Consider the following 51,296-nt stretch of genomic DNA (forward strand, 5'->3'; position numbering starts at 1 on the left):
GAAGTGCAAGGTAAATCATTCATCTGCATCTTTCTAGATGCTTAAAATGGAGAAATCAAAAATATAGATGACAGAAATGGAATATTGGTCATAAACACGCACCACCGAACTCAAAAAGTCTGAATGGCTAACGTATGAATAGTGGACACTGCAAAAGACACGGAACATTCCTGAATGATTTCTGGCCAATGCAGTAGAATTTGGCGGAGAGGGCGATAAGTATTCCAATTAATAAATTCTCAGTAATAAAAAAGAGAGAATATGTGTAGGCTCGATGATTGGCGCACTCTTGGTCAGACTACTGAATCTATCGAATTCGATACATTGGAAGATGCCGATGGGCATGGTGAAAAGATCTTTTCGAAATTTTAATTAAATATGTAATGAACAAAAAGCTTCAGAGAAATTTTAAATTCTTTCTATGACATCCTTAAAAAATATTATTCCTTAAAAATTAAGATTAACTATTAGAAAATGAATATGCATAAAATAACAGTGAAATAATTTCCAGTTAGTCTCCATTTTTATCAAAAAAAAATTTTTTTAATTCAAAAGGAAGTGGAGTAGAACTATCTTTTAAATAAATAAATTATAAAATAAAGGCCTATAAACGGATGGTATTTCCACAATTGCAGAAATTAAATTTTTTATAATGAAATAATGAATTCATTGAAATATTTAAAACATATATTTTATGCTTCATTTTATCAAATTACTCTTGTCGGAGAATCATTACAATATCAAAACTAGCACTTTAGAAGGTATATATTTTCTTAAGAAGAAATCTCAATGAGCATACATATTCAAATTTAAGTCATTTTATTCTGCTATTTGATCAGAAACTCAGAATAATAACAGAATTTTAATCATTTTTTCCTTGAAATATTTTAAAAAGCAAGATTATTCATCCTGTACACATTTTAAGTTAATTAATTAAAAATATTTCCCTGCCATCAAAAATTTCGTTAAACAATTTCTTATCCAGCATTGAATCATGACTTTAATACCTGTGATTTTTCCCCTCTTTAAATTTGAATTAAACATTGCTCATTACTTTTGCTTAATTAACTACACAAAATATTGTAATGGCTCCATTCTATCACCAAATGGATGCGAAACCTTCTAGTTCGATAGGAAAAATTTCCACCAATTCAATCCCATAAAGGAATCCGTATATTTCCTCTTTAAAAGTTATTGAAAGACAATGTTTGTCGAACATCTTCAATTAACCTTAGAGAAGCCTGTTAATCTGTTTTTCGGTATTAATTGTAAGTACACTCAGAAGTTTGATGTTATAAATACTTACAAGAATCAAACTTTATTTGATAAATACAGAAATGTAACTACTCTTTAAATGATAAAGGTAAAATTTCTTTTTAAATCTTCAAATTCATATCTTTTTAAAGTTTTTTTTTCATTCGTAATTCTACTTCGGCTGCAAAAATACTCAAAATGCTACGAAATTTCATTTAAGAGAAAAATTTTGCAATTGCAAATATATATTAAAAAGGGGGGAAACGAAAAGGCGAAGATTCTTTTATAAGAAATGAAAATAAAGTTAATGGATATGTTTACTATATTCAATTATTTACTTGAATAAAGATAGATTTCTAAATTATTTTTACTGATTGACACATAATCAGTCTCTAGCATTTTATTTTATTTTATTTTTTTCGCGATCCCAAAATGTATGCACGGAAATATTCCGATTGGTACAATTGGTACAAATAATTTTAAAAGGCCTTGACGACTTTGCATGAAAATATTTCATATGTTCTATTATTTTTTCATTTGAAGCAAAAACAGACAATTAAAAAAAATTGAGTTAAAAAAAATTTTCTGTATTGCACTTTATCCTTGACTCGTTTGCAATAAGTGTCTTGACTCGTTTGTTTAAGTGTCTTGACTCATTTTCTTTTTTGTTGTTGTTGTTTTGTTGCTCAGGAGTTATGATTATTGCTAGTATAGCGAAGTTTAACCTAGCAGAAAAGTGAGTTTAGAGTGCTGAGGCAAAGTATTGGAAATATATTACCACAGAAGAATTTATCTATTGTTTCGTTTACTATACTCATGTGCTCTGGTTATACTTACATCCTCCAGTCACCGTTTCCAATTGCTTAAGAGACTTACACTTCTTTGTATTTCTATCCGTAAAAAAATAGTCATGTATCGTAAAAAATTTCAGACAACTTTTTCTAAGTAACTTGGGGTTCATTTTGTTTTACGGATCTCTAAGTGCTCAATTTCAGAATCGTTATCATTATCAGGAATTATCATTATCCCTCGCCTGAGAGCAGAGATAAGTTATTTGTCATGCTTCGTCTCTTCTCAAAGAGGCCATAGATCATGAAGTGTGCCACCTGCTAGGTACGAACGTCATTGGAGCTTCTGAAGTGGGAACTTTTATCTTGCCATCGTAATCAAAGATTTCTCAGCCATTGCCCTCAGCCTTGCCACAGAAATCATTCTTGCATACCGTCTGCCTTTAGCCTTACTTTCAAATTATCCCCATCCTCTTTGTACTTTTTTTTTCTATTCCAACGAAGATTATATCAGAACCATTTAAAAACTGTAGCAAGAAAGCAGATAATTTCTTTTATAGGAGAAAAGAATTTTTTAATTAAAATTGATTCTTTGATTATCTGCTCTGTGGAAACTAAAATAAGAACTTTTTTTAATTCATAATAGAAAAAAATAACCTTAAATATCCTAATAAGTTGGTAGCCCTGTTTTTAATATTTGGAACAATAATTTTGTATTTTTAAGTAAGAATTTTATTAAAAATCTGACAAATCATTCAAATAGTATTATGGGTTGAATACCATTTTAGGGAAACTGGCTAGAAACTGAATATACATTTTGAAAAAATTTTTAATGTTGTAAAATTATTTGAGTATTACTGTGAAATTGAAAGTAGTGAGTACTTTAAATTGTGAGCAGGCTTTCTTATAACAGGAAGATATTATACTGCTCTACAGAAAATATTCATTTACTTATTAATTGTTTTTATTGATGTTAAAATTATTTCATATTCTAAAAGTTACTAATTTTAATTTAAAAAATAAATAATTGAAAAGCATTAATATATGAATGTAAAGGTCATATCTTCCCAATTAACATTCAGAAATTTTACTAAAAATTTTAGATAGGATTATTATATATTGGAAAAGTTAGATACAAAACGATGTGAAAGAATCAGCATAAACAGTTTTTCATTTATTTAAATATGCTTTATTACATAAAACATATATAAATCATTCTTAACTTATCCTTAAATTTTTGGTAGCGTGTTAAAGGCAAGTTCAAGAAGCAGGCACGTAATGAAAAAGAATCGTAGTTTATACTTTAATCTATATTAAATCGTCAGTTTGGTATAGATTATTCAATAATTTCATCAGTTTGGACTTTTATCATTCTTATGGAAAAGAAGGTATTTCAAATTAGCTGAAATTCCGCTACTAAAAATCATTCTGCTTCGAAAAAATATGTAGGCCTACACGTTGTTCAAATATAATTTCGAGGTAGTAAATGTAGTTACATACATGATGACTTCTGTTACATATTTATGTTAAATCATTTTTGGCTCTTATTTTGCCATACCATAAACTTATTTGGTGTTTTTTAAACTTGTAAGGAACGTTTTGATAGAAGCAAGAGAAGAATAAGAGGCAAAAACCATATTTTGAAATAAAATGGAAAACCACGTGCTGAATATCTATGTATATAGTTGCAAACGTTTTAGGGACATGTACGTGAAAAAAAGAAAGAAATGACAACGGATGTATAAATTGCGGGATATATATCTACATCTTCTAAAAAGACCAGGAATGAAATCCATAAAATTAATCATTCCTTATAGACTAATCTTCAAATTCAAATTTTCTTATCTCTTTTCGAATACTTACTTTGTTCTTTTTAGATTGATCATTGCCTCTGATATAATTACTTTATATCAGGGGCAATAATTACTTTATCAGTTTTGACTGAGAAAAATCTTACACATTTTATTTTACAGCAAAATAAATTTTCGAGCTTTCACAATTTTCTTCACATTATTTTTTTTTAATTTCTCGTATAAGACGCATTTAAAGAAAAAGAATTATAATCGTAAATAAAAAGCAACCTAGAAACTTACGAGAATCTCCAATTTCTAAAGCGCTGCGAGTCCAAAAATTTATATTTGGAATAATGGTTACCGGTTTATCTTTGAATACGATAACACAAAAGTGATTGGATCTATTTGTATCAAATTTGGTTCGAAGTTGTAACACCAACATTTTATATTGCTCTGAAAATTTTCATGAAATCTATCCACAAGAATTATGTTTACTCGTTCATATGCATGTGAACGAAATACTTCAAAAATGCAATAAACAAGATAAGCGAAATTTGGCATATAGTTTTGGCATATCTGTTGATGCTCATATCTAAAGTCGCTAACTCAAAACAACAAAAAGTATAAATTATCTTGAACATATGATCTTTGATTGAGTTAATTATCTTTAACATATGGTCTTTGATATAAGATTGAAAATGTGTCTAATTTTGAACGAAATCTTTTGCGTTCAAAATTCAACTGCGTTTTAGCATTTTTGTTTTAACATCTATACATACATTAACATCTATACATGTAATCTATACATCTATACATTACTATTAAAAAAAACGAGCACTATAAATGAAATTTAATATGGGGTATGATATCAAAATTATTGATCTATTTCAATCTTTAGATTTCAATCTTTAGAAGAGGTCGAAAATCTATGTTTAATCCTTTTTATGATTCTTCGAAGCTTAAATACAAATCGTACGCATATATGTAAATGTGCAAGAAAATTGAAGAGAGAACACTCCATCTAGCTTCTCTCAGGTTAAAACCAAAAATAAGACAAAACTTCTAATATGTTTTCAAATAAATGTATATGAAACATGAAAAAAAAAACATTTTTATCCGTTTATACCATCGGGCTAGATAGAAAACATAAAAATTCGACTCTGTATCATTAGTTTTTAAATATTGAAGCAAATAATAGCTGAAAATTTCAGATATGAATTCACTCATGTTCTAAAATGTATATATTTAAGTCAGAACAGAATCATTTTAGAAATGCATTGCCAAAAATTTGAACGAAAGATTACAAATTTCAGAGAAACTCAAATCTCTCATGAATTTGAAAAGGCAAATTTAGCTGGTTCAATAGCAAAATCATGAATATACTGCATATAAAATAATTCATTGACTCGTTTTATTAAATTAAAATTAGAAGAAAAGCAACTATGAGACTAATCTGTCAAAAGACTAATTCATACAAAGACTAATGACTTAATTTGAAAGATAGAGGGAATTCCTTTAGTTTTATAAAAAATACAGTTCTTTCGATTACTTAAAAAATTATTTTTGAATTTCTTTAAAATTCTTCATAAAAAAATTATAGCTTTTACAACCATTCCGTCAGTTCGGTTTGATTAACTTCTCACTTAGAAATCAAGATATTTAGGATGGGCCTCGTAATTGAGAATCGCATTCGATAAAACTGTTCTGACTCATTTATGACAAATTGAATCTGAACTGACTGCTTCAAACTTCAATTTTATTACAGTGGGAGGACATTTGACCTCGACATCAGTTAGAATTTACATGTTAGAATTTACATCAGGCTCACAGAAATGGGGAATTTTTGGCTGAATTTAGTTTAGAACTTGGAATCATCCAATGTCTATGCCAAGATCTTAAGGGACACTACAAGCAATAGAAATGCAAGTCTGCAAAGTCTATAAGTTCCATACTTCCTTCTCAGAGTAGAAAATTGCTCTAGCCTTATTTGTTGTTGAAGAAAAATAAATTAATTCATTTTTAATTCCGCCAGCAGAGTATTACATAAATTATTTTAATTTGGGGACAATGCATAAATGCTACCATTTAATCTGAATAGAATAAGCATTTATAGAGTATTTCATACATGACAATCTAAAAAAGGATGATAAACAAAAACAATAACTGGACCTTCCTCCATCAAAGATAAAAATTTATATTTCTTTCAGAGGAATATCCTACTTTGATTAATTATTTCTCTCACTTGTAATGAAATTGCTGTATATAAAGCTCTGCAGTAGAAATTCCAGCTTCAATAAATGAAATATTTCGAGTAATTAAGTAATATATATCCACACAGGCTAACATCATGCCTTTAATTAGTTAAATGAAAGAAGAAAAGTCTGATGAAAATTTCGAAAAAAACTTTTATGGAATAATACGAATTCAGTGAAAATTTAATAATATTCCTGTTTGGTCTTTGCTGCCTTGAATCCATTTAAATCAAATGAAAATTTCGTTTCTAACCTCTCACCAAATACATCTGACATTAGAATTTTCTGCATTTCCTTTACTTCAAATTTTTAGTCATATATCATCTATGTATCATTGGAGCTATAAATTGAGAAAAATAGCAAAAACAAATGAAACAAAATACTAAAATTAAGGATTTTATTTTTAAAATACTTCAATAAAGTTAAATAAATGATAATAACAAGGGTCATGATAATAATGTTTTTCTTTACACGAGAGACTATAATATTTGGAAAACACTTCTTTCATTAAAAACTGATAATGTGTAAAATACTTCTAAACAAAAAATAAAAAAATATTACCTTGTAGTGTGATAATATCTCAGGGATTTCGAAAAAACTTTTTGATCCTCTCCGCCTCATGCATTTGACTTATACATCTTTGAAATTTTTTGCAACATCTGTCTTTAGGATTATTTTACTCAATGATAAAAAGATAGCTGTGAGAGAGTGACATGTGTAATTAGAATGTAAAGCAGAATAGCATACATATAATATAAAGAAGAATTTTGTCTCAAAATTCAAAGTGTACTTTGATAGCAAACGTAATTAGTTTGAAAAATTATAAGTGCATATTGTATAGTTAAAAGTAAATATATTTCATGAATTTAAAACATTATAAATGCAATATTAAGTCAATGCATGCATAAATTATTATAAATGGATGTACTTAATAAGGTACATTCATACATTATGGAACTAAAAGAATAAAGAGGATGGTGGATTCTATTCAAAGTTTTCACAAGTTTTAAACATAAGAAATTTTGCATAAATATACAGAGTGTCATTAAATGTAAGAAAAAACTTTAAAAATAAGTCAGATATACAGAAACAAGTTATCAGAGAGTCAAATACACAAAAGAGACCTCTACAAGGTCTGTTCGTCTGTGAATTAAAGATTAATAAATGCATAATCCTATAGTGTATAACACAGATATAATAAAATGCAAATTTAAGTTAGCACAAGAATCAGACTGCATAAATAAACCACAATTCGAACGAAACATGATATTTGTGACAATGGCATAATCATCAACAAACCTTTGAAATTCTTAAAGTAAATGTTCAAAGACCACGACATCTGAAACATGTTTCGTATGTTATTCGTGCAACTAAGTTGCTGGATTATTGCAGAAAAACCCTTTACCTCTTTTTACACCCCCTTTACATTTCTGACCCCAGGTTCTAATGCAAAAATGACTTCTTTTTATGAATTCCCAATGATTTAAGAAGCTCCCGGTATATCTATACCAGATGTCTTTTAAAATAAATGCATTTTTAAAATAATTCTCAAAAATTCAAATTCCGAAAGAAAAATGCTCTATGCACTCTCATTTTTCACCTCTTAATTTTTATTATGATCAATTCAAAGTGCGAAAGTTTATTCGAAAATTAATTTTCATGCATCCCACTAAAATTCCATCAGAATTTTCGGAGTTTCTGAACTGAAATTGGCCATTAAATATTTAAATGAAGTCTGAACCACTCAATTATATTTTAATATGTAACTGAAATCTTTATTATAAATTTGGTATAGTTTTTCATAACTTAAGACAATTAAACTATTAAAATTTGATCTATCTAAATTTTTTAAAAATTTTACCGTTCTGAGAAATAGTTATATAAAATATTCTTTTTCTATGAAATTGTAAATTTATCCAGGAATACCTATTTTAATGCTATGTTTTGTTCATACGTGAACATATTTTGAAGAAAATGTTTTATACCTGAAATTTTATTTTTGGTCATCTTTTATTAATTTGAAAACCCACTATTCCATTCAGATATTCGTCAAAAATATAAAGACAGTTTCCAAGATTAAAAATAAAGGAAAATGTTTTTAAAAATTGTTTACTATTTTCATGAATTTATAAGCTTGCATATAAAAAGAAACTAAAACAAATTTCTAGTTATTCAAACAAAAATAACTTTAAATTTTAAGAGATACATCATCAAATTCGGCAGATTAAAATAAAATAACAAATCTACTTCTTTTTTTGATATTTGCTGAAAAAGATGAGGTGTTGAACAGTTGTTTAATAATTTTTTATCAAAAAGTATTGATTTGAGTTTTGGTGAAAACTTGAGAGTTGCTATAAATTATATAATATGATATCCTTGATTACACTTTTATAAATAAAGATATCATATTATATAATTCGTATTCTTTAGATGATATCATATTTATTGCAAATGATTTATGGTTGCGACAACTCTCGAGGGAGAAGCGAAATAATAAAACTCCCCTTCACGAATTTTGACAATGATTACATATGTAAAGAATATGATTCTTAATCGTAGTCAAAAGCTAAAACATTTAAACCCAAAGATATGCTTCAATGAAACTTTAATAAAAAGTTCCAACACCTAGATAATCAAATATTAAAGTCTAAAATTATAAGTACAGCAAAAATTATCTAAACTATATTTTTCACCAAGATTTTTTTTTAAAGTTTTATAGCCTAGATGCTAGAACTCCTTACTCACAAAATGTACTACAAGAACATTGACTCGTTTTTCAGAAAGTCAAAAGGGTAGTGTAATAATAAGGAAGGCGGGTAGCAAAAGGGTCAGACAAGTCAGGAAGAATCCTGTGAATAACAGGATTATTTTATTTTTTTAAAGCTGAATATGACGATGGGCCAAAAAATATAATGCTATGCTCCTGACTCCTTTCATCATTGCTATGCCAGCGATTAAAATTCATAAATAAAAAGTGGAGTTCTGATAATGCACTGTTTTTAATAATGGGCCTGTTAACATAGCTGTAGTGCTAAGATCAATTCTTTTCTTATGTTAATTGTTAGTGTGGATATATGTGCATTAAAAAAGTCTGTAACATAAGCCCAGTTCTATACACTATAATTGTGAATTTTACTAAACCCTTCTTACGACTAAAATTGAGTTATTGCCAGCTGAGTTTGCATAGAGGAGTATATAATATCAAGTTGCTTCCGTTTCACCCAATTGGCCTCTAACTGCTTTATGCTAGAATTTCTCTGATATTCATAGCAACCTACAAAAGAAATTTTTAAGTTCTTCTATGTGGAATACCACCAATAAAACCAGTCTCACTTTCATTTGATGATGATGTCGTGTCCGTGTTACCACGGAAAGGGGGTGCAGTAACTTCTGAGGGTAAAGTCCCCTGAGCACCCGAGGGCAGAAGTCTGACTTCTAGCTCATATGAAGATGAAACTCACACATTCGCTTGCACAACCCCTTTTTACAGGGGGGCACATTCACACACCTCACAGATAGAACACAGATGAAGAACAACCAGAACAGGGATTCGAACACGGGACGCCCAGATCACGGGGAAGATGCGCTATCCCTATGCAAGGACGCCGGCCTCACTTTCATTTGCCCCCTTCATATGGCACTGTTAAACGAGTATTCTAAGTAATAATTTGTTTTTATTCAACATATTTCTTTAAATAGCTTATAAAAGCAGAGTATTTTCCAGAAATTGTATCCGGAGCTCAAATATAAGTGAGAATAAAGGTAGAATGAATCTGTCAGAAATAATACGATGATGGAGTATTTATTTCGAAATGCAGCCATGGATTCATTTGTAACACAAATGAATAAACATAATATATTTTAAAAGCAATAAAAATAGTTTCGGTTATGGTCGAAACATGCAAGCAAGCCATTTTTTAAATAAACAGCAATTGAAGAAACTGCTATAAACTAGCGGGAGTGGTCTCCCCAAACTTTTCTCGTATACTCTCTAACCAAGGTGGATTTTTGTTTTAAAAGCGTTTTTTCCCAACCGACTGAAATCAAAATTTCACATAGAACAACAATTGTAGTCATAAAATCACATCCCATATTTGATATATTTCAGTCATTACATATTTTATTTATTGTATTTACATACTTCAGAAAGTACAGATCGACAGACATTCGACCCCCGGTTGGATTTGACTCAAATGTCATAAGAGTGTGCAATATGTTAATATATCTGCAATATTGTCTGCAATATGTTAAAGAGTCTGCACTATGTTAATATGCTGGATATTATCCATCTAAATATCTTCGTTCTGTAGTTATTTTGATAACTTATATTCGAACAACCGTACAGACAGACTTCCTCTGAATAGATTGAGCACAAAATTTGATCTAATCTACAAATTTGGCGTATATATACAAAATTTCATCAATTTAGTACAAAGAGCTTTTGAATAATCTTTGTCACAGACAGACAGACGGTTTTTCCTAAAATACATTTGTTGAACTCAGGAAGGTGAGAAACTTGGAGATTCGTCAAAATCTCAAAATAGAATTTTTTGATGATTATAATATTTATACTTCACATGAAAGAAAGTAAAAACGACTAAAGCACCAAGTTTAAAGTTCTTTTCATTCATTTTTTTAAATGATCATTCACCTGATTATTGATACTGGTTTGAGTGATTTTTTATGCCTATTGAATAAAACCCATAAAATAATTGCTGAATCAAAGTATTAAAACTACAACATGCGTTTTCCTCTCACGTTTTTTAAAACACTTTATTATAGCATTCCCCACATTCTTTTATTCTTTTAATGCATTATACATGTAATAAATAAAAAATTTGTTGATAGTTTGGAAAATAAATACAGAAATTGTATCCGGAGCTCAAATATAAGTGAGAATAAAGGTAATAAATACTGGTTTGATAAAAATATAGTCAAAAGAACAGTTTTGACTGTTGCCGTTTTAAATTTGTTCTCTTCTTCCTCGGCAATAAAAAGTCTACCAAGTTTCGACTTCTGGTATTTATTACACGACATTCACATACATTTGCCAGGAAAAACGAAATTTGCTGACGGAAATAAAAAACCGGATGATATTTGTTTATTATTATTATTATGGAGAAAAAAATGATTTGGTAGATATTTCTGATACGTTGTAAATTTTAACAATTTCGCTTTCCTTTTTTACCACAAGTTAAAAAAATGAGAATTCATTTATGTAACATAAAAAGTTTGATTTCAAACCTCGTTAGAAACAATTTGTGAAGAGCTTAATAAGCATATGAAGGATTCTAAATCGTATATCTAACATGACACAATGTTTAATCAGTTCGTCAAAATATTTCTCACTGATTATACTTTTATTTTTTTTTCAAAGAACAGTGCAAAAAAAAATCTGCCTTTTTAGTATTCTCAAAATTTTAAAAGCTGTCATTCAAAATGACGGATGATACAGTTTATTCATTCGTGGACTACAAACTACATCAAGTTAAAAAATGATTTCAATATAATGACTTAATTCCTTATAAATATTTTCATACAAATAATGTCATATTTTCCTTGATCAATAAGCAGTAATATATACTCTCTTTTATGAACTAAAGTAAATAGAATAATTTTTAAATAATTTCATAATAGATTTATGCATTGAATTTATCAAATAACTGCAAATATGAAAATTTCTAAATTGAAGAAACTTTTTATCCTTTCAGGCTTCACTTCCGTTTGTGTTTGATTACAACTTTCAGTATCAGTTACTTAAGCTTTAAGATTATAGCTAATATTAAATTATAGCCGTTAATTGTACTTCCTGCTTATGGAAGTATGAAAATATATTTTTGGAAATTACAGCCATTAATTTATGAAATAAAAAGTGCTGAATATTCTTTTTCTGAAACAATAACTCTGATTCACAACAGAAATAAAACTATATTTATTGTTCTCTTTATACAGAATAAATCAAATTTCTCCTTTTATTTTCATCCTAAACATTTCAAGACTTTTTATCTCTTAAAGTACTATCAAACTAGAACAGTTGTAACATCTCTTTCAATCACATAAAAATGCATACTAAGCAAGTGACTGTCGTTCATCTTCCTTTTCGAAATCCTTGACTTTTTGTATCTTCTTGCTCAATCTACAAAAAAATAAAATGTTGAATAGACCAATGACTCAGTTTCAGATTCAAGTTTCGTTTTAATATTCATTAGAATAGAAATGCTGGCACGTCACAGCTTAAATCGTACCTTTCCAAGCATCCCGTCCATGAGAAATTTATCACGTGCAGTGGAAGTGATGGTTATATTTTGTAACCAGATCCAATTTTAAGAAAGGCACTCAGTCTGTCTTATAATAAATAATAGTAACAGTTGATAAATTTAATTAGTTTCATATTAACAACAGCAAAAGAAAATAAACATAGAATGTATCATCTATTAACTTTCTCGATATCATAGAAATACCATTTATTAACTTTTTCTATATCTCAGAAATATCATTTATTAACTTTTAAAAAATTATACAAAATTAAACAATAAATTTTAAAAATTAGCCTTAATTTTTATTTTGAGAAATCAATTAGTTTCTGGATTTTTCAATTATTTTCTTTATTACATTTTAAACTCATATATAGGATCCCTTGGCTACGAAATTTGCTCTCTTATTCTTTTCTGTAAGAAATAATTTGATGATGCTTGAAACTCATTTTATGAATTTTTTTTTCAATATTCGAAATAATGTAGATTTGGGGACTTTAATGGCTTGAATTGCTGATCTTAAGGCTCCTCTTCTACTAAGATGAATACGTACAAAATTTTCTTCATAATCGTTGTATTTACATCCACAATTGTTTTTCTTTTCAAAGAACAATATTAGCATAAAATTCAGCAAAAAAATTATTTTCGGAAGCACGTTTACATATTCTTGAATGGGTCACTGTGTTGCACTTAAATTGTTTTGCAACTAACAAAATCACACCTTTCTGTAACTTTTCACTTTCCTGTTGATGTATCAAGGACTGTACAATTGCAACTAGATCCTTATTTGAAAACTCTCTTTTTTCATTTTACTTTTAAAATGGGTTGATATTCAACTGAAATAAAACAATTGATGTCGATCAATGAAATTAGAAAATATTTATAATTCATAGTAATTCGGTTGGTCTACAAATTGAAAAATGTGTCAAAACAAATGAACATATGTAATGAAACAAAATGATTTTTAATGAAATTTTTGAAATTTTGAGCTGAAATATAACTTATAACTGCATTCGCTAATAATTCCCCTTTAAACGTTCACTCGTCATTATTACTGTGGGACAGGGGCACTATAAAATAAAACAAAAATTTGCTACGGCAATCATATTACTTTAATAAGAAAAGTTTATATAAATAAAAGAATATAAAGTTTCCTGCGAGACAACAAGAAAAGAGATCAAAGTCAAAGTTACGCCAGCTGAACAAATTTTATAAGAAAAAAAAAAACATCTAGCAATGATTGAAAACAAAAAGATCTTTTATATCAGACTTTTCTCCATAAATGGCTGTAGTTAAAAGAAATTTCCTCAAGTATTTGATATACATTAATTAAGGAATCGATTTCGTCGAGTAAAAAGTTGTAATCATAGCCAAATTCAGTCTAGGCTTTGATTTTATTTGCAAGCGAAATATATTCATTATAAAATCAATCTCAGAAAAAAACAATAATTCATGCCCTTCATTCCTGCTTCATTCTTACAAAAAAATCTTATTTAAGTTTGTCGCATAAATATATTTTGTGTATTAAAATTTAAGCAACTATGAAAGGAAAATGCTTGTACAATAACCCATATACATGTCATTCAGCTGAAACAATTTCCATACTGAAACTTCTAGAAAAGACATCAATTCATTTCGTGCATGCAGATAATGTATAACACCAGATAAAAATTCTATTTAAAATATATTGAGCAGCCTAAAACAGCATCATACTTTCATAATATTATTTAACCCATTATTTAGTTGGCATACAAAGTGTTATTTGGCAAATGTTATGGAATTTCGAATCAGTCAACAACGCTAGGAAGAGTTGTATGGGCGGATAAATAAAATTTCTATAAATAAAACTCGCTTTTTAACTGTATTGCTACGGTAAAAGCGGTAAATTGTTGATTTGCAAAAACATTGATTTTCATGTTGCAGTTTTTTTTTTCTCTCTCTCTTCTCCTTTTAGTATTTATTTGTTTTTAAAGCAACCCCTACGATTATATAGAAATCAAGAAATTCTCGGCACAGGCATTCCTATTAAACCTTATGCCCATTTTTATCTCTCTAATCGAAATGATGCTGAATGACATCTATAAAAATATATGCTTAAAACATAAATAAACGAAAAGCTAACAAGCCGAAGTTTTTGCATTTTAATGAATTTGAAGGATTTCGTAATTGAGTGTAAAACAGGCTTAGCAGAACTGCTTGGGTTTTCCCCCGTTTAAAGAAGAATTACCTGTTGGTTTCTATGGCAATAAATTGTAATTTTCTTTGCCATCGTAGTGTTGGAAAACAATGCTTACCGAAGAGGTTCCGTTTCTGCTACCTGTTGAGCGTGTTTAAAAAAACCATTAATGCGCATGCAGGCACAAAGTGTAATCAGAAGATCCATACCTTCTGTGGTCATGCTAGTAAAGATGATAAAATTAATAACTTGCGCACTATTTGTTTCTAAACTATAAACTGCTCAAATAGTAGCGTTACCCAGATGTTTTTATACTTTGCCTAAATAGCATTTGTCATTCTATAAAATACCTAAGTGTTATTTAAATTCCTAAAGAAAATATATAATATTCTCGAATTTCATACTTTGCCTAAAAACTCCAAGCATTCTATAAACTGCCTAGGAATTCTATAGAACGTCGGGGTTTCATACATTACCGGTAATATGTATATAAATATATCTACAAAGATAAGTGCAATAGTTATTTTATGTACATAAAAACTCAATAAAGTTATCGATTTCTGTTGTTTAGTGAATTATCAATTTATTATCTAATGTCTCATGGCAACTTTGGGAAAGCGCTGACTCTGATCTTTTGAAAATTAATAGATATGATGCTTGATCACTCTGAATGTTCGGATAAAGCTTACAAATCCTAAACCTGGTAATCTTTACACTACTTGTTTTGCAGCTGGTTACCCTGAGAAATTTGGAGTAAAATACACCTGCGTTTTAAGATAAAAATAATTACAATAATGATGATAACGCAGGTTAAAATCGATGTTTACTAGCCAGAAGGTTCTATCAGAAAGTGGCTGTTAAGAGGTATGTACCCATATTCGCTTTCTTCTTCCAAGAAATTTCGCATTTTAATAAATTTGAAGGAAATATTAAAACATCCGTTGAAATGTACCTAAAATAAATATGCTGCATTTAGATAAATGTCATATTTACATGTAGAAAAATTACCATATCCTTTTGTATAATACGGAGATTCAAATAACTTTAGCTACTCGGTGTCAATATAAACACTAATTTTTAACTAATCGTCAATAATGAAAAGATTCAATGATATGCAAAATGACTTAATTTTTAATGACTTACAAAACCCTAAAATTTTTTCGAAATTTTCATAAATTATATTAAGAATAAATAAACGTGAAATACTGAGAACTGATATAGATTGTTTTCTGATAAATATTAATGACTAATTTTGAAATACAAAAAAAAATCTGTATTTGTAAAGTACAATACTGTTTTAAATAAGTCAGCATTTTTATTTCCAAATGTGCATAACGAAACAGAAAAACAACCATATTTTTTATAATCTATAGTCAAGTTCATGGTGCTTCAAAACCTGATTTTTACTAAAGAAATTCAAAATATAATTTTCTAGAAACTTCTTTTCATAATAATTTTTTCTCTTTCCGGAATAAATGTATCATAGTTGAAAATTGTTATTATTATCTACAAAACAAATATAAGACTCAAATTTTTTTATAATAAATATTAAATTATAAGAAAGAATTTTGCTTTCAAATTAAGTTATCACGTGCATTCAGCTTTTATGAAACGACCATACAGTACAATTTTTTTTAAATATAAATACTAAATTTTGGCCATTTCTTTTTTAATTTCAAATTCAGTAACTGCATATATAATCAGAATTTCAAAAAAAATGCACAATTCGCATTTAATACTATATGGCACAAAATAATAAAAATGAGTACCATATTATAAGAAAATTTTATTTCAAATTAAAAAAACCACAGAATCCTTTTATAAAAAATTCATTAGCGAAGGTTTGACCACAGTTTCTGGGACATCTGTATGATTTACATACTATTTTAGAAAAAAAATGGTAAAGAAAATTCTATTATGCTTTTCCTCTATTGGTCAAATAACACAGACTGCACTTGGAATTTTCCAAACGATGCAAACTAATTATCAATCGAAAATATCTAATAATTGAAAAATTATTTTCTGCTATCTTCCTGTGTTTTTTTTTTTACCATTAAGTAGTTCTTTAAAAACCCACGAATAGTACAAACAATTGAAAACATTAGTTATTATTATTATTTCTTTTCAAAGACTATCTTATGGTACAATTTAAAAACCAATTTTTTAATTTTAAACTACATTTCTTAATATATATATAAATTAAAGAAAAAAATAAAATAGCGATTTGTTAATTATTCATTAAAGAAAAAGTAAAGTGAAAGCGATCATGAAAGATCGTCCTCTGAAATGCAATTCCAAGTTTTGCACTTTGTGTAAAATAAAAATAATTCAATAATAATTTATAATAATTTAATTTAGTAATTATAGATAAATAATAATTTATTAATTATAAAGGATAATATTGCTAAATAATAATACTGTAAACATTACAAAAACACTAATAATATTAAAAACTATTGACATCTACAAAGATTTTAGAACCATCTTCGATTGGGAAAAACTACAAAATTCTTCCAATAAATAATTACCATGGAGGGCTAAATACATAATTTATTAATACGTATATTATATCTCACGAAGTCAACTATTTCGTGATTCGTGAGTCTTTTTTAAGATATATTCAGCAAAATTTAGAGAAAGAAACCTTAATTTTGAGAAGGAGGAAAACAATGCACTCATAAAATATATGAATCAAAGCCCTAGATTCCAGAATAATTTTAAAAGAATACTTTTTTTATACTTCATAAACAGTATATTCAGTCCTTAAGTTAGCAGAATGTATTTTTGCATCTAATACTAGATATATTATTTACTGTTCCTGAATGTCAGGTAAACAATGCGTATTGCATCAATAAATTAGATTAAGCACTCGTTCTAATACAAAATTATTATTTTCGAGTAAAAATTCAAACCTTCAAACGCAAGTTATTTTGAATGCCCTACTTTCAACATAAGAATCAAATTTTGTTTCAGATGGAATTAATTTCTCTTGAGACCGTTTGGTTAGAAATATTATTTTCTGTTTCAGAAAAAGGAAAAATACACAAAAAATTCGGATGTTACGCAAATTTTCAAAAAAAAAAATCTCTGAATTTCTTTTAATAGTTTTTCAGATGTTTTCACAGACAGTCTTTCGAGAATTCGAAATTTCAATAATTCAAAATAATAATTAAAAAAATGTTTGTTTTGTTTCTCATGATATTCATTCATCTTTTTCATGCTGATTAATATTTTAATAATTTCAGTTAATGAAATTATTGACTTTTTGTAAAGTAAACAATAATTTCGCAATATATAAACGAAATATTTTATTTCCAAAAATATCTCGAAAAAACTTCAAAACTAGCGTTAAAAAAACTATAAGACAAATATGACATTCTTTTCTCAATAATTCAACGAGGGAAAGTCCTTAATTATTACCAACAAAATTTATTAACTCAATAAAAAAATTTTAATTTACTGTTTAAATACTTCAAAATTAGTTATAAAAATTCAAAGCCTTTATATCTTCATAAAATGCTTTATTAAAAAAAGTTTTTTAAATTAAATATACTAATGAATTTATTTGTAAAATATTTACAGTTTTAATAAGAACTCTTTCAATGAATAAAAAACATCATGAAATTTCAGATCAAGATGAAGAGCGTGCTTTGTGTTCTCCTCGTTCTAACCGTTTTCATTGCGGTGTCTGAAGCTGGTTTGTGCTCGTGGGTCTGCAGAAAAGTATGCAATACTAAGGATTACTGCGAAACTCTTTGCACGTTCTTGTGCACTGATCCTCTTGAAATGTAAGTTCCATCTTTATCTAAACTGCTACACTTAAAATTGGTTCACTAGTTTGTTTTCAAAAAAGTTAATCTTGTGTTATAATAAGCATCAAGATCATAATTTCTCATTACAACAGAATTTTTACTTTCTCGTACACGAAATATACAAAGAGAAAGCATTGGAATCATCAAAAAAAATCGTAGTCTCCCCATTTCATATCTCTTTAAGTCCAAAAACACATTTTTGGAATTATGTCTGTTAGTCTGTGAATACAATAAATCAAAAGCGTTTTCAGCTAGATGGTATTTACATCAAATTTGCAGATTTCTATCACATTTTGAGCGAAATCAATTCTGAAAAAGTCTGTCTGTCTGGCTATTTGAATATAAATTAAACCTTTAAATGGACATTTTTTCCTAGTCATATTTTGTTAAAATATTTTCAGGCTTGAAATTAGAATAAGAAAAGGGATTCATTTACCTTATTAGATAAATTTAATTTTATTAATTAATTAATTTGGTTAATTAATAATTAAGCAACAAATCAAGATACATTATTTTGTCTGAGATAAAGAACTGAAGCATCTAAGTTTCTGACTTAACTAAAAATTTTGTCAGAACTTATGCCAACCTACATAATTTCATACAAAGATTGATAAATTTGGTGGGAAGCATACTTCCAACGGCCCAAGAAAGGGTTAACATGATGCCTACAAAACGAAGAAGACTGGATGGATGAAATTCGATACCCAGATTTAGCGTAGAATTGTATCAAATTTGGAATTAATTCCGTCATGCTCTTGAACGTCTGTTGGTCTGTACTTTCTCAAATATGTAAATGCCATGACTTGAAATCGCAGTGACTTAACTATATGAAATTTAATATGTAATTTTGTGACTGCAATTGAAATTATTTGCCAAATTTTGGTTTCAAAATGAATATTCGGTTTTCTAGCTTTTGTGTATCACCCTCATACCACAGATTAATCGCCAAATATTACACCCTATTAATCTCTTTCGTAACTATTGTTCGACAATGGCAAGCGGTTGATAACACATATTTATTTCAGAGTAAGGAGAACATTTCGGCGAAACAATTTCGGCTATTTTTCTATGTGTTAACTTATTTACACAGTCATGGTTATTAGTTTCTGAAGATGTCGTTTAATTCAGTGAAGATTATTTGCTTGTATTTGTAACTTACGCTAATTTCGAAGGAAATTAAACTCATCATTTAATGTGATACATACCCATATCGTTGAAAAATGCTACTTTTTCCGAAAATCGCATTTCATTTCATTACAGTATCATCACATCTCACCATTCAAACAGAGAGATGAATAATAAATAAAGTAAATAGAATAATTGATCTGCAATTTCTGTAGAAAGCATTGAAGAAATTTTATTCCTTAAGTTCATTGATCATCTAGTGGAGAAATGTAAATATAAAAAAGAAAATACAAAAAGACTTTCGCTGTGTCTACAAATATTGCCGCGCAATTTAGAGTATAGTTTTATTATAATTTAAAAAGAAAAAGTCCTAAAGGACTTCAGCTCTGTTTCACATTACGTTTGGATGGAAGTGCTATGAAGTCAAACATTCTACTCCACTGGAGTAATGTCTGAAATTAGTATAAATCTTGTTTAATATTCGAGAATAAGGCTATTGGATAAATTTTCTTTCGGGTTTTTTTTCCCGCAAGCCATGTATGTTCAAACTAATTTGTTCAACAAAATTACAAAGCAAATATTTTTTTATTTAGATAAGAAAAATAGCCCACGCGAATTAAAGCCCAATTACTTATTCGCCAGCATCTCCTTTCACTTTTAATTTTTTTTAAAAAAAAAGATGAATTTAATTTATTTTCATTGGAAAAATAAGTTTTCTATCCTTCAATTCCGTTTAAGCACGATTTGTAAGCAAAGATTGTTTTAAAAATATCAGATTGTTTTTCTTCACTACAATAAAGAAATCATTCCCTATCAAATACTTTAGCCTTTGAAACTCTAAAAGCCGTAATTTACTGTTTTATGCATGATTTTATATCTTGGGCGAAAAAGAAACATCTGACCTATGGACTGTCTGAGTCAAAGATCATCAACGGAAGACAATTTCATTGTGATATAATTTTGACATCTGCCATCTAAAAATCGCATCTGATGGAAGATGAGATGAAAAATGGCATATAGTTTTTATTTTATTTCATGGGATTTGTGTGAACATTTTCACCTGCATTGTCTATTCATCAGGATTTTTGTTAACTGTCATATGCATCCTGGAAAAGACATTTTAAGCTTTTCAACCAACTAAGACAGATAGAATGAGATTTGTTTTGTTTCTTCAGACTCCAATATTTAAGTTAGTTCGAAACAAAATTAATGTCTCTGAATCTTAAGCGGAAATATATTATCAGTGTTTTTAAAGGTTTTGGCAAAATTATAATGAAATGATTTCAAAACAATAGGTATTCATTTATATTTTAAAAGAAGAGAAATTTTATACAAATCTTTTAAACGGCAACCAATTTTTAAAGCACATTACACAGAAAAAGAAATTTTATACATCTTACTCACAGAAGAACAACTAATACACTACCACATAGTAAACAAAATACTGCATTCATTGTATTATATGAAGAAGAATATTTTAGAACATTTATTAAAATGTGAAGAAACTTAATTAAAGTGGAAAATTAAATGCAGCAAAAAAAAATCCTTTGCATTTTTTGTTCAACTTTTTCCATACACTACCCATTCTAGTACTCTATATTTAACCATGATGTAACTCAGTATCTTTAAATATATCGAAAATTCAAAAGATGACTGCTATTTTAACTTCGTTTAAATGTATTTAATGCAAATATTTTTTCTTTATTTCAGAAAAAACTACAGCTTCCCAGCTTTAGAGGATTGAAGAAAGTGCGTATTCATTTTTCTTGCTCGATATATATATATTTTTTTTTACTTACTTTTCAATTTTCCATCTTTTAAACACAAAACTGGTGAACAAACCTAAATGCATATGGAATTTTTATCATATCCTATGGTGTGTGTGTGTGTCATTAAGTATGTCTAACAATATGTATGTCTAAATATAAATTAAATAATTAAATTTTAATTTTTTGCAGGTAAAAAATTTTCTACAATCTGACTTTCAACATGAAAATTCTACCCCACACATATCGAGATTGACAATGAAAAGTGTTCAAATTATTCCAGCTAAAAAGCATTTTAATCAATAAAAGTTTATTCTTCTCTTTTTTTCGTTATTATTTCTGTTATACTTCTGAAAACATGTATTAAATTTTGTCTATACTCCAACTGATGTAATTCTTTGTTAATTCAATATACCAAACATCTTCAAAGTAAACACGCTACATTTAACTTTAAATGATTTATTTTTTTAGATACTAAAAGCAAAAACAAATAAATAATGGAACAGCATTTACTTAGGAACAGCTAGTTATATCAAAGTAATGACAAATCACTTCGGTCTTGTTAAATTAATTTACACGCACGAATTTGCATAGTAGCATCATAAAAAGCTACCTACAAGCACGGTAATTTTTCGAACTGGATAGCATTTTAGACAAAAACAGATGTTTCTTAACCTTGAAGTACGATTTAACATTTTTTTGACAGCAGTAACAAGTTGACTGGAAGCTATGTTCTATCAAAATGGACAAAGGGTTAAGTTTTGTATGAAACACGTTTCTTTTGTACTTTTGACATTGACAAACAATAACATTAATTATTTTTCTAAATTTCTACTTTACTCTGCCTAAGCTATATTCAAAGAATCGTGGATTGTGGATTGAGATAGCAATTTGCCACGTTGTTATAGTATTTTTAAGGAATGGTAAGCATTCAAGACCTTCTGGGAAGGTTATTTATTCACAATGAAATCATCTATTATTTCATTCATAATTTCAATGCCATAGAATGCTTTAACAAACAAATATTTTTTATGTAGCGTATCTCTTAAATTTTACTCTCAAGTGCAAAATTTGTTTACTCTTGTAAAACATTAATTTTTTTTAATTCACAGAAAATTCTTTTTCACTAGGCTACAAAACATTGTTATTAATAAGTTACATAAATTTCGATCTTATCTGATCTTATTTAATCTTTTATTCTTCAAATTATTCTCAACAAAGGATAAATAATTCAAATATTCAGAGTTTCAACATTTACAAATTTTTTTCAACAATTAAATGCAATCGTTAACGCTTAAATAGTTTTTCATACGTTTCTACTCATAGATATGAAGAGTTTGTATATTCTTTTATTTAAAAATATTCACTCTTTTAAAAAAAGGTAATACTAATTCGAACACAACATAATATTAGATAACTAAAAATCATAGAAAAATTGCCTGCCCAAAGTAGAATAAAATGATCAGTAGTAGCTTGTATAACTTTCTATTTCACATCAACTCCATGATCTTCGAAAAATATATAGAATTAAAAAAAAAACCAGGAATTCAAAACATTGATTTAAAAAGTTGAAGGCCGACACATAACCTTCCGTTAGAATAAATGTATCCGTTATGATGATTAATCATTTCTTTACTGTTAATTACACAGAAAACAGAATATTTTAATAAATAAGTAAAGAGTTGTTTTCAAAACTTTAATTAAAACACCACTCATAAAATATTTAATTTTATAACTTATTTACTTTGAAAATATGTATTTTAATATTTCAGAAAAGGCTTCTCAATTTCAGTACTGCATCATTCATCATCACCTCTTCATTGTGATGATGACGTTTTCATTAGATGGTAAATTTTGCAATGAGAAAAAAAAAAGATTATGAAAAGGAAAAAGAAAGAACTACGAAGAATGCAATTTACTAAAAGCTTCGTCATTCTATTCCATTCCATTCAATATACAAAATTCAAAATAAATCGTGTCTTTTCTATTCTTTTAGTGCAATTTTGCTTGCGATTATTGATTATAAGCTATTGTCCCCGTTTTCGAAAGTTAAAAATCTATTGATTATTCCCAATGGATGTATCAAGAAATATAAAGTATATGAATAAAATTGGATAGAAACAGTACAATGGAAAGTGTTTTTAGATTTGTGCTCATAGGTTTTTACTGAAAAATATCACCACATTGACATTAAATTTTCCATTTTATTCAATAAAAGGATCAATCGACGCATCTTTCCGTTGTTGAACTACTTGACTATTGTTCTTATTCATAAAAATAAATCTTTTGAAACTTGAGTCGAAGAAGCCCGCTTATGAATTTTTTATTTCATCTTAAGAAATAGAACTGGAGCAAAATTTTCTACTATGTATTTTATATTTATTCAATTATTAGGAATATGAACAAGATTAATATAATTAATTTATTTTATTTGCCTATCAAAATTAGGCAAAATACGTATATAAACTATTTTCATGGGATTAAAGAAGAAATGAACTGAAATAAAAAAGAAACTGAAAACCAAGCAAATTTTTTTACCTGCAATCTAAATAATATAACAATTTTTTATTGTTTTAAAACAGTGTATTTCAAACTTAGTTTTAGAAATTCATAATATATAAGAACAAAACTTATGGCTATTTTTTCCATAATAGCGCCATAATTTTTGTACAGTCCTGGCTCACATTCAAAATCTTTTATTTGAACGAAATTTAAATAGAATCAATAACATAAAAAAAACTCGGATTATGAAACATGCATGAAAAAATAAACGAAATTCATAAAGTAGTAAAGAGATTTCAAATAATATAGTAATGTTTCACGACGATGACATTAAAATTATACTTGAGCATTCAGCTATAGCAAAAGAATGAAAGTTCAAAACAAAAGAACTTTTATATTTTCTATTTCAATAATCGCGTAACTTTGAATAAATATTCTAAATCTCCCATGAGAGTATTTTGCTGAATATGCTGAGTATTGAAACCATATTTAGTGTCCCCAATTGCAAATTCACTTTGAATACCTATTACATAAACAATTCGTAACATACATCAAGGTTTCATCTCTCAAGTCAATAAAAACAAATTTGCAATCTTGTCAGCAATCGAAACTTTCACATTTGAAATTAATTAATTTTTATTTTTTATTTTTCACATTAAAGCGATACTTTTCACAAATAAAGGTTCACAGTCACAATTACAGCAAGTCGATTAATGATAATTCCTCACTTGAAAATAAAATGTTAACTGTCTAAACTAATTTGTTATGTTGTAAATTAATTGGACCTCTCATTTTTGTCTGTGATATATACTTAAACTTATAAAATAAATAGATTATAGTCTAAAAGGTACAGATAAAAGGTACTCTCTGTAGTTACTCAAATAAAATTAGCTAATTGTCTCCAAGGCAGGAAACAATGTTATTAATGAAAAAATGTATATATAAATTAAAAATATATAAGGAATTAATGATAGACATCATCGAAGTTTCTTAGTTTTAACAAATATGAATATAAAATCTTTTCAAAATCTTACTGAAAATTTCAAAATCTTATTGAAAGTGTTATATAATTATAATTATTTAAGACAATTTCTTTTATTTTTATGCTTTAAAATGCCACTTTTTAACAACAGAACAATCAAACGTTATAATTATAGTTATAAACGTTATCGGGAATAGAAAATCTATTTTACTAGAATACCACATGAACGTGATCTGGGCGTCCCGGGTTCCAGTCCCGGTTTGGGCATGGTTGTTCTTCCTGTTCTATCTGTGAGTTTTGTGAATGTGCCCTCCTGTAAAAAGGGGTTGTGCAAGCGAATGAGTGATGCGTGAGTAGTCAAGTCGTACTCTTGGCCCAAGTTGGCTCTACGATAAAAGCAAGAGAGGCTTAAAGCGGCTGTCTTTGAACAGCGGGCTTGTCCGTAGCAAGTGCCATAAGAATCAACAACCACATGAACTATTCACATATTAGCCATATAGGGCAATTTCTCAGTATGTGGATCAATATATCAGTATGACTACTCTGCTTTGAGTATATTCTGAAAGGTAATGTTTGCTTAAATTTACAACAAGGAGGCATTATGCCACATATCCAAGTAATATTTTAGAATGAAGAGTGGTAATTCCATCAAGATAAGGCACGTCCATATTATTCTGACAGTTATGTATATAAGAACATATTTTTCTGAAATTCTTTAAACAGGTTAATAGAAAATAGAAGTAGCATATAATTCAATTCTTTGAACGCGTTCTGGATATATATTATTATCACCACGTAAGAACTTACATAAATGAAATTTTGATGAGCGAACGGTTAGAACATAGCGTTGGCACTTAATTTTCCACGCTTACACTCACTATATTTCATCCCAAAGAATCTATTTATAATAAACCATCAAAGATAATATATATGGCTAAAGTCCAGTTACTAGCAAAGATTTAATAGCATCCTTTGCAAAAGAATGTCCTCAAATGACATACTAAATACTGTTTGCAGTTCACTCTGTCCACTTTTAGCAGAACTCCACTTTTAACAGAATTCTCTGTTCAATAACTTGGAGCATAAAATACTTCCGACAACGAAAAAATTGCAAATTTCTATAAATAAATGAGAATTGTGAAACATTTCTTAAAATAATGATTAGTTTCAAATAAAATAAAATAATGATAGTTTTCAAAATGTGTATACAGTTTTGAAAAACTCTAAAAAATCAGTTATACCACTATTTTTAAAGTTCTTATGTTTTGAATGTATAATATATCAATCATAGCTTATTTTAAATTTAAACTGAAATGCTCTTAATATGACTAATTTAATCAAAATACCTATAAAATACCCTTCTATTAGTATTCTAGAAACTAGAATTTTTTATCTTATTTATTTTTTGCTTTTTAATTTTTAAATTTTAATTTATTGTTAGACAGTCCTGGAATCTTGGAATCTGTATTTTCTCAAATTAACAATCAGGTAGCACTATTCGGAGGGAAGAAAAATGTAATTATATTAATTAATTGATAAACAAACTCTGAAAAAATTAAATAGTAAAATGTCATTCTGAATACATAAGTGTACAAAATTTCAAATCCTTGTAAGAAGTGAGTAAAAAATTGATTACAAGATTCCATTCCGGCAAACATGAAAGGAGTCCAGTTAAACAAAAGTATATAAAGAACAAAAGGGTAAAAAAATTTAAAAATATTTTTTTCTTGTAAAAAAATGTTTTTTAATCTTTTTTTCTTCCAGGAAAATTCATATTTTTTTTCAGAAATACCACCAGTCTTTTTCATCGCTACTTTCAAAGGTATTATTAAAGCTTGTCTCAAAAAAATATTGTATGTCACAACAGGAAATGAACAAAACATCTTATTTAAGAAGCGTGTAATGTTCATTGGCCAACAACTCTTCACAGATGTTTTGACCTTTTAATGACTGGAGATATTAGAAATGAGTAAAAGTTGACCTTTAAGTTATGACCTTGTATGGTGAACAACGCAGTACGGAAATAGAAATTCCTCGCCTTGAATATATCTACCGTATTTTTCATCGTAATGTAACTATCTATATAGAGTAGATTTTTAAAAATTATCTATCTTGATTACATATTGAAAATTAATTCTTTCTGAAATCCTTCTAATTTTCTTTGTCATAACTATAATATGAATGATTATGAAATAGATTTCAACTGATTATGAAGTAGATTTTAACAAATTGTGATGTAGATTTAAAGCTTACGAATAACATTCTTAATTTTAGGAGCTATTAAATAATTACTTACATTAGCTCCTTTACGTAGCAAAATTAGATAATATTTCACTCTAGAGCTACAAAATCATTTAGAAGCAGCAGAAATAATTTAAAGTTGCACAGAATTCGAATCTTTCTTTTTCAATGCCTCAAATTTTCAGTTCATTAGTTTCTAAAAGTTTAAATTAAAAGTTCTTCTGTGTTTATATATTCGCAACAACTGTTATATTTTAAAATAAATTCAAATTTATTTAAAATTTTCAATTCATATGGCAATTTTTTCTAATCTCTTTAAACTAAATAATGTATCTTTCACATTTTTTTATGAAATATGTATGCAGTTACCAGGCTATACCTCTGAGATTGAAAATCGCCAGTAGCTCAGTAGCTCTTTTTTTTTTTTTTAACAATATAAAAATTTTAGAATTAACAATAGTTCATCCAAATTTTAGAAGAAATAATCATACTTTATCAAAAAGGAAGGATTTTTTTTTTCTATTTTTCTGCAACTTATTTGAAATTATCATAGCTCAAGACGCCGTTACGTCCAAAATGTCATACTGATTTCTGTGACCATACTTCATCTCATAACCTCTGAAGTTTAAAATTTAAATGAAGATATTTTAGATTCAAAGTTTTAGCTCTTTTTATCATCATTCAAAATATATCAAAATGCTGAAAACTATTGTATTGAGTTTCGAGTGAGAAAGTGTTACTTTTTTTTTTACATTTATTTCTTAATGTTTTCAGAGAGATAACCGGCTCGTAAAATAGCTACGTGTTGAGTCACTCTCGTAATAAGGTTCAGATAAAAAAAAAAAAAAAAAAAAAAAAAAAACTTGATTTTTACTGCAAAATAATTCAAACCAAAAATACAAAAATGATTGTCCGAAATAGGAAAATCTGTAACAACATTTCAGTCTGTGTTACGACTTCTTGCATAATACCATCAAAGCGTAATATCAGCAACGAACTTTCTAGTAAGCACTGCCTTCCTTTAATTTAAAGCAAAATGAGAGTTGCAAAGTCTGCTAGAACGCTTTCAAGGCTGTAATCTAATTCGGCATCTCTAGAATAAACTGCTTTTCATGCATTTCTGCTTTTGATTTGTTTGAGAGAGTTTGATGAAACCTGGATGGAAACAAGATCTATATATAAATGAATAATGAATGAAGGATTTTAATGAATTAATCTAAATGTAATTAATCAAACAATCGGAAAGAATGAGTAATTTTAAACATGAAGTAGTTTTAAGTTGTCGTTTGTTAAAAAGTAAATATTTTTTTGTTTTACATTTTTTATTAACAAATAACACTTATTAGTGGAAATATAAACCAGTATCTGTAAATTGGCATGTCGATATTACGATCTCTTTATGAGTTTTCCTTATATAAAATGGATATACTGACATTATGATATCTTTGAAAGCTCCATAGTAATGTTATTACTACTTTTCCTGATTTTTCTTCCTCTTCTCCTATTTTTTTACGAAATGTGTGGCTTTAAAGAGACAAAGTTACTTAAATAAGTACTTTTTATAATATATTTCTTAGAATATGTAAACCTTCCATAAATAGCGAATTGTAACTATGTTTCTGAAAAAGTAAATTAATTTAGTTATAGGCTTAGTGTTCAAATTTCTAACTTTAAAAAAAAGCTGCAAATTTTGATATTGGATCAACCCTGTTGATCATATATTATATCTTATTGATATAATAATTACTTTCCGCTGAAAATTAAGTAACAAGCAATCATTAAAATACCTTTGTTACTAAACAAATTCCCCAGTATCTCTACTTATAATGGTAAATTAACATTCTAATTCACTTGGGTAATAAGATAAACATCCAGAAAACATGACATATTTAAATAGACTGTCACTATCATGAATACAAAAAAATTTCATGCAAAGGTGCTATGATAACATTTTAGAATAATTTTGCCATTATTAAATTAATAATTTGACCATAATTTTGTTTTAAAATAAAAATCAGAATTTAATAACAACATCCTATTAACAATTAAAAATAGATTAGAAATTAATGCTATAAGTATTAAATGAACATTTTAAATAAATTCCTTTCAAATTTTTTGATATTGAAATCAAATTTATAATTTATAAACAAGCTGTAGGATACACAATTTTGCTAACCATAAAATCTTAGCTCTCTAAGCGTTTCGATTATAACTGTATCTTTAAATATAATTCAATGCCAGCATTTCAATCAATCTTTAAAAAAATATTAAAAAAACCAACTTCGTTATCATTAAAAAGAAGCCCTAAATAATGAAATGACCATTATCAACAAAGCTACAATCAAAACAAAAAGCCAGGTCAGAATTAGTCAGCCTTCCAATTTAAAAGACATTACTGAATAAATCAAAATCAAAAAATACAAAAAGCTCAAGAACGGTTTTATTACCTCTAAAATCACAACTCCTAAAAATACAATCTATAAATAGGCCATTAAATATGATTTCATACTAACACTGATGTCAAACTCAAAAGGTATTTCTTATCTTTTGAATGAAAAAAACATCATAAGATTAATGCAGTTTAGGTTTTTTGTAAAAAAATCTAAATGCACGCTACGCTAATTAAGTTACTAAATAAACTGTACAGATTTATAACCATTTGCCTTTTCAATTTTAATAAATATCTTTGAAATACAATGAAAAATCAATCCTGCATCTCTATCCCAACATGAGTTCAACCTTATTTAATTCTAATAAATTCAGATTTTACTATGCTACTATACAAAATGTTCTGTTTCATAAATAGCAAAAATAAAAGCTATAAATTCTCTTTCAAAACAACATAAATACTACTAAATCTAAATCTAAGAACATCAACTCATATTATGATATTAAATAAGACGATAAATTTAATGAAAATTTTCGATTGAAATTAATATTGAAAGAGATATAAATAATCAGTAGGCACGCAAGCATGTCAAGCATCCAAAGACATTGTTTAATAACCACTAAAATTAAAAGATATGCATGTTTTAAAACAGCAGCACGGTTAACACAAAATCTAAGAGGTCTAGTCACAATAGCAAGAGTTGTAATTATGCTGCTAAATAAGCTGATGAATTAAATGGAAGCTTTCCTTTGAAATTAATGAAGATATAAATAATCAGTAGGCAGGTAAGCATGGCGAGCACCAGAGCAAAGTGAAGGTGAAATAACAATAGGCCGGCGTGGCATTGGGGCCAATGGCGAAAAACATGGCCTATTGATATTTTTTCTAGTTGTCGCGGATGCTAATGATCCGGCAGAAGTTTTATTTATTACGAGGGGAATTCAACCTTTCTCTCTCTCCCTCTTTCGGGCATTAAGAAATGGGATGGAGGCAAAAGCAATAAATTCTGATCCAAAGTGGACGTCAATTGTTACTTTGAAATTATTAGGTTTTATAGCAACAAAATCAGTTTAAACAATAGGATTTCTTCCTGTTGTGTAAGAAAAATCTGACGTGTGCTGTTGGAAACAAAAAGCAAGAGTTGAAACAGCCGAGTGCTCAGTTTCTTGAAGCTCCAAATTATACCTTTTTAGGGGCATTCGGCGGCCGTTTACGGAGAAGTGCATAGAATAACCGTTTATATTTTATTCGGAATACACTCGGAAGAGGGAGACTTTCCTTTACAAGTAAGGAAAAGTTTTCATGATTTTTAAAGCTTCTTTATTTATCATAATTCCTTCTACTTCCTTTTATTTTAAAAGTTTAAAAATTTGATTAAATATGTGTTTTAAATATTTGCTATTGTTTAATAAGTTCATTTTAAATACTTTCAAAAAATATTTTATAAGAAATTCCTTTCATTTAAGTTTTTTTCAATATTAAGGAAAATGTCGGTAAGGCATCTCTTTATTTTAAAAATTAAAGCCGTTATTAAATATTTCTATAAAAGTGGGGGAATTTTAATAGGCAATAAATGCCTTGACAAGATTTTTTTATTCAAAATTTTTAGTAATAGAACTTTTCTATTCATTGCAATTTTCTCTCGCATGTTAACGTATTTTATTTAAGTAATACGCTTTTAATAAAAAAAAGAAAGAAATCAATAAATAATTAGTAGCTATGGTTAAGATTTACAAAACAGCTTTTTAAGCTTGATATTTGAAAAGAAACTAAATACATAATCTTTATCTGTGTGTGTTCTTAAAATTTTTCAAAATTTAATTTTATCACGAAAACATTTTATGCATCAAAAAACTAAGAAATATCATCACAGTTTGTTTGTTTTTTTAAATTTGATTCAAAATTTAATATTTAACATGTCTTTTAAATGTCATTTCAGAAATAACTAACTTCAGCTTTAAGGCATTAAAAAAATTCCTTAATTTTTCTCATTCTTAAAACTATTTCAGTTATTTATCTTTTCTTTAATTACTTTAAAAAAATAGGTGAGATATTTAAAAGCCCGTATTACATTTCAATGAAAATAAGAAAAACTAAAAAGAGAACTTCTATAAGTTTTTATAAAGTTTGTTGTTTAAAAAGTTTCAAATAAAAAGCATATAAAAGAATCGTAAGTAATATGTAGAGAGCATTTAAAAATATCTAACTTCCTAAGAGATATTTCACTTAAAAAATCTCTAATAAAAAAATATCATCTCCAAGTTCTGTTTTTTAAATAAACCTCCAATTGTTGATGTAGACATTTAATGATAAATCAAAAGAATGTGAATGCTAATTTAACTCAAATGTGAATGCTAACTTAAATTTTCCTGACATCCAAAAATTAATAAAACAATAATTGCATCGTTATTATTCTTATTATTGTGTTTTTTCAAAAAATATCAGGTGCACCAAAATAAAAAGCTCAAACTGTCATACTCATATATTTGTCAGCTGGATAAAATTTTTATTTCAAAAAAATATGCATAATACGGTTGGATTGTGTAAATCTGTCTAAGGATAGTTGAAAAATTCTACTTTTCATATAATCTTATCATTAGGGAATTATTGAATAAACAAAAAAGTTTACAAAAAGAATGCAAAAATTTCAGTTTTGTTGTTTTGTTTTGATGGGTTTTTATTAAAATAAATGGGCTAAAAATTAATAAAACTATAGATTTTTTTAACTATAAAAATAGAGAGGCTCATCAATATATCTTAAATTTCTAACAACATTTTAAAAGAAAAATGTTTTGATAGTTGAAATCTATAAATATTATGTATAAAATAAAAATATATATATATAACCCGTTCTAAATCAAAATTAATTCAAATGAAATCAGAAATCCCTTTGACATGAAACTTTGAATTATTGATATTTTATATTCATATTAAATATTTACTTTCATTTATAAGCATAAGCAAATATAGAAATAATATGAGCATTTGTTTCTTTTAAATAAATGAACGAATGTTTCTTTTATATTTTTGAAAGTTTAGAGAATTACTGAATGAGAATGGTGCATATAGATAACAGAATTAATTACAAACATTATTGGACTTCCGAACGGACGAATTAAAAATTACAGTTGTTTATTTATCAACAAGAAAATATCAAATTCCCATACCTTGTTCATTCCTGTGCATCTGTTAAGGAATTTATTAGAAAATACTATTAATCTGTTAAGAATATTCAAAGACTTTATAATAGTGCCTTGACTGTTTTGTACAAAACTCATATCAGTATCTTAAATTGAAAAGGCAAGTTATAGTAAATGTTACAAACTGAATTTTTACTTTGATTTTGACACACCTATGAATATAAATGATTTTTCCACAATTTTTGTTCTACGAGAATAAAAATATTTTAATATTAATTTATCCGATATTTGAAGATTGATAATTTATCAGCAATTCTTTTTTTTCCTAAAAGATTATTTGTGTGAAAAGGAAATATTGTTTTTTGAAATGAATTCGCATATTAGCAATATGGGATTGTATAAAAAATGTAAATATTGTTTGTCATTTTGAATAAAACTATAAGAATTTTTGAAATAAAAAACCACACTCAGCTATCAAATATAGCTACTAGATCTCCATTTGCGTATCTAAATACTTATAGTTATAATAATTTTTTTATAAATGCTGATTTTTTTTACAAGAATAATACTTTTAAATATTAGTTAATTCGATAGCTTCATTTCATATATCTCTTAAAAATTCCATTCATTGATTTGAAGAGGAAATTATTCAGAAAAAAAATTTAATATATTTCCAATTTCATCCATTTTTTTTCAAGAGATTACTCGTCTAAGATAGATATTTTTTGGTCTACAGCTAATTCTTACGAGTGAGGTGAGAAAATAAATATGCATATAAATGTAAATAAAACCCTTATAATATCTTACAAAACTTAAGTTTATATTATTTCTTAAACAAAAAGACAATAGTTTCTATTATGTAATAATTTAAATGCTATTCTCATTTTTTAGTGATGTGAAATAATTGTTTGTTACATAATTTAATGATAATTTCTTCATATGAATGAAAAAAAGAAAGCAGTGATTTTTTTAAAGCATCCATTCGTTGACAACAAAGAAAATGAATTCGGAGAAAATATTAAATGTATTTCCAACTAGTAAAAAATGTTGAAAATAATCCTGACAAGGATTATTCTTGACAATCCGATAGTACTATTTTTTATATTGCAATAATTTATCAATGACATCTAAAAAGTCTTTAATATTTTTTAATCAAAAGTAAAAGACTTCCATGAAAAGTATTTTTTCAAGCTAACTAAAAAGAAAATATTATCTTTGACATTTATTCCTAACCCGGATTCTAAACATTTCAAAGAATTCGTTTCACTTTCCTTCAAGGTCAAAATGTTTCGACGGGCATTTCCAATTTCAATTTGAGTTCAAGGATCTTACAATAAGAGAAAAATAAAATGTAAAAGCTACTTGCTTTAAAACTATTTGAACCCAAAAATAAGTAAAAACTCCACAATTAAAACATTGGATACCAAAAATAAACAAATGCTTGAAACAGAAATTTGTACAAGTGAAATAAAAAATAAGAATAAATTAATAAAAAAATTGAATGTATTATACATTTTTTTGTAAATTAGTTCATTTAAAATTCAAATAAATTATGAAACTATAACAGATCAAAATAAAACACAACATTTGTATTAGTGGGCATCAGAAATAAATGAATGTTTAAAACAATACTCCATGTAGTATTCATAAAAGATAACAAAATAAAAATTGTGAAGGAAAAGAGATAACGAATAAAGTTTTGATTCTAAGATTGAACTTTAAAAAAAAAAGAAAAATTAAACTTCGCGTAAAGAAAAGGATATAATTGCAAACATATTTTCAAATTTATTCCTATAAGAATAATACGCCTGTGGTTTAATTTTAAATGGAAATAAAATTCTGCAGAATATTTAACGTTGAAAGAATAAATAATTTTTAGTTATATTGTACTTCAATGCGGAGCTCTGAGATAAAAATTGAATTTTTACTAGAAAAGTTTCAGAAATATCAAAACATTACTAATAAATAATAATGCATGTGGGAAAACGTGGTTAAATATAAATATTTCATATTTAATGTATAACAACAAAGCGTTTACTTGGACACATTTGGAACAATTTACAATAAACGGTTACAGAAATTTCGACGGTTCAAAATTTGTATAATTATATACATTTATAATACGTATAAGTATTTATATATATATTTATATTATATATGTATTTATATATATATTTATATTATATATGTATTTATATATATATTTATATTATATATGTATTTATATATACATATTTTATATGCTCGTATTTCTAATTTTTATCGAAATATATTAAGAGTACAGAAAAAAAATTTTTTTTAAGTGATTTATATATTTTAACATATTATTACCAGTATGTTGTACAGAGCGTTCTCATTGAAGAAAACTATTCAGATAATTTGAAAAGTAAAGAACGTAATCACGTTCAAAAACTTGCTGTGTATATCTGAATAAATTAAAAAGCGTGTACTTTTGTACATGCTTTTTAAATTTAAAAAACGCACTTTAATTAAAATAGTATGTTCTTCTACGTGTATTTTTGTAGCATGTGCGTTATTTTGATAAATATATACTTTTCTTATACATGTTTATCTGCATATTTAAATGCATTGCTTATTCCAACAACAGTTTTTTGAGGATAAAAATTCGTATATGTTATAAATAAAACACAAGAATAAAAAGAAATCTTTCATTAATCAATAAAGATCTTTCATAAATTTCATCTTATTTTATAAATGTATCATCGAGAATTTTAAATACTTAAATATATCAATATTTATTTAAATTGTAAATATAACACATTATTAAATTTCGCTTTGAATCTATTTATTGAATGAATTCCTCTGAGTTCTATTTACCGAATCGAGTATAGAATCTACAATGATAGCAAAACAAATATCGTGACCTTCACTGCATAATTATTTAGGAAAACAATTCTATCCCCGCTCAAATATATGACTGAATAAAGTATCTAATTTTCTTTTTAAATAAAAGAATAAACCTCCGACACCCATACATTTCTGGAAGATAATAAGTAGATTCATTCGTAATAAAAAAAAATGTGTGTCAAAGTATTATGATATTCAAGAAAGTTCTTGCCATAAAACTTTCTTGGATCATTTTTAGGTTCAGGAAGTGAATAATATTTGGATGTAAGCAGGACGCTGACGAAGAAGCAATTGTTCAGTTGATACAATTCTACAATCAAAATTCCTTGAGCATGCAGTGGCTTCCAAAATTTTCTTCTTCACCGTATCTCATTAATTTCTTATAAAGTATTTTAAAAAAACACTTCTGAATAATTTCTCGAATTTCCTTTTAGAGAAATAGTTTCAGAAAGCCTAAATAAATCTTTGAAAGAAGAAAAAAATATAATAACTATATAACGTAATTTTAAATGTAATGTTATGACACTGGTTTTTAAAACTTTTATTGATTATTATAATTAATGCATGATTTAAAAATTAAAAAAAATATTTCAAAGATTAAAATGAATCTCAGGACAGAAATGTGTTCATATTCGATCACAATTGAGCTTAAATTAGAAAATGCTATTGTTCTGATTGGCAGTGATTCAAATATGTAATATATATATATATTAATATGTATATTTAATATGAAATCATATTGTACAGTGTCAGATAAAATGGAATGATTCAATCACTGCGCTTCCACTTTCAGTATCTTAAATTGAAATTTAGAAACTGCTCATAAAGCTATGTTTTAAGCAAAGATTCCAAAATTATTCAGGAAAATAAGTTACAGTCATCTCACTGCTGCAAGAACCCCCATTCATTATGTAAAATCGAGAACACAATAATTAAATCCCCTTAATACAACAATCAAAACCTCAAGATGTCAGAAAGATCCATAATCATTTGTAATGCGTAGCAAGTCTCTCTTCAGTAAAAATATTTTCAGAAACATAACTCCTCTTTCGAATTTTAACTTTTTTTTTTAAATATTAAGTTTATCTTTAAACACAAAGATGATTAGATCCTTTTATGAAGTTGCATTCTCACGAGAGTGAGAAGGTAATGTTTTTATACCTATTCTTGAAGTGACTTGCTTCAAGTATTACAAAGGGTAACATTTTAAGTACTCAAAAGTTTGACTGAAGGCCAAATGTCTTATCAGCGGTTCAAGGTCAAAGGTTTTAATGATGTCGATGGCATCATCATTCGGGTATATTTTCTTCAACAGAAGTAGAATTCATTGCTGGTGTTAAATGAAATTTTCAGTTTCACGGCAAAATCCAGTATGATATAAAATTAATTATTGGAATCAATTTTCAGAAAAATAAGTTAATAAGTAAAATTCAGATAAGAAAATTTTCAAAATTTTTAATTAGTTGAATATAGTTTCTGAGACTCTAAACTTTCTTTGATATATGTAAAATACATATTATTAACAATAAAAATGAATACATAAATTGTAAAAAGAGAATAGAGAGTTGGTGTATTCTTAATTTTAAAAATCGTGTGAAATATAAATTCGTATTTTTTATTCGCAAATTTTTGAATATAATGTTATATGGAGCGATCAAAGAATCAACCAGTCATCGAAATTTTATGCTTAACTTCCCAATTCCAGATATTAATTTTATAATTTAAAAATGCCTGAAACAGCTAATAGTTTAAGAGCTTCAAAATTTTGTTTTATTTAATACAGTTCATATATCAGATCTTTTTATATTCTTGAAAAATTTTGTCTTTAAACTAATTTTGCAAACTGGATTAATTAAATGTCCGAATTATTTCTAATAAATAAAAAAATTTTGGCAAAAATAAAAAAATATCGGTAGAATTTAAATTAACGCGGAAAAATTTACTCAGATTGTGGTCATTAGCATTTTTAAACAAAAACAAAAGTTTTATTCTTTCGTGGGATTGTTGGTGTTGCTTTCACATATAGACAAATATAAACTTCCTGATCTTAAATTTATAATACTACTCACAGTCGACATACAAAATTTCCTTCTATGTTTGTAGCAAAAAGATTTCAGTAATTAAAATGAAAATTGATTTATTTTATGAAAATAAATTCTTCTGAAAAATATTCATGTTTTCAATATTAACTACAACTTCACCATTTCGATGGCGATGCAAAACTTTAAAAGATAATCGCACTAAAAGATACTACCTAAATCAAATTATCAAATCTAATTGAAGGAATCGATATTCGTTCATTTATTGTTTGAATATATATTCGAATCGTAAGGATAATTGTTTGAGAATTTCATCAGAATTCAACAGATAGCATTGAATATAGTTCAAATTAGTGGAATAGATTCTGTCTTCCAAAAAATACAATCAGCGACAAATTAAGGAATTTGAAAATCAAATATTATAAGGATTAAAAATTAGAAGACTGCTAATATTTGCACTATTTGTTTTCTTTAAGGGTTATTTTTAATAGAAAAGGCAAAGAAAACTGGAGAAGCAAGAGAGATCATGTAACCTTTCCTTACATTTAAGAAAATTTTAGAATTTTTTAAATGCAAGTTGTATAAAAAAAGTTTAACTTTCGTATAAAAGAATTTATACATTTTTTTATACAAAGGCTGCAAGAATCTGAATTATAAGTCAAAAAATAATTCTAAAAAATGCAAGTAAAAAAGCAGTAAATTGTAAAAAAGCAGTTTATATAGCTTAATTTCATTTATTTTGAAGATTAAATAAATAAGAAATTCAGCGATTTTTTATCATTTAATAAAATAAGTCACATAATTTAAAATCGATTAGTAGTAACAAGTGAAATGTAACTTTTTATTTCAATGCTATTTTTCTGATATCAATTCTTAATTAATATCCATTATAATTTTTATCTCATAATTCTTGAATTTCGTTCAGATTTTTTAATCCACTCTTCTTTTATATTTTAAAATATGAAAGTGAAATACATCTACAATTGAATTTTAACTAAATATCACACTGATTTGTACACTGATTTAAAAGTCGAATAGGTTGAATGTTCCTTGGTTTAGAGAGTTAACTCCTATAATAATTGCTTGCTTAATTCCATTAAAACTCAAATGAATATATATCTCGACATTTTTTATTTTCCTTCTTTCTCTTTATGAAACGTTCAGTTTTCAATACCAACATTAGGAACTATAAGAAATTTTTAGCCGTATATGATCCCGACTGTTCCATTTTAAAGTCAAGAAAAACGTTTGCATTTGAATGTTTTTCTTTCGAAGTACGTTTAATTCATTTTTATAAATATTTAATATGAAATTATCAAAGTATTAAAATTCAGTTTTAGAGATCTATCGTCACATCATCTATTAGTCAGATCACCTTTTCTGAGAAAATTTATGCGTTATTTCTTTTTTCGTCGTTATTCAACTAAACAAAAATCAGAAAGTAATAAGGTAAACAATGGGTCAGTTGTTAAGTAAGTGAATCTGGGGCCCGAAAGCATCCAACAAAACAATACATTTCTTCTGAAAGTAATGATTCTGCATTTATTTGGATTTATGGTTTACAATTATGAATCTTTTTATTCATGTTTAACAATGATTTGTATAATATTTTTTCAGACAGTCACAATGCAGAACAGCATGAAGAGAAGTACAGTGTTTTCTTCCTTAGCAGGTACACATTTGTTTCTCTATTTTTCTTTTCTTAGACTTTTAAAGATAAAAGAGCAAAAAATTAAAATTAAAAAATTACAATTTGATATCAAATTAATTGTAATATTTGCTTATCAAATACTACAATTAATATTTGATAAGCATACTTGGTAATGTTACATCTTTTCATAGTAATTTAATAAACCAAGCATTTTTGCTTTACTGATAGTTATTTAGAATAGTTAGATTTATTTTGATGAGTGGATTAATTTATTTAAATAGAAAAACCCTAAACGTAAAAAAATATTGTTTCATATTGTATTTTAAATTTAGTGTATTAATAGAAATTAGTAGATCTCAGATGCTTTAAATATAAATTCCACATACCTGTAAATAAATTTCTTTTATTATAAAAAGCGATGTCAAGGATTCTTTTTCCATTTCAGGATCAAATAAAAGAATTTAATCGAATCATATAAAATCTTGAGAAATCAGTTTGACCTATAAACGCCATTTTTTTTAAAGAAAATATTTTTATTAACCCTTTAAATGGGCATTTTTTCTAGTAATGTTATATTAAAATGTTTTTAGGATTGAGATAGATTTAAAAAAAAGGTGATTCATTTTGCTTACAAGATAAATTAATTTGACTTATTAATTAATTTAGTTTATTAATAAGTAAATAAAAAATAAAAACATATATTTGTTTGAGAAAAAAAATGAAACATCTAGGTTTCAGTTATCATTTTGTTTGAGAAAAAAGGAAGCCTCTAAGATTCAGTTTTATTGAAAAATTTATCAGAACTTTTGCCAATCTACATAACGGCATACAAAGAGTGATGACTTTTTTGGGAAATATACTTTCTATGCCCTTAGAAAAGGTTAACATAATCAGCTGATTTTTACAATTTTTTTTTTTTTCAAATTAAGGACAAATATACAAAAAAAACTTTTATTATGATGACATCTGATTTTTTCCTAATTTCTGTTGAACAATACTAATATGATATATAACTAAAAAATAATTTTAAATGCATCAGCCTTTTCTTGAATTTAATAAGAATTAATTACCTTTATAATATTTCAAAAGCTTAATGAAGCCTCAGAAGCTTTAAAGCATTGCATTTTTGCTTTATTTAAATTTTATGATAATTTTTTATAATTTGTCTTTTACCATATTATTGATACATTATTGTTGTCAAAGGTGCTAATCCAGATATCCAGATTTGATCCAAACTTATGTATTTCACCGACAGCAATGAAACTCTTATGTCACCCGTGGGGTGGGAAAAGGTTCGTAGATGCCTCGAATGCCAAGTTTAGATGGGGACACCGATAAATTATACTTTTAAGTTTTTAAAGATAGAAATTGAGAATAGGAATAAAAAGGCACGAAAAATAAAAGCTATACTCCTGATACAATTTTTCCTCAAGACGTCTGTGTGTGTCTCTATCATCAAACAGAATATTTCAATCTTACAAGAAACGTTAAGCCTAAAGGGCTTTTAAGTCCTTTTAAGTCTGTTTTTTTATATACTGAAGTATTCAAAAATTTACTGAAAATAGAAGGGAGGGGGTAGTTTATAAAAATTTTAAGAACTTGGGCAATATTTTTAATGAAGAGAAGCACCTTTCTTGAAACAATTTTCATCAAATACATTACGTATTAACATTTAATAAATAAAAAATGTCAAAATCTTTTATACACAACTAAACGATATCGCTTTGTAACAAGAGATATATTTAACCTCTGAACTTTCTTACGTATTATCTTGACTTCCCTTGAGACACTTTTAAAAACTAATCAGTTTACAGTGCATGTATTTATCTCAACCTTTTAAGAAGAAACCTGTTATTTTAGATTTCTTGCTTTTAACCAAGCCTTTTAAAATTTATTTACCAAACACATAAATAGTTTCGCCAAATTTAGTTCAAGGATGTAAATCAATTGACAAAAACGGAAAATATAATTACTGTTTCTTTTCAAAAAGTTAAATAAAGCTCATCAAAAAAATTATAGTTCAAATTTAATGCAGTAAAATATAATATTTTTAAATAGCTATACTTAATATACATAAAGAAAATGGATATAAAATTCTAATGAATTTAAATAGTCTTTGGTCATATTTGTCATAATATCAAAGCTCGAATAGGAAATTTCAAATCAGACATCTTTCACTATTAAAAACTTTTATTGCTTTTTATTTGATTATTGAATCGCGTTAGGGGAAAACTAAGTTCTAAATTAGTTTTATGCCCAAACGTTTATGTTAATTCGCGATCATGTAAACACTATACTGTGTTATAGAAAAATCGCCTGAGAATTAGAAGTTTCGCATTTTACCCCGTGGGAGTACTGAAGTGTTTCAACTCCACTAAAATTGATTGAATTTCAGCTCCATTAAAAATTGACAGCTTATGCAAACCTGATTGACATGGATTTATTTCTAACGTGATGGCTATGGTCAAAAAGAAAAATGAGATATGATAGTAGGAATGTATATTGTCACTTGACTACAATACAAACTTACTAAACAAATGACTTTTTCTATCAAGTATCAATTTATGAATCAATGATGATACATATAGTCAATGACATACTCAGAAGAGGAATGAATAACTGGACACCTCGCATCGTAAATACGCGCACACAGATAGCCCACCTGCCATCAACTGGTACGAATCATCATTGGTACTTGGAATGCTTATCAATCCCTATCGGTTAATTCTTTGCTATAAGTACGAGAGCACTCTAACAAAAGCTGCGACTTCTCGTCCTCGTATTTGATGTGATCAAACGACGGAGGAGACATAACTTTTATAAGCTGGAATACCCGTCCCACACACGTGACATTGAATTAATTCGAGGAAATTAGCCTCATACCAAAGGTATCACGAAGAATGCTTTCTTACTGTAATCTAAAGTGATTCCGCCAGCAAATTTTCTAAAACCAAGCAGTTCTTGAAAACGTTGAAATGATGTAGTGTCAAGATGATAAATCCATTACCGCATTTTAGAATCTATTTTCTTTTAACTTATCGTTATATCTGCCAGATATAATTTCGCATATAACTTGGGTTTCATGTATGGAAAAAATGCATAAATTTCAATAAAACAATAATTTTTTATCACAATATTTTGATATTTATTGATCAACCTTCATAATTACTCACTTATTTTGGCTGGATTATATGAATACAATAACTTAATAACACAATCATGCTTCATTATCTATTAAATGAAGAAACAGCATAATTGTTGAATGCAATTTGTTCATTATTCTTTAGAAGTATTCAGTTTATGTTCAGTTAGTTAGAAAATCGACTTTACGCAAAAATGTAGTTATTATACCACAAATACAAAATACAATGAGAAAAGTTTCTCCTAGGGAGTTTTAAAGAATCCTAATGTCTAATGGCATTGCAACAAAAAATAACTCAGCGTCAAAAGCTTCCGAGAGATTCACTTCTTAGAGTATTTGCTTCTCTTCTGCGGAAAACCAATTTATTTAAACTTCACATTTCATTATAGCCATAAAGTAAAAGAATTTTGATATATTATAAAATTAAAAAGCTTGCAAAATCAACAATTAAAAATAAATTGAGTGAAATGAAGTATTGAGTTATCGATTTCAAGTAAATTCTTTAGCTTGTTATAAAATTTGGAAGCAGATGATAAAATTAAAAATTTGGGTATTTAATATATTAATCAGCTATGAAATGATGAATAGATTCTGATTCTAAATGTTCTTTACAAAAATTGAATCATCTTGTTCCGAAACAAAAAATGAAACTGAAATCAACTATTTTGGAGCAGATCAAACAAAGTAAAACCATCCATTTTGAAACAATGTGCTACTAACTCTCATTTTTTGATTAATAATGTTTCTCTTTCCAAAAAATCTTATTTTCATTCAGAATTGATTGCAAGAAGTAATTTTGTATGCTTTAGTTGGGCTTATTAAATCAAAAGAAACCTTTTTGTGAAGAAAAAAAAGGGAGTGAAAAATAAGAAGATAAATGATTTGTGTCTTCCTGGAAATTATAAAGTGTGTTAACTCACGAAAAATTCCAAGAACCTGTTTTCGAAATACTTGATTGTTTTTCTAGTTAATCCTTCTTTCAGCATTTCAGGTGTTCATTCTCTTATTACTCATCCTGTTATCGGTGACCCTGCCAACCTCAGAAGCCAAGCCGGGTCTCTGCTCTGATATCTGCAACAAAATGTGCACTGGAGATTACTGCACATCCATTTGCACATTCTACTGCTGAGAATCGATCAGTAAGTGTCTCTGCCAATAACACAATTTTCTAGAAAAGTTTTAGCAAGCGTTGCAATATTGCTGTCGGGCTGTTCCACTGAACTCTCTTGCTCAATTATTCTACTCATTTTTGATGACTACATTAGGATAAATTGATTTAAATAAATTATAAGGAAAACATAGCGAAGAATTATATTATACCTGCCTTTGATGACCAACTTGTTCATCCTTTGGGTTAGGTAGTTTTAAAATACTGTTAGATCGAAGTATTGTGTTTTCCTGTGCATTAAACTGTTGATACGGGATTCATTACTTAGAATTTCTTTTTTATTGCTTGATAAGATTGAACAATATCAAATTAATGAAAATTCAGAATTATGAGGAAATTATTTGCCTATTTCTGAGCAAGTTTTCAAAATAAAAGAATTTTAACATTCAATTTTGTGAGTCAAATATTTACGATTAGGTAAATGTAACAGCAAAAAAATTAACAAAAGAAATTTTAAACAATACCTATCTTATCATACATATTGAGCAAAGAATAATACAAAGCTTTAAAAAATAGAACGAAATAATCTGAAAATGTTGGTAAAATTAATGAAATTAAATTTCGAAAACAATTGTCAAAAGAAAAATATTTTTTTTAAAGTAATCACCAATAACCATAGAATTTGCTTCGTTGTAAAATTATTTAGATCTTTTGGCAAATGTTACTTATAAATGACGATTAAAAAGAGATCAGCATTTGAAAGGATGATATTATTTTAGAATTCCAAATTTAATTCTCACGTGAAAACAAAATTTGCAATATTATTTAGTTTTAATGTTGTGCTCTGAAATTTGAATTATTATTATCAATTAAAGAACTGTTCATTTTTTTAACTCTTTTAAAACTGTAGTATGTATACTGCCGCTAAATTTACCATTTCTCTCAAATTCATCATTCGTCACTATTATATCAAAATACCGTTAAAATGTACCAATAAATGTCCATTGTTATATCAAAATGCCGTATGCTCAATTCGCCAGAATATTTTATTCATACAAAATGCTTGTATGCGTGATTTACATCTGCTCTTAAAAGCATCGTATACGACTATATGACTGTTAAAATATGATTGTTGCATTTTATCACAAAATGTTACGCTAATGGTATAATTTTGTTAAATATTACTATTAGCGTGTTGCAGTAAAATCTTACGCTAAGGGTACCGGCTGCTATATCAAAATTTCTTATGTTTTGCTGCTTGTAGTTTTTGACAGATGACATTTTGATATAACAGAGACAATAGACTAAATGATGCATATTAATATTATATAGATAAATTAAACAATACATAAGAAATATATTTTTATTGTTTCACGAATCTCGTGTTTTTTGTGACACGAAATTGGCAAACGGAAGTATGTATCTTAATACATGAGGACTTCTTACGAGTATTGAGAAAGGTATAAGCTGTGTAAACTATTACCTAATTTGCTTCAAATTTCTATCGTGCGTTTGGAATGTTAAATGATTGTGACATATGCGCTTTTAGCATAAAAAAATTGCTTTTTTTAGCTTTGGGCATTCATCCTAAGTAATAAATATAAACCCCAAAAGTTTATAAACTTATTCCGAAATACCCAAAAACACTACCACCAAGAGGGCTCAAGACTAAAAAAATGCAAAAACCATTAAAAAAACAAAGTACTAGAAAGTTCCCTTTGTTAAATTAAAGAAAATATTTTTTAAAAGTGTGAAAATTTCTTATGTTAGGTGACAGTTTGCGATGATAGACCGGGGGAAACTGAATTGCAAATTATTACCAAAAAAAATTTACATTTAAACTTTATGATCTAATCTATCAAAAATAATTAATGTATTAGCTGAATTTATTTTTAAACACCATTTGATAATTGTGGTATATTATGAAATTTTATATTTAAAATAATTAAAGATATGAAACATTTTAGAACTCTAGTTTCAGTCTTAAGAAGCATTTAAAAACATCATTCATCAGTGATACGATCCTTACAGCTTTTCACATGCTATCAATTTAAATTGTCACTATCTGTAGCCAAAACAATAATCATCATTCCCCGATATAAAGGGCGAATTACATCTTCAGTCGGATGCATAAAATATGGAATGTCGAAAGACATGTTCACATGCTTTGAATAACTGTTGCATAAACAATTAAAAATTATCAAAATTGCATAAATAAAATTACTAAATACAAGTGTAGAATTGTGTTTTCGAAAATGTTCGAATTGTTGATCGTTGTTATCCAAGTCATTGATAAAGCCGACCGATTGAATCGTAAACGGTCCGTGGGCTTGTCGTTTGGCGTATGGATCCAATTCTCTTTCAGTGGATCCTGTTAAGGCCTTTATTACAATTGTTTTTCAACTAAAATCATTATGTTTTATGATTCCACAGGGAAGGAAATACGGCGGGCGAGATCGAGTGATAGCATGTTCTGTGAGGGAGTTCTATGCTAACTCTATTTTCAAAATACGTGTTCGCCAGAATTTTAGCAAGATAAGTTCTTTAGCCGACAGAATAATATGTGCGTGCTTCCTCTTGTTGGAAGCACCATTCTTCTAACTATAACACCATTCTAAAATATTTGACTGAATAGCATAACCATTCTTGCTGTAAGCTCAAACACGCGTCATCATTCAGAATATTCTCAAAGAAGAACATAAGTCAGATTAAAAGATAAATCCACACACTGAGAACTATTCTGCGCAGTTAATACTTGAATAGTATTTCAGCTTCAAACGTGATTTTCTGTTCCAGATAAGCTAAAATTTTGATTGAGCATTTATAATTAAAAATTATTATTGTAATACAAAATATTGTTGAAACTTTGACACATTCTATTAATTATTACGCAACTTTCATTTTAGAAAAAAAAAATAAGAACAGTGGGGTAATGTTAAAATCAACTCAACATACTAACAAGAGAAAGTTTTACGCACGATATTTACAGAATAAATTCTATTTCTTTATCCCAATGAATTTTAAAGAGTGAAACTTCATCAAGACAAAGATTTGAATCATACTTCAATTAATACCACAACATCCCTTGAAAAAATAAAGTCTGATACGGATACTGCATATATATCTTTTCTACATATTCTTGCAGTCCCCTGACGTTTCACTTATGGACTATTGTGCCTTTGGTCTGTTGAAAAGAGCTTTTTCTGGGTGCAAAACCACTAAGATTACTGGATTCTAGAAAGCAGTAGAAGAGGAATAGAAAATCAATCCTGGAAATTTTAAGAAAAGCTTTTCTATCACAGAAATCATCATTATACATAATAAAGACTACAAGATCACACATTTAAATCAAATAGTCTTTACTTTTAAGCAATAATTAAATGGTCCCTAAATCGCTCTAAAAATGTGTAAACACTCTCTGTAAAACGAAGTAAATAATTCTAAGTAGCTTAGTTCTAAACATGACCCTAATATCCTGAATTTTACAAGTTTGATCAAATCATGAACAATCCTCAAATTTTGTATGCATATATTAATTCCACTTTTCAAAGAATATAACATATAAATATAATTTTTCAAAGAATTAATATATGTTTATAATTGAAATATTTTGAAGAAAATAATACTAGAAATATAAACAACAAGATAGAATTATTTAGAATTAACAGCTGTATTCTCAATTGGAGTTGCGTAGAACAACATGTTGTGTAAATTTTTTACATCTCCTTCTTATTTCAGATTCCACGATGCTTGTAATCAATAATAGTTAATAATAACTTCAACTAAATTTTTTTCATTAGATAAAGGGGTAGTTAATGAAAAAAAATCTAAGAAACTTTGGCTTAAATCCATAATTTCTAAGGAGTAATTGTTATAAGCTGAAGCGTTTATCGACGTACAATTATTCATCATTGAAGGTAAATTTTCTTTCTGGTCTCTATAAAACAGCAACTAAATTGCATACTTCTAAATTAAAAATCCCCTAAAGTAGCGTCGGGTTTTAAAGAATATGGTAATATTATTTGATGCTTCCACTGTTTCAATGTTTGATGTTTAGTGCTTCTACTCCAAATAAGTTAGAGCAAATGAGTTTTGTTCGTTTGGTTATATTAACGTCCCGTTAGAAGCAACACTAGGGCTATTTTGGGACGGACCTCGTAATTTTGAACCGCGGTCAGATGACGAGGACGACACCTGAGCTGGAACCCCCCTCTCCATGCCACACCACACCAGCGGGAGAACGTTTAGTCATGACGGATTTAACGTGCAACAGACCCCCTTACACGACAGTTCTTCGGTGGAATCGGGTCACGAACCTGAAACCCTCCGGTTCCGAAGCCGAGACCTTACCACCAGGCCACCGCCGCCCTTAGAACAAATGAGAAACTTGTAGAAGAGGAAATATGATTGACGAAAAAATTCGAAAGGAATCAACAGAATTGAAAATCTTTGCTTCATTTAATTTTCTTTCCGTCTCCTATTTTTCTTTTATATTAAATAAGCACGATAAGTTTTGATTAAATTTTCTGATTAATCAATCTATAAACAGGTTTCACTAAATTTTTTATTCGTATTATTGAAATTATTTATTAAAATTTCTTTATTTAAAATTTTCAATTCAAACAACGCAATTAGAAAATTATTTGGTCACTGAACTACCATTCAATTTATTAGTTTCATTAAATATCACTTTAAAATCTAATCACTAAACAGTATTTATTTTTGTTAAGCACTTCCACGTTAGTAATTTATCTGTCACTGGTCGTGTGCTGGTCAAAAATATAATGCTTGACATCATTATTAAACCATAATTCTCAAAAAGTGCTCCTTGCATCTATTTGTGATTTAATATGCTGGATTTAATTAAATGTAGCCTGGGACATAGCTATATTAAATTTTGAGAGAAAATTTTCCGCAGCAATTTGTAGAGAAATTTTTCCAATAAAATATTATAGATGATTATCCATTTGTAATTATTCATAACATTCAATATTAAATACTTTCCTCTAGTATAAAATTGTTTTTTTTAAGTTAAAACGTATGACATTTCATTTCTTATTTTCTTTACAGGAACACTTAATGATGAAATACCGTAAGAATGACGAAAAATTTCGACGATTGAGAAGGGAGAGAGAAAGAAAGACTATTGTCTTCCAGAAACAGCAGCCGTGTGTGATTTTAACTTTTTAACATAAAATTTTAAAAATAAGATTCAGCAAACATGTGTGAATAGTTTTTATTCGTATCATTTTAATAAATGTGACTGATTCTTTAGAAATAATGTGTATGTTTTTATTTTGTAAATTTTAAACAAAATTTTTAAGAATACGGTTTGGATATTAAAACTTAAACTCCTCTAGATGTTTATACTCAAAAAAATCACAAGACAGATTTTAAACCATGCACGAATAAACTATTCAACAGCTTAATCTAAATTATTAATAATTATTGAAAAAAGAGAAGTAATTAATTTCGCAGTAATTTGATTTTTAAAATGCTCACTAAACAATAAAATTATTGCTTTAGATAATTGTATTTTAAACATGGTGCATGTATATTTTGAACTTACAAGGCTTGTTAAAAATCTTGACTTTGATTATTGCATTTCTTTTTCCTGCAAGAGACAAAATATAAATTTCTACAATATATTCTTTAAATTTCATCAAAAGACAGCTTTTGAAATTTCAAATAATATACACGACTTTTAAACCCTCTGATGAACAATTAAAAATTAAACTAGAGTTTATATTCAAGATAAAAAAAACACGATGTATATTTAAAAAGATATACTATCAACAAAGTATTCAACAAACCACAATCAATGAATATTTTATAATCAAAGTATTAGCTGGCACACAATAAAGAAAATTTTAACTATATAGAAATTTCAAAACCCTGTTTTAGTGAAAGAAAACATATTTGCATGTCTGGTTGTGTTTTAAACATCTGTTGTCTAAAATAAAATGTTCAAGTACACTACTCTACAAGATGCGATTAACATCTTCAGAAGAATGTATAACGTGACTGTAAAGCGTGGTACGTACCATATTTGATTTTTAAAAAAAATACATATTTCGTAATATAAATTGGCATACATCCCTTTTTTATTTTCTCATATACAAAGAGGAAGTATTACAAACGATAAAATATTCGAACTCGAGATTTTGACGAATATTTGCCTTTCAGATCTCCTTGAGATCGAAAATATATTTTTGGTATTATGTCTGTCTGTGACCATGATAACTCAAAAAGGGGTGGATGGACTAGATGGATGAAATTTGGTATATGATTCTCATATCAAATTTGTAGATTTCTATCAAATTTTGAACAAAAACCATTTAGAGGAAGTCTGTCTGTCCGGCTAACCGAATATAAGTGAACACTAAATGTAAAGTGGTTTATAAATATAATTTGGTACACAGATTCAGAATCTAAAATGTATATTTTTGTAAAATTTTGAACCAAATCTGTCAAAGGGTTGTCCGTCTGTAGGTCAATACTGTCATATGCATGTAAATGCGATAATTCAAAAAGGCCGCAACTTAAATATACAAAATCAGGTACGTGATTTTTGCGAATTGGTATCAATTTGACAAATTTTGGTTTCAGGAGGTCAGAAAAAGCTCCCAAATACACATTGGGTGTTCTGGTGCTTATGTAGTAACCGCATCAAAAGGATTAATCACCAGAAAAAAATCACCTTACGACAGATTCAGTAAAAATGCTAGATCCACATCAAACATCAATATTTCGGAAGTATTGTCTGTCAATAGCATTTATGGACTTAACTCAAATTTAACAATTTGTCGCGAAGGAAGACTAAAATCATATTTATTGAAGAGTATGAAAAGAAGTTGTCAGAGGACCACTGCCGCTATATTGAATTTAAATTTCAGTTATGTTTACCACAGTCAGTTAAATATAACAATGCTATTAAATTCCTGGGAAACACCATGATGCGCAAATTCACACTATAAGAAAAAAAGAAATTACATACATAAAAATTTTTAAGCTTTTATTAATTTGCTATAAAGCATAATTTTTTTAAATTTTTTATTTAAAATTCATTATAATAAAAACATTATAGAAAAATAAAATTATTTTGTTATAAAAATATCAGTTATTTTGTTATAAAATTATTTAACAGGCACCCCCACTCATTTGTGTGAAATATCAAAAGTTAATTTTTAAAAAATTTTAATCTAAAAAAGTAAATTTAATTTTTAAAAATCATTAATTTAATTGTTAATCAAGCTCTGGAAACAGTAAAACAGTTTATCCTCATCGAAAACACACAATATTGTGTTTTTAAAATTTCAGAACTCCTGCACTCCATCGAAAACACACAAAAGTGTGCTTTTAAAATTTCATAACTCCAAGTACACCAAGAATAGAATGAAAAATCGATTTCAAAATTCTATCTTCTTAAACATGAAATAAGCCAACATAAATAAAAGTGTACGCGGGGGATATTTTGGTTCTAAAAATCGAGACAAAACATACTAATAACTTTTTATTTGTTATTGAGATGAATATTTTTATTGACAAGTTTTCATAAAAATTATGACAGAGTAATATGAAATAAATAAAGTTTGTTTTGTTATCACTAAAGGCGCTCTCTTTTGAGACAAGCTGATCTTCATTCTTTAAATTCTCTTCAGCATTCATAAGTTCTAGTCAGCAACTTTTACTTCTGCATACAAAAGATAATAATAATAAACTGCTCTCTTATATTCACTGCTTTTAGTCCGATATTTTAATTTATTTTCCCTAAAAAGTTAAAAACATAATTGCAAAAATAAAAAAATAAAAACTTTTTTTTATAGTTAAATAGTACTGGGAAGGAAATATTAAATAGGTGGAAAAGGTAGCGAAAATGCAATCTTTTAAAATACATGCACTTCAAATTATATGAACAAAACGAAAATTCCAAAAAACTTAAAGAATTTGTATTTAATTTGTTTTAAACTTTGAATTTCCTTGTAATCATTTCAAGGGAGAATGAAAATTTTCA

At 27.3% G+C, this 51,296-nt stretch overlaps 2 long non-coding RNA genes across 2 annotated transcripts; both read left to right on the plus strand.

Moving 5' to 3' along the window:
* The first annotated feature begins 15,229 nt into the window (after positions 1 to 15,229).
* On the plus strand, positions 15,230 to 21,541 carry LOC129958104 (uncharacterized). Its single transcript, XR_008783146.1, has 4 exons — positions 15,230 to 15,381; positions 18,148 to 18,305; positions 21,165 to 21,203; positions 21,413 to 21,541. It is a non-coding gene; the product is annotated as an uncharacterized LOC129958104 (long non-coding RNA).
* Positions 21,542 to 30,324: 8,783 nt separating this feature from the next.
* LOC129959080 (uncharacterized) lies at positions 30,325 to 48,563 on the plus strand. Its single transcript, XR_008783390.1, has 4 exons — positions 30,325 to 30,620; positions 38,999 to 39,053; positions 43,158 to 43,313; positions 48,353 to 48,563. It is a non-coding gene; the product is annotated as an uncharacterized LOC129959080 (long non-coding RNA).
* The last annotated feature ends 2,733 nt before the right edge of the window (positions 48,564 to 51,296 follow it).

Source organism: Argiope bruennichi, chromosome X1, assembly GCF_947563725.1.
Source record: "Argiope bruennichi chromosome X1, qqArgBrue1.1, whole genome shotgun sequence".
In the NCBI taxonomy this organism is placed as follows: Eukaryota; Metazoa; Arthropoda; class Arachnida; order Araneae; family Araneidae; genus Argiope; species Argiope bruennichi.